At 33.7% G+C, this 59414-nt stretch overlaps 6 protein-coding genes and 1 pseudogene across 12 annotated transcripts in view; 5 read left to right on the top strand and 2 right to left on the bottom strand.

Moving 5' to 3' along the window:
- The window catches only part of LOC123200834, a 2314-nt gene extending 472 nt beyond the window's left edge, over nt 1-1842 (top strand). The window contains exons 1-2 of the mRNA XM_044616230.1: nt 1-1227; nt 1310-1842. The exon at nt 1-1227 is cut by the window's left edge and continues 472 nt beyond it. Of these exons, the coding sequence (XP_044472165.1) occupies nt 1-1227; nt 1310-1842 (1760 nt within the window). The remainder of the gene's footprint in view (nt 1228-1309) is intronic.
- Nucleotides 1843-8581: 6739 nt separating this feature from the next.
- LOC123201151 (probable CCR4-associated factor 1 homolog 7) lies at nt 8582-10032 on the top strand. The gene is made up of 2 exons (XM_044616614.1): nt 8582-8833; nt 8931-10032. Exon 2 carries the CDS (start codon nt 9023-9025, stop codon nt 9845-9847), a length of 825 nt encoding a protein of 274 aa, XP_044472549.1. The 5' UTR covers nt 8582-8833; nt 8931-9022; the 3' UTR covers nt 9848-10032.
- Nucleotides 10033-12330: 2298 nt separating this feature from the next.
- On the top strand, nt 12331-15689 carry LOC123199948 (annotated as a pseudogene).
- Nucleotides 15690-18703: 3014 nt separating this feature from the next.
- On the top strand, nt 18704-37911 carry LOC123200992 (CHD3-type chromatin-remodeling factor PICKLE-like). 5 transcript variants are annotated; one of them, XM_044616423.1, is made up of 32 exons: nt 18739-18783; nt 20656-20732; nt 23179-23328; nt 24158-24295; nt 24394-24548; nt 24894-25049; nt 25506-25741; nt 25853-25948; nt 26083-26219; nt 26299-26511; nt 26586-26693; nt 27141-27191; nt 27307-27406; nt 28069-28211; nt 28296-28399; nt 28536-28674; nt 28780-28949; nt 29351-29417; nt 29503-29625; nt 31173-31282; nt 31371-31452; nt 32740-32937; nt 33282-33432; nt 33525-33630; nt 33825-33899; nt 34484-34545; nt 34631-34707; nt 35149-35276; nt 35850-36225; nt 36572-36695; nt 36870-36943; nt 37353-37911. In XM_044616423.1, the coding sequence occupies exons 3-32, from the start codon at nt 23182-23184 to the stop codon at nt 37740-37742; spliced, it is 4236 nt and encodes a 1411-aa protein (XP_044472358.1). In that variant the 5' UTR covers nt 18739-18783; nt 20656-20732; nt 23179-23181; the 3' UTR covers nt 37743-37911. The 5 variants fall into 5 exon arrangements, with proteins under 5 accessions (XP_044472359.1, XP_044472358.1, XP_044472360.1 ...); XM_044616424.1 differs by lacking the exon at nt 20656-20732 and having other exon boundaries at nt 18704-18783; XM_044616425.1 differs by lacking the exon at nt 18739-18783 and having other exon boundaries at nt 20668-20756.
- A 514-nt stretch (nt 37912-38425) lies between these two features.
- LOC123200993 (two-component response regulator ARR12-like) lies at nt 38426-44862 on the bottom strand. 3 transcript variants are annotated; one of them, XM_044616430.1, is made up of 7 exons: nt 44404-44862; nt 43818-43970; nt 43099-43491; nt 42306-42382; nt 41016-42218; nt 40472-40539; nt 38426-38772 (listed from the first exon to the last, which is right to left on the bottom strand). In XM_044616430.1, the coding sequence occupies exons 1-6, from the start codon at nt 44522-44524 to the stop codon at nt 40492-40494; spliced, it is 1995 nt and encodes a 664-aa protein (XP_044472365.1). In that variant the 5' UTR covers nt 44525-44862; the 3' UTR covers nt 38426-38772; nt 40472-40491. The 3 variants fall into 3 exon arrangements, with proteins under 3 accessions (XP_044472365.1, XP_044472364.1, XP_044472366.1); XM_044616429.1 differs by lacking the exon at nt 40472-40539 and having other exon boundaries at nt 44404-44861; XM_044616431.1 differs by lacking the exon at nt 40472-40539 and having other exon boundaries at nt 38686-38807.
- Nucleotides 44863-49787: 4925 nt separating this feature from the next.
- Nucleotides 49788-51684, bottom strand: LOC123200833 (class V chitinase CHIT5a-like). Its single transcript, XM_044616229.1, has 2 exons — nt 50475-51684; nt 49788-49801 (listed from the first exon to the last, which is right to left on the bottom strand). The coding sequence occupies exons 1-2, from the start codon at nt 51682-51684 to the stop codon at nt 49788-49790; spliced, it is 1224 nt and encodes a 407-aa protein (XP_044472164.1).
- A 5928-nt stretch (nt 51685-57612) lies between these two features.
- Nucleotides 57613-58710, top strand: LOC123201057 (zinc finger protein 3-like). The gene has a single exon (XM_044616510.1). It carries the CDS (start codon nt 57732-57734, stop codon nt 58590-58592), a length of 861 nt encoding a protein of 286 aa, XP_044472445.1. The 5' UTR covers nt 57613-57731; the 3' UTR covers nt 58593-58710.
- The last annotated feature ends 704 nt before the right edge of the window (nt 58711-59414 follow it).

Here is a 59414-nt window from a genome sequence, read left to right as displayed (position 1 = left end):
GTCAAATTCATTCAGTTGCACCACGTGATGGCAGATTCAAAATCACAGATCAATTCGCTTCTAAACAAGTTTTAATTGACACCATATGTAGGGATGCATTGGAAAATGGTTATCAATTCAAAGTATCAAGTTCTAATAAAAAGAGATGGGATATAAAGTGTTTGCATGAAGGGTGCAAATGGAAAGCAGGAGCTGGGAAGTTAAGTAACAGTGATGTTTTTGTGTTAAAGAAGTTTGGAACACACACTTGTCCTCGTGATATAATTAGACCTCATCATAGACAAGCGGGTAAAAGGGCAATGGGAAAAATATTACAGTCATTGTTTACTGCAGGTGACCGTGTATATAGGCCAAAAGATATTATCACGGATATAGCAGATAGATATCGAATTGATATCTCTTATACGCAGGCTTGGCGTGCTAAGAATTGGGCTTTAAATGAGATAAGAGGTTCGCCAGAGGAGTCATTCAAACTATTACCGATATTCTGTCATAACTTTGAACAACGAAACCCTAGCACCATTACACAAATAGACACGGATGAAGATCATCGATTTCATTTTGTCTTTATGGCTTTAGGATGTTCAATTAGGGCATTTCGTGATTTTTGTCGTCCGGTCATCTGTATTGATGGAGCATTCTTGAAAGGTCGATATTGGGGTACACTTTTTATTGCAGTGGGTAAGGATGGAAATAATCAAATTTTTCCATTAGCGTTTGGCATAGGAGGAAAAGAGGAAACAATAACTTGGAGCCCGTTCCTTCGAGCTTTATATCGGTGTATTGGAGATATCCCTAATTTAGCAATTATTTCAGATAGACATAATGCTATAATTCGTTGTGTGAGAGAAGTATTTCCGAATGCACATCATGGGTGGTGCAACCATCATATCAAAGGAAATATGCGAAGTCGGTATAAACAAACAAAACATATCGAAGGATTATTTTGGCGAGCTGCGAAAGCATATCGAATAGAAGATTTTCAGGAGGCTTTGCGGATGATCAGAGCTGAAAATCCAACTGCAGCAGCTTATCTGGAAGGTATTGACTATCAACGATGGGCCCGTGCATACTTTCCTGGCATTCGATATAATATCATGACTACAAATATTGCTGAGTCGTTTAATGCCTTGGCACGACAAGCGCGAAAATTGCCAGTGATGATGCTTCTGGAATTTTTGCGCTCAACTTTACAAAAATGGTTTTATACTCGACGCAATATGGCAGGTTGGAATAATTTTTTTTCAATTATTTCATACTTTTCATAATTTATAAATGAGTAACATTCTGTATTCGTTTAATTATGCAGGTGCTTGTAGTCATTCTCTAACTCCATGGGCTGAAGAGAAGATGGCTAGTCATATCCAAAAGTCAGCTAATATGGTTGTCAAGCCGATAACAATTGATCGATATGAAGTACATGCTCCGAGTAAACCTGTTGCTATAGTTGATCTTGCTAAAAAAGAGTGTACATGCAGAAAATTTCAACTATCACAAATAGCATGTACACACGTTGCAGCAATCGCCAGATTTCAAAAACTTTCGCACTGTTATCCATGGGTGAATAAGTATTACTCAGCTGAATATTGGCAAGCAGTATATAGAGAAAGTGTTGAACCATTGGGTGATCCATCAGAATGGGTGCAATCAGAAGAAATACGTATAGTCCACCCACCTCAGATGGGATATCGACGTTTTGGTCGACCTTCCAAACACAATAGAAGGCCATCGCAAGGGGAGGAAACCCGTCAAGTTGAATGTAGTCGGTGTCATGAAAAAGGACATACGCGATTAGTTTGCACAAATCCTTTGTCAGGTGTCGGGTCTGCAAGAGGGGTGTAAATTCAAATCTCCTATTTCTTCTATATTTTGTTATTTATCGTTCTACTTTTGTAATATAATTAGCCCCTTGTTGACGGTAAAAAGGGATATGGTAAGCTGAACAAAAGGGATATGATAAACTGAACAAGCGAAGAATTGCATTGACTGATAACTCAATTGTCCAGTTTGTATTGTTTATTGTTACTTTCGATGTTATTCTTTATTGTTACTTGTGAGCAATCTGTTTGGAGGGTTGCGCATTGTTTATTTATGTGATAGGCTTATATTCCTTTCTTCAGAAGGGTTGTTTTGATTGTATTGGTTTGTTTGATTGAGTGAGCAGGCCGGCTAAGACATTGCTTAGCACCATCACGGGGCTGAAAAGGTGCGGTGCGCGCGGAGTGCGCGTGCGGTGCGCGGAGTGCGCGCGGTGCGCGGAGTGCGTGAGTGCGCGGAGTGCGCTGAGTGCACGTGCGGTGCGCGCAGTGCGCGTGCGGTGCGCGGAGTGCGCGCGCGGTGCGGGAGTGCGCTGAGTGCATTTGCGGTGCGCGGTGCCTTTTACATCATTTGGCCAAAAGTATTTGCTTAATCGATTTTTGCTTTAAATTATTTCTGTTTTTATAAAAAACCAAAAAATGATTATTTCATGTTTCAATTAGAAGGAATTGATTTTTCTTGTTAAATCGAATGAAAATGAAATGCAAACCAAAGTTATAATTTTCAGTTAATTACTCCAAAATTACGCAAAATTAGAATGAAGAATCCAAATTTTCCCAAGGCATTTTAATGCCTTTACATAACCATTTGGCCAAACTCATGAATAAATCAATCATGTCATTACCTTTTTACAATAAAATTTTGGCAGCATTTCCCCTGTTTATTTAATATTTCCCAACCTGTTATCAAATTAAAACACATCAATATATCGCAATCAAACACTTCAATATCAATATTTACGCCACCGATACTTCAATTGCTTTCATCTAACCATCAACTACTATCACTTCATCCAACCATTAACCAACCAAATATATAGTAATAAAATGACAAAAATCAATCACAATACAACAGAAACAACTAATAAAATGATAAACATAATATAAATAAAATAACACTGATAAACCATAACATATAATCATAATTCAATCAATCACTCGTATGCATCAGGATATGAGTTCCCTCTGTGTTTCCATATCTTGGAGGCAACTTTACATCGCATGGAAGATGCATTAGTGGCAGTAAAAAGCAAATCACGTCCGGTTGCAAGATATTCCAATATATAAATAGTAAATATCCCACAATCACCGGAGGCTGTACCCTGTTGCGGTACATCCGTTCGTCTTCTGATTGTCAAGGGCTCTGTCCGAGGCTCAACACCCTTAACTTGCCAATAACTCGTTGTATTAATAATGGTTGGAAGATAAGAATAACGTGTCATCGCCCGAGAGAAGCTATTCGTAGATTCAAAGAAAGTCGATGATGAGTCATAAACGGTTAGAATCCATTCATTTAGATCCAACTCACCACATGCCCAATGCTGACATTCAAAATTAATTGGAATATAAACCTGACAAAATAACAATAAGTAAATCAAACAACCCTAAACCAATCAAAAGTAAATCAAACAATCCTAAAATTTATTTATTAGTCAATAACATTAAAATATGACAAACCTTATCCACATAAGCCCATGGGATATAACCACGATCTAAAATTGGATCATTTATTCCTTCAATCGGGTCTAGAAATAACCGTGGCCACTGGTAATTATCAGGTCCAACTTCTTCCCGATTCTTGATCTCACGTGCCAACCACCCATCGAAAGATGTCTCAAGACAAGTCCATTTAGCCGATGGAAATGCATGTCGCAACACCACCAAATAAGAATCGATATGCTATATCATCAGATATATAAATATATAGTAAAATCATTACAATAACATAATAATAGATATATAAACAAATAATCAGTGAATATAATTACGAACCTGATCCGTCAACCACTGATTATCTTCACATAATGTTTTCCACCAGTTAATTTTTCTACATAGCCCAAACAAAAAAGTGTTCGCTGCAACTTCAGGACTTTCCTCGTACCATTTTAAATATTCTATCATATTATAGCTTTCTCCTTTCGGGTGTGAGGGTTTGAATACTTCTCGTGCACGACGCTGTCTCAATGGATCAGTGTATGGACTCCGAAGCGACCGACCCTTTTTTACAATCCTTCCTCGTAAAGTCTTACGAGTATTGGATCGTTGTTGAATTGGTGTTTCAACCAAACCGTCAGTTGATTGCGGAAGTTCCATTTCGTCCTATCCGAAAAACTGAATCTCCACTTCAGCATCATCCTAAAATTTCAAAGGAAATATTATCAACAATCAAAAAAATATAATCACAAATTTTGAATAATGAATAATATGGAGAAAAATTTACCTGAATGAAATGGACTGCGTTATACGTATGTTGCAACTCAGATAACTTGGCTTCTATTGACGCTTGACGTGCTTCAAGATTGGTTTGCCGTTCGTCAATATTTCCAAATCGCTCATCAACTTTTTGCATAAACCCTTCAATGAGATGCTGAAGTTGATTGAATTTATCTTCAATATTCGAAGTAAGACCAGGGGTAGTGACATGGGGGGTTGTTTCTGTAGTCGGCTGAAATGATGTCATGATGGGGCTATGCATAGATGGAGCTGATATGATAGGACTGCAGATAGGTGTGCTTCGATGCCTATGTTGCTCTGAAAGTGGAGATTGGATTCCAGGAGAAGAGCTTATAGGAACACGGGCATTATCATGCTCTTCGTTTTCACCGACATACTCTATAACATCATTGTAGCATGACAACTGTTGCTCGGTTGTGGATGGAATCAAAATAGAAGTCACAACATCCTACAAAATATAATAAATTGGTTAGTCACAAAATTTTAAAAAATAGATATTTAATAAATACATATATAGGATAATAACATACTTTCGAAGCTTCAAATATTCGATAAACATTCTCCCAACTTGGACCTTCCAAACTCTTCCATTTTAACATTCGAGGAATACTGTCTCTACTCTTACAAACTACGAAACGCCCTAAATTATGTAACGTTTCGTATATCCAAATCTACAATATTAACAATATCATATTAAATATATATCTTTAATATAAATATATATTTAACATAAAAATAAAATAAACAATAACATTGTATTACCTGAAAAGCCTCTACATATCCCATTATCGCATATGATACAGTTGGGATATCCTCTGAAAAAGGTGGATATGCATCACAAATTTCCTCGTATTTTTTCTGTAGATTTCGACTCATTGATTGTGTAGTCATCTTCCAAATAGGTATCGCCCATGGATATCTATTAAAAGCATCCCAATCATCAATGATACTTAATGTATGTTCTGAAATGGCCTTCCTATTATCTGCTCCCATTAACCCATAGTGAAGCAAATATAAAGCAGCTATTTTTACAGCATCCTCATCATTATTTCCCCATGCTTTTTCTTTAAAAACTTTGACCAAATGACTATAGGTTACATGCTTAACCCCTGAAAAATACTTATTCCTTAACTCTAAATCTCCTATTATTCTATCATTTATATCCATTTCTTCACCAAATTTTAATCCTGTTATCAGAGCAAATTCAACAGGACTAAATCTACAATCAACTTCATTCAACCGAAACCAAAACTCTTCACCTAATACTCCCTTATTAATCTGTCGGAATAATACAGAATGAATAAGAGGAGAACTATATTTAAGAATTTCTAAATTCAAAAATTGCCCCAAACAACATTCTTTAAACATTCGTTTTTGCCGAGGAGTAAGTGAAACTCTGATATGCTTTACTGTTTCAACATGGCTTCTAACTTTGATTATAGCAGTAAAATTATACGCATCATTGAAACGCCGTTCACCCGGCTCATTATTAACTGAAATTGCCTGAACAGAATCCTGAAAAAACAGAAAATTTGCAATATAGGTATAAGTGCGTATGGGGTGCGTATGGGTGCGCGCGGTGTGTATGGAGTGCGCGCGGTGCGTACGGGGTGCGCGCGGTGCGCACGATGCGTACGGGGTGCGCGCGGTGCGTACGGGGTGCGCGCGGTGCGTACGGGGTGCGCGCAGTGCGTACGGAGTGCGCGCAGTGCGCGCGGTGCGTGCGGTGTGTGCGCGGTGAGAAATCCAGTGCGTTTTCCTCTCCGTCGTCGGCAACAAAGAAAGAATAAAATCCAGCCAAAATAGTAAACTCAAACTAAAAGCATGCATCCAGAGATCCACTTACCTCAGACGAATCCGACGACATTCTCGATCCACGATCTCACAATGCCGATCTCAGTAAAGCCAGCCAAAATAAATAGCACAAGATGGGTGGGTTTTTTAGTGTGTTTTGGAGGTTGGGAACCAAATGGGCTGAATAACGCACCACGCACTTTACGCACCCTGTAACAAATATCCGATTTTGAAAGTTTTTTTTCTTTTAATTAAACAGGAGTAAGCTGAGGGGTATTTTGGGAATTAAAAATGCATTTGCTTATTAAAGTCAAAGAACTGTGCGTGTGCCTAAAAAGGTATAAACGGAAAAAAATATGCTTATTTTAATTAATATCCCGTTTTTAGTATCAGCCCATGCGTTGGATTAGTTTAACTGGTTAGTTGGACTTATAATGTTATCATGACATAATATGGAAAAATATAAAAATGGAGTTTTATCTATATGACTTCATCAAGACGTCATACTTACGTAAATATGATGGTTAGATTGATTTGTTTTGATAGTTGAATTGTGATGTAATTTTATTTTTGTCAAATTCAACCCTCAATTTGAACCATTAACTAAAAACATGTTTTAACAATTACTTTTAATAGGAGTTTTAAAACAAAACATATAATAGGTTACCTATAGATCCTCTCTTCTATTCTTATATTTATAAATTATAGACATTTGATTAGTGTTAAATTCAAATCAATTTAGATTGAATTCACTCTTAATTCAAACAATTTCAAAATACATTTGCTCTTACTATTTGTGTTTTCACTCTAGATTAGCATAAAAGGGATCTAAAAGTGATTTACCATAATCTGGTCCTTGCTGAAAAAGGCGGCTAGACTCATTGTATGTTATCCACCAATTGAACTTGATCTAATTTGTCTGAATTATTACATCTTGATAATCAAATTAACGGTTAATTATTACCATAGGAAGGCCCAAAGACTTATTTCAGCTCAAGGCATATGAATTAATTTTTAAAAACTTAAACACTTATTTATTATTTAAAATTTATTAAATTTTTTGGTAGAGTTAAGAGTAAAATTATTTTACTAATAATATTAAAAAATTATAATTTTATATTATTTCTCTTTTCAAATTTTGAAAACTAACAATTTTATTCCTACCTAAATATTTCAAGTTTTAAAAAATGACTATTTTCCCATCACCTAAGCTTTTCTCTTCTCTCCTCTTTGACCACCACACCATCACCTGTGTCATCCTCTTCCCACCCTTACTATCGAAATTTTTTGAATGGCCGTTATGGGAGGTTGTTTGATGAAGAGACGCGTCTCTTTATCAAACGAAGAGACGACGTCTCTTCGTCGAATAGCCTCCCACAACAATCATGCTAACGATTTCGATAGTGAGGGTGGGAAGAGGATGACATTGATGACGGTGTGGTGACCAGAGAATAAAGAAAAGATAAACCTAGGTGGGGGGAACTAGTCATTTTTTAAAACTTAAAATGTTTAGGTAAATATGAAGTTGTTAGTTTTCAAAACATGGGGAGGAAAATGAAATAAAATTGTTGGTAAAATAACAGTTTTATCTTTAGCTCTAGTAGAAAAATTTAATAGATTTTGGATAATAAGTGGATATTTAAGTTTTTAAAAGTTGAAAAGTATGAGTTTAAGATTTTACCATACCTTCGATGGGAATAAGTCGTTTGACCTTATAGGAAATTACATTTCCCATCCAAGCTTTGGTTGGAAAACACTTTTCTATTCTTTAATTACCTAAATCATATTTTCTTAAAAAGAAACTCTATTTAAAAAAAAAAGAGACGAGTGATATAGGTAGAAAATAATAATTTCATCTTCAAAAATTTTGAAAACAAAAATAATAACTTTTTATAAAATTTGCTTCAATGTTTAAAAAATGATATCATTGTTACCGATCATGCCATGTCATGGTGAGAAACCAAAGATAATAAGGGCTTGAAACTACTAGTAGACATTGAGATCAAGTGTGATACAAATGTTGTGATATTTGTAAAGGCTAAGATTGAATCACCAAACATGTTGGTGAAGGATAAATGTGTGATAGAGATCAAATATAGATGATGAGAAAAAAAATGAGAAGGCAAAAGGCTGAAAATGGTGCAATGAACACTAAGGGTGGGTGTGAATGTCGAATCAATATAGAAAATGAGTCATTAGAAGCGAGAATAACAACTATAGTTTTGATAGGTTATAAGGAAAATGAGAGTGAAAATAAAGGAAATGAGATAAAGGGGGTTGTAATGTAAATTTGATATTTATAAAATATATTTTTTAATTTTTGTAAATGAGGAGTGATATGTTAATTTTGAAAACTGAAAAAATATTAGGGTCCTTAGGAATAATATGACAATTGTAATTCTTGATATAGTGAAACAATTAGGGTGAAAAAGTGTTTTTCAGTCAAACCTTGGGTGCGCATGCGATCTAATCTGCTCTTATTATTAAATTACTAGGCACCAAACATATCTAATCCAACCCCAACCAAAACACAGTACATCTCTTACTCATAATTGCAAGAAACGACGCCGTTTTCTCTTTAATCACCGGCCTCTCAGTTGCTTTTGAAGACACAGGCAACTCAACGCGTTGAGGGCTCAAGCTCAATCTCAAACCCTCGTTTCCTCTCTTTAGCCTATGCGTTTTCTTTGACCTAACAAACTCTCTTCAAAAGAGTATAAATAACTGTTCACAGCTTCAAGATCTGTCTTAAATTGCACAAATCCAAGGTCAGATCTCGTTACTTAACTATTCGAACTCGATTTCGCTGGCTTGTTAGGGCTCTCAAAGTTCTGATTCTTCTCTTCCTTTTTGGTTTTTTCTTAGTTTGTTTCAGATCCGGTAAAAGAGGATTGAAACGGCGACGTTCCTGGTAACAGAGGTAACTCAGTTCTGGCCTTTGAGGTTTTGCATTAGAAATGTCGATTTTGCCTAAGGGCGATTCGATTCACATTCGTGAGGTGTGGAATGATAATCTCGAAGAAGAATTTGCTTTAATTCGTGAAATTGTTGATAAGTATAATTATGTAGCCATGGATTCTGAGTTTCCTGGTGTGGTTTTACGTCCTGTTGGGACGTTCAAGAATATAAATGATTATAACTACCAGACTTTGAAGGATAATGTGGATATGTTGAAATTAATTCAACTGGGGCTAACGTTTTCGGATGAAAATGGGAATTTACCGACTTGTGGGACAGATAAGTTCTGCATCTGGCAATTCAATTTTCGTGAGTTTAATGTAACAGAGGATATATTTGCAAGTGATTCGGTGGAAATGTTGCGCCAATGTGGGATTGATTTCAAGAAGAATAATGAGATGGGTATTGATGTAAATCGATTTGGTGAGCTTCTGATGTCATCAGGGATTGTGTTGAATGATGGTGTTCACTGGGTTACATTTCATAGTGGATATGATTTCGGTTACCTACTCAAGTTGTTGACTTGCCGGAATTTGCCTGACAATCAAGCAGGATTCTTTGATTTGATCAATATGTATTTTCCTATGGTTTATGATATCAAGCACTTGATGAAGTTTTGCAATAGTCTTCATGGTGGATTGAACAAGCTTGCTGAGTTGTTGGAGGTTGAAAGGGTCGGTGTATGTCATCAGGCAGGTTCTGATAGTTTGCTCACTTCTTGCACATTTAGGAAGTTGAGGGATAACTTCTTCAACGGTTCCACAGAAAAGTATGCAGGTGTATTGTATGGTCTTGGTGTTGAGAATGATAAGACTACTAATTAAAAGATAATACATGAGTGTGAGCTCTGTTTTCTCCTTGTATACTTTGGCAAAAAGATTGTTGTTTTAGTTGTAACCTTTCTTGTTGTTGTTTATGTAACTGAAATCTTAACTGGTGTTGTAGTTTCTGTTTCATGTAAATTATTGCAGTTAGTGTTTCAATAATAATCTTAATGATTCCCAACTTATTTCGATGAAGTTCTTTTAGAATTTTCTTCATTATGTTGAATGTTGGTCTGTTTAGCCCATGTTGTCACTTTGTATCTGCTTTGGAGACTGAACTACTACTTATATGGATGAGATTCATTAAAATTGTTTCTACCCATAAACTGATCCACACTTTGCACGGTCCAGATTGTGTGAATAGGAGACTTTGTTTCTAAATGTTGTTTGTTACTCTATTCTCGAGGGAAAACAAACCATGATTGCCATCACTTTTTTTTTGAGGTTTGTACTAGAAAATGAGCAACTTAAGTTGATACTCTTTTTTTTTCACTTTTGCATTCTTGATTAAGTTTTCTTCCAGTAGTTACCATTATATTTCAAGTACTGCATTACCTAAGAAAAAGTCTTTTGTGTTGCACTAGGTAAGGCTCATTCAGCGTTTTTGGATTAAATTTTCTTTCATTATTAATCAAATGGCATTGCTTATGTAAGTTCATTGCATGTTTGTAAGGCATGAGTACTTCCCTGCAACTTAGCTGTTACCCTTCATGTTTCTGTTTTATTTTTGTCTCATCTGGCACTCTGCTGGATGCTCCAGTATTGTGGCTCGTTATTCATAGCACTTCTTTTCTTCAATACCATATATTATCTTTTATGATATGTATATATTTTTATGTTAATTGTTAGTTTTTGGCTCTAACAAATGTTCATTGAGTTATGAGCAGTTTTTGACATGAGAATTCAATCAGTGTCCTACATGCCTTGGTTTTTTTATGGTGGGAGCTAATCGAATTCAGCTTGCTAAACCCTGTTACCATCATTTGTTTTTGAGTACATGGAACTTGTTCACAAGCTTCTCCAGATGTCAATCTTATGGTGACAGCTCAAGCCCAAGAGTTGCTTTGGGGAGTACCAGTGCAGATTTAGAATGTGAACTTGATGAAGATATGAGTGCAGAATAGGTGAAGTTTTTTGACAATTGCTCAAATTCACCGTCTAGTTGTAATTCTTCATTGTTTTTTTGACATTCAACTCTTCCAAGGCAGCAGGTATTTCTGGGCCATTCTGGTTTTTTTTTGTTTGACTATTTTTTTGCCTTTGGTGAGGGTGAAAAAGCATTGGCCATGGTGATGCTATGTGTTGGCATTGTTTGGGGTCATGTGACAGAAACAATGTAGTAGGATTTTGTAGATGCCTGTGAACAGAATATTGATTGCTATTGGATTTAGTGTTCTAGAATATACACACACACACACACACACACACACACACACACACACACACCTTACAGCCAGCTTCTAGATATGTCTTTTTGCTTATCTGTTCAAGTTTTAAAACAAGTGCTTATGCCGTTTTCAAAGTCTGGCAGCTGCTAGTATAATTTTGTTGACTGATGTTCTTTTTCTCCTGGTGCATATGAGTTAGATTCGGTTCAAGTTGTTTCAGCTCAAATTCAAGCTAGATCAAATGAGTTGATTCAAATGAATCCTATCTCAACTCATTTGATCTTGAGTTGAAATTTGAACCAACTTATTCAAGCCAAATCTTTTGGATTTGAGTCTTGTTCGGGTTTCCCTAATCAAATCCAACCCTACCTAAAAGCAAAGTGCTCAACTTTTAACCTTTATGTAATTAGACACTGCCATTTCTTCCGCTTGACAAGTTTCCCTTGCGGAAGAAACTCTGAACAGCTCAAATTGGGATATACAAAATCTAAAAAATATATAATATTCATAAAAAATGGGCTGATTGCTATTAGATAAATTACACAATGGCTGAATTGCGACTTAACGTGATTCAACTAACTCAAACCGTAGGTCGATCTAATACAAAAGCTAATATTAAATCATAACTTGATCTGATTTTGTTTGGCTATTGAAGTTTAGCAAGATCAATTAGGTCTGTCGATTTGGTCCATATTTCAAATCAGAGAATTAATTATGCAGTACACTTAATATGTGATGCAATACACAATCACAACTTTAATAGATACAATTGGAATCAATTCGAATCAAATCTGAATACGAGTTTACTTGAATTCATTATAACTGGTTTGAATTAAATTTAAGCTGATCAACTATGTCATCAAAAAATGTTGATAAGATGAATATTTTCATCAGCAAAATAAATAATATAACTGTCAAAATAAAATTTGAATCTGTTCAAATCAATCCAAATTACAGAATATGCTTTAATACTAAGTTACATACCTACATCATTTTTTGGCTTACAGCTTAATTAGGGTTAAATTCAAATCGAATCAAACTTAAACTCATCAAGTATGTCATCAAAAAATGTTGATAAGATGAGTATTTTCATCAGCAAAATAAATAATATAACTGCCAAAATAAAATTTGAATCTGTTCAAATCAATCCAAATTACAGAATATGCTTTAATGCTAAGTTACATACCTGCATCATTTCCTGGCTTGCAGCCTTAACTAAAAATTAATTACCAGAAGGTGATAACTACGTGGCTGGCTCCACAGTTTTCCACATTAATATTTGGACATATTTATCCGTAGAATCACGAAATTACCACTCGTCTTCTCTAGTCTCCCGTCTCCCCACCGCACCCACGCACAAACTCAGCTGAAAAAACCAGATTGAAATTTCAAAAATACAAACTCAGTATACGCTCAATTGTCGAGTTGACGACTCGCTCCTCCACCGAGTTAACTCATCATTCATCATCAGCTTGCTGCCTCAACAGGTCAGTCATTTTTTTTTTGTCACAACACGTCTCTCGTTCATCATTCTTGTCGGATCCAATCAGATCCGAATTTCGCCCGCAATGCTGTTCCATCTCAGTCCTCCCTTTCTAGGGTTAGTCTTATTTTTGTTAATCGCATATTGTCTTGCAGATCGGGACAAAAAATGTCCCAATTCGACCGCTTTAGTCGGATTGGAGTATGAGTTTACTATGGTCTAACACCAATTGGGAGGTGTTCTCTCAGTGATCAAAGATTGTTCGTTTAAGGTTAAGGAATTCGATATGTTAGCGGGGATGGATGTGTACTGGTGGAGCATGAAGGCTCCCAATTTCGGTAACTTAACGGAAGGATTCAAAGTCTCCGATCCAAAACTCAACCAAACTTACAAAAAGCCACTTTCACTGTCCGTTTGTTTGATAATATTACCTGGGATCGAATCCCCGTGCTTGCCATTTGGGGCGTGCACTCTGCGTCCAGTTTTGGACACGTAGTGTTAAACGGGTCGGATTTGAAACCCATTTGGGGCCCTGACAAGCCGCCGTTGCCGGAACAGCACCGAACTGAGAAGGTGCCCACAATGTTTAATAACTGCAAGGTGTTGGACAAAAATTATAGGATTAGGTGGACTTTGGATTTGGATAAAAATTTTGTTGATATTGGTTTAGAGGCTGCAATCGGGATCCAGAAATATATGGCTTTCTGGTGGGCTGACCAGAGTAAGGGTACGAGGCTTATGCTGGGTTCTGATGTGGTCGTTACAGGTTTTACAGAAGAAGGAAGACCTTTTGCGGAAATTTTTTTGTCTCCGACTATAGTGAATGTTCTTTTAAGAGAGATGGTTCTGTTTTGGGAGTTTGTCCTGATTCAATTTACCAACGAATTGACCCGGGTGGGCTCATAAGTAATAGTAACATACTTTATGGGCACAGAATAGAGGGGCTGTCTTTTATCAGATGTAGGAGGCCGTTAATATCTGATGATACGAAGTATGATATTTCGGTGAATTATACTGACAACATGACAGTTATTTGGGCGATGGGGTTGATGAGACCACCTGATGCTCATATACCTTTCTATCTTCCTCAAAATCACGGGGGGCCAAAAGGGTGGACTTATGGACATTTGGTGCTCAATATTTCAGAGCATGAGAATAATTGTTTAGGCCCCTTGGATGCAAAGGACAAGGAAGATCAAGATTTGATTATAGCAGATGCAAAAGCTCTTCTTGTTGTTGTGACCGGTGAGCCCAAATCCTCCAAAGTGTTTTATATTAATAAGGAGGCACCAATGTTGAGAGTGGAACGAGGGGTGCCTGTGAAGTTCTCAGTACAGTACATCACTTCAGATTTGCTTGGTGGGAATGCAACATCAAGCAATAGTATTGAGACTATCTATGCAGGAGGGCCAGAAGCTGAAGGAGTTCCCTCTAGTTTGAAGGAATTGGTTTGGGCTCCAGATAGGAATACACCTGATCAGGTGTACTATCAGTCTGGGTTTCAACAGAAAATGGGTTGGAGAATTGACGTGGTTGATGGAGGTTTACTGGACATGTACAATAACAGTGTTGTTTTGGATGATCAGCAAGTTACTTTCTTCTGGAGATTGTCAAAGGATAGAGAGTCAATATCTATTGCAGCTCGTGGTGAGAAAAAGAGTAATTATCTTGCTATAGGGTTTGGCACTAGCATGGTGAATACTACGCTTATGTGGGTTGGATTGACAGTGCTGGGAAAGATCATGTTAATTCATATTGGATTGATGGAATGAATGCTTTGAGCATGCATCCCACAAAAGAGAATTTGACTTATGTTAGGTGCAAGTCAGAAAATGGGATCATTACATTTGAGTTTACTTTTACCTTAAAACCACTGTGCCTTCTAGAACCTAAGCCAGAGTGCAAGAATATTGTTGATCCAACAACTCCCCTGAAAGTTAATTGGACAAGGGGTTTGAGCTGGACAGATGGACATACTACTACAGAAAATATGCATTTTGTGAAGAGTCAAAGACCTGTCCGTGTGCTGCTTATGCATGGTTCTGCAGAGGCAGAGCAGGATTTACAGCCAGTTTTAGCTGTGCACAGCTTCATGATGTTCCTTGCCTGGGGTATATTGCTTCCAGGTGGAATATTGGCTGCTAGATACTTAAAACATGTGAAGGATGATGGATGGTATCAGATTCATGTATACTTGCAGTTCTCAGGTTTGGCAATTGTCTTTCTCACCCTTATTTTTGCAGTGGCTGAACTTCAATGTCAGCTCATTACATGTTAAGTTTGGGATTACTGCTATAATATTTGCTTGTATTCAACCAGTCAATGCATGAGTAAGGCCTAAGAAACCTGATAATACGGATATAGTTTCCCCAAAAAGACTGATTTGGGAATACTTTCATGTCATTGTTGGAAGATCTGCCATTATTGTAGGAATTGCGGCACTTTTCAGTGGTATGAAGCATTTAGGAGACAGATATGGAAGCCAAAATGTTCGTGGACTTATTTGGGCTTTAGTTATATGGTTCCTTATTTTTGCTTCAGTAGCCGTGTATTTGGAACTCCATGAAAAGCAGCGTAGGAGAGAAAAACTTCATGAAAGAGGCAATTGGGTTTTGGGTAACGTTGAGGAAGATGATTCTACTGAACACTTGAGTCCAACTAAGGTCTACGTAGAAAAAGCTCTGCAACAGTCTGGAAACCTGGAACTTCAGTTAGAGCGTTTGGACAGGTAGATATATTTGATAATTGTTATAATTCTTTCATACGAAAACATTTTCTACTCATTATGGAGATCTCAGTCACTGTATTTTCTTTTACAAAGTTTTTCTTTTGGTGTAAGAGTGGGTTACTGATCATTCTTCTTGTCTCCAACCATAATAGGAGTAATTACAATACGTGAATTTTGTACGCTTCGCATTGTTTAAAATTTTAACATAGTGAAAAGTGATATCACTATCTTCAATTCTTCGAAGCTGATTCAAGAGAAGCTTCTCTTTGCATTATAAACTGGTTTAGTGTGTACTCCTGTTTGGATTGTTGAGTAGCTTAGTACTGGTGGTGGTGGTTTTAAGAACTTCATTCAACTTAAGTGACTTAAAGAGCCTTAAATGTAAGGCACTAACTATTTATTAACTCCTCGGTGCTTCATTCATTTGATTTGCATTGTTAATTGCCCATTCACTTGTTTGCATACAATTTGAATTTGAACTGGTATACTTATGCCATATGTGTTGTTCTTTTGTTATGCATCTCATAGGGTGTATCTAATACAAAGCTTTTCAAGTTTGGATCGATGTTCAACTCAGTTTGAATCCTTTTTCTTCTTCGACATTACCGCGTTGGAGTTTATTTACATTTTAAATAAAAACTAGTTGTTGTTATAGCTACACCTGAATCGAGATTGCTCAGTTTTGAAAGTCAGTTTAATTTAATTTTGTTTAGGTCAAAGTTGTTCAAGTTTTTTTGAAACCATGCTAAACTTAAGTTAGATGGAGTTTGGTTTGATTCGGCTCGCAAAAATGGATAGTTCAAATTTAAATCGATTCTAAATGGACTCGTAACTTGATTCAAATCACATCAAAAAATTATTAAAATGACATTTTTTATTGTAAAATGATATTATTTTGTCAATAAATTATAAACTCAAGTTATGACTCTGAGTTGAGTTTTGAATTTTGATCTAATATATCAAACTAAACTCGAAAATTATGTGGTCCTTGCCCGCTCTAGATGGAAGTCCGCAAAAGTCAGGCTTGGCCAGACAGGATCCATCTGGGTACTTCTGGGTCAGGCCTGTCCTTAAAATCCTAGGCCGGCCTTTAAAAAATAAAGAAGCCCAACCCAGGCCTGGTCTTACCTTATTAATAATATTAGTATTCGCCTTAACGACCACTTCTAACTTGGTTTAAAATTGTTGTTGACTTCCTCAAAACCATGTCGATTCCTCATAAATAATCAATTAAGGTTATGTTTGATTTGAACCGAATTAAAATAATATTTTATTTAATATTAATTTAAATTTAAAAAGATTAATTAAATATTATTTTAATATTAATAAATTGATATTTAAACTCGATTTAAATTAAATTTAAATGGGTTTATTTGAAATGTTTAAATTGATTCAAATGCAATTCATTCATTTTGCACTTAAATTTGAGTTAAAAGAATTTAGATAGGATCCATTATGGAATGTAAATCTTAATAAATAAGGTAACTTTATAATTATACTCGTTTATATATTTTTATTCGTAAAAATTAAAATATCATCATAACGAGTCTTAAATATTAAATTGTTTCTAACAATGTTAAATTAGATTTTCCTTAATCAAAATACACCTTTGATTATCATAACTTTCAATTTGGAGATTTAAACATTTTTCATATACTTAAATTATTTTATTCAAAAAAGCAAAATTTCACTATCATTCACTTCTATTAATACTATTGGTTTAATTTTTCCATAAACTATTTTTTCACCTTTTTTTATAAATTACAAAAATACACTTAACAGTTTATATAAATATCAATTACAAATATATTTACACTAATTTAAAATTTTATCAATTAAAATCATTGTTTAGACCTTTGAAAAGAAAAGTTTTCAATTGTCTATTGGGATAGAAACAGTCGAATGTGGAGGAGTGGCACATGATTGATAGAACATGACACAATAACCAAAGAGATAAGACATAGTCATGACCACATCTACTTTTAAAGAGATTAAGATATGATCACAATAAATGGATTGAAGGATGATTGGTGAAACCGATTGATGTGACGAGAATGGATGAAGAGACGGCTAATGATGAAAGAATAGAGGGAAAAAGGAACCATAAAAAGTGAAAGGAAAATTAAAAGCAAAATAAATATGAAAAAAAAAAAGAGAAACAGTAAAATTAAATATATTAATAATAAATATTAATTTAAATACCAATAATAAAATTATTTTTTTATTAAATATTTTTAAATTAAAAATAATATCAAGTCAAATTATAAAATATTATTGTTAGTACTTAAATTATTACTCAAAAAAGAAAATAAAATAATCTTTTCAAAATGATATTTTCTTTTTTAGGTAAAGGTTTTCACAAACAAAATCAATAAAATGTGAAAATTTGAACATTTTGTACTTAACGATAAGTTTAGGCAGGAGATTTCATTTCTATAAGGCCAAATGATTATGTCCCACTATGTCTCACTAAAGTTTGAATACAAAGACAAATATATATATATAAGATTTTAAAAATTCAAATACTCACCTATAAACCAACTATTGTTAATATTTTTTATTAGAATAAAGGTTAAAATTGTCTCATTTTTTTCTTTCGAATTTTAAAAACTCGCATTTCATCTTAACTTTGAAAAATAAATTTTTTCCCCCAAATTCTTAGGGTTTTCTCCCTTCTCTGACGATGACAGTTACCATCTACACCTTTAGCTAGACTATATGTCTTTGTCTTTGTCAACTTTGTTTCCATTCTAGGCGGATAACTAAGCTAAAAGTGGAGATGATGACGATTATCATCACTATCACCAGGGGGGAGGGGAAAGAAAATCCTATGGATTTAGAAAAAAAATGTTATTTTTTCAAAGTTGGGGTTGAAAGTGAAATGTAAATTTTTAAAGCATAAAATGATAAGATAAAATTATATATTTTTAATATTATTAATAAAATAACGATTTTAACCTCAGTCATGATATGAAATTTTAACTGTAATTGGTCTATAAATAGATATTTGAGTTTTTAAAACTTTATAGATGTATATTTATCTTTATATCAAAACTTGGGTGAAAAATACTCCATTGGCCTTTCCATAATTTTTCATGACATACCAAATTGTGAAAATACCAAAATACCCTATTAAAATCCATACCCTAACCTTCTATTTTAAATTTTCTAAAAGACCGTAATATCCTTTCCCAATGCACGTAATGACATCTGCTCCCGTCTACTATAAATAGCCTCGCTGTCAGAATATCAGTACTCTTCTTCTCGCCCAAATTTCGGTTTCAGGTTCTACAGCAACTTTTCCTTGTTTGGCTGCTCTGGATCCCGATATCTCACGGTAAATTCATCATATCTTCGAGAATTTCAAATTTATTCACTCATTTCAAGTTCAGGAACTAACTAGCCTTTGTTGAATGCAAATAGTGGCTGGATTTTGATGTCTTTGTACGTGTTTGGATTCTGAATATTATTGTTTTTGCATTTTGTTCTGTAACACATCGTTATTTGGCTTTAGCTCCTTGTATTTTAGGTTCAGTTCTTTGCGAGAATTCGTGTTTAGATTTTGTTTTCTTTCAGTTGTGTATTCGAAGAAATGACAGTAGGCATGTTTTCTTTCCTTTTTTTTTTTTTTTTTTAATTTCAAACACTTTTTCCAGAGCCTTGGTGCTGTGAAATGTTAAAACTATAGTTGCTTATTTGCGAGGTATTTGTTGATTTTATTTGTATTTAGTTGTTTTCGCTAGTGATGAATTTGTGTGTTTGATAGCTTGGATTTGTGCCAATCAGTTTGATGATTTATTAATCTATGATAACTGTTTCACTGTTTTGATTTATGGTTTTTTTGCGCTCTCCACCGTTGGTAAGTAGTTTATTTTCATATTAGTCCAACCTATGTAATCTGTTCACTGTTTTGCATTATAGTTTTTTCGTGCAGTCCACCGTTGTTAAGTAGTTTATTTATAAAGTAGTGATCAGTTTACCTGATTTGGATTATAGGTTTTTTTACGTGCTTTACCATTGGTGATTAGTTTATTTTTAAATTTGTCCAACCAATGTAATCTGTTCACTGTTTCAATCATAGTTTTTTTGCGCGCTTTACCGTTGGTAAGTAGTTTATTTTTAAATTAGTCCAACCTATGTAATCTGTTCACTGTTTTGAATTATAGTTTTTTCACGTGCTTGCATTGTAAGTAGTTTTTTTTTTTAAATCAGTCCAACTCAGGTAATCTGTTCACTGCTTTGAATTATATTTTTTTTCATGCGCTTTGCCATTGGCAAGTAGTTATTTTCAATCAGTCTCACATTAAGTTTTCTAGGTAGCCTCATCACTTGCCGAAACAAAATTATTATTTGTATTTTACTTGATTTGGAGTTATATATCTAATTTGTTGTTTTCTTCCTTTTTTGTGTATTTAATGAAATAAGTTCTACCAAACTAAATATAATTAAGTTCTCACTATATTTTTTCAGATAGCTACATCGGGATAAACACATTAAATTATTATTTATGTGGATACCCTGCCTTTTGAAAGGAGACTTAAATTTATTTCATGGATCTTGTATCCATTTTACTTTTTAATTTATTACCTGGGGGTTTTTAACCTAGAAGATGTAACTGAGGCAATTTCCACATCCAGTATAAAAGATCTTCTTTATACTTATGTTTCTTTCTTGTCTTATTTATGCTATTTGTTTCATACCTGATTGACCCTGCCTCCAAATTTGCTCCTTTTTCTGTTTTCCCTTTCCTCTGATATTTGTTTATTGAATTATGTAACATTGCTTTATCTCTTTGGAAATACATAATAGCATGTAAAGCCTCACCAGGTTTCTAGGTCCCTTTATTGCACTTTGCATATTGACCCATTGTACTTTACCCTCGTCAACGCAAATGAATGAAGTCTTAGCAATCCTTGTACATTTTGAAAAATCTATCATGTCAAGTATGGTGCATTACCTCTGGCCAAAATCCAACTGTTTCTTCATTACCTTTCAATTAGATGTGAGGATGTCTGAATAGGATTGCTGGCTTTGGTGACGGATGATTTAAGTGCATTTTGATATGATATGGAAGTCTGCAATTTTTATTTGTAGAAATTACTGCATGAGTGCTTTGCTTCATAAAACTGACAGAAATTCAGAATAAATTAAATATTTTGCCAAATTGCTTTACATAACATATTGTGTCATGAAGTTTGCATTGTCACAGCCAGCTTGACTGTAATGAGGTCTCCAGGATTCATAACGAATAACAGAGTGCATTTTTGTTAGGTGAAAAATTTCAAGGTATTAGAACAAGTATCTCAAAAGGTATTGCAGTAGAATATCAGTTATATTCTCTATAAGCTTCATTTATATTAATAATTGTTAACATGCTCATTTCTTTTTGATTTAGGAACTGAAGTTTATCAGGAAATTGATTGCCCATACCAAATCATAGAACAGTATAAAGTTTTAATCTGTTTTATTTGATTAAGTTGCTATTGAAGTAACCATTGTATAATTTCTGTTTTATTAGATTTTATAACGATTTTTATCATAAAAATGATTACCATAATTTGACCTGATTGTTTACTTGGATAACCAAAATGAAGTCTCGAATATGGTTTCTGGTGTGCGTAATTATCTGTATAGCTGCCATTCTTCATTTAGTTGTAAAATTTTGTGTTTGACTTTTTCATGAATTTCTTCCTCTGATCTTTATGTTTATGGTATATGTATTTTCTTAAATCCAAAATTTTATAGTTCTGATGCTTCAATGTATTCAATTTGTTCTTTTAAGTTGTTTGAAACAACTTTTAAATGGTATATAACTTTCATATAACCCAAAAAGAGAAGAGCTTGTTTTCATTTGTTCTGCATGCTGAATTTATTTCAATAACTACCTCTAATATTCTAAACTAAGTGCTTCTGATGCAAAATGATATAAATCTTGGGAGAACCATACTTTAAAAGCCAACTATTGAGATTAGAGAACCCAAATCCATATAAACCTCACATTAGAAGCTTATACTTTTCAATGTGGGATCCAAGTCTCAAAGCCATATGATGTGGATCAAAGCAGTGAGATTTGTCAAGGTAGAAGGCAAATTGGTGAGATATGATAATGAGAAGACAAGCTGTTACTAGAGGAAGAAGCATAGAAGTGTAAAGGAAAGGGAAAAGCGTAAGTGAAAGAAAGAAGAGAAAAGAGCACAAAGAAAAAAAATTACTTTCCAATTTACCCACCTTGAAGACAAGGTGATGGTAATGATAGGATTAGAAAATAATGCAATTGAAATCATGATTAAAGACTATGATAGGATTAGGAAATAATGGAATTGAAATCATAATTAAAGATTATGATAGGATTAGGAAATAATAGAATTGAAATTATAATTAAAGATTATGATAACATTATGAGTGAATTAGTTTGACTGAATCAAGGAATTTAAGAAGTTTGAATTAGATTAAGATTTTAGGATTTGAGAGAACAAAAGGGGGAACAATAAGAGGAATAAGGGGGAGAAGAAAAATATTGTCATTTAGGCAACTTAGAACAGGGGCAACCTCTTAGGGGTTAATTGGGAGGTCTCTGATGCCTTGAATGGTCAGAAGGCTCGGACTCCTCGAATTGCCAGTTTATCTATTGTAAAGCCCCATTATCATTAAAAGTGTTTCTGTTCTCTTTATTGTTTGCGTTTTTGCTGTTTTTTGGTGGAATAATTGGCACAATCATGATTCAAATAATGTTGTGCTGTGTTAACATTCATACTGTTCTTATTAATTTTTTTCTTTTGATGGAATATCATATCTTTGGAGATAAACACTGCTAATACATGCTAAATTTAGTAACAGGGAAAAAGATTTTGTCCTAAGCAATTTTGACATTTCCCATCTAAGTAAAACTTACAGCCAATGATGCGTTATTTAAGTGGCTTCGAGTATTAAGCTTCTTACTTAGTTTAGTTAAAAAGTTTCTGTGTTTTCATATAAGACATTTATATAATTGTTTAAAGCTTGAGTTATGTTTAGAGTATCTCTATCCTTAGAAATAGGGTGGAGATTGAGGGTTGTAGGTTCAATATTTTGCTTAGGTTTTTATTTTTAGTTGTCAAATAAGAAATTTATGATTCTAAACATAATAGAAACAGTAATGGTTTAAGAGACTCTAATCGTTTGTGGGCAGTGCTATTGAAAAAGTGAGAGTTCACATTAGTAGATGGAGGACAATATAGGGGAGCTATACGTTTGTTTATGAAGCTATTGATAGACAATATAGCTGTAACAAGTAATTATTAAGTTTTTAATTTATGCAGTTATATCTAACTTGCATTTTTATACCTTTTTATTGAAGAAATGCTGCAGTTGATGTAGTTTAATTGTGAATTTCATAAACAGTGTCAGAAACCATAGATATCATTTGTGTTTCTAAAATTATCCAATGGTTGGGATGCTAGCTCATAATGTAATTACAAGGGCTTGGGTCTCTACTTAATTACCTTGAATTATAATGAGCTGATATTTTAAGTTTGAAGAATATGCTGAGTTAGTGGCTTTATAACATTTGTTGTGTTAATATATATGCTATAATTAAAATTCATTAACAGTATTGATACAATATTAATGCAAGGGGAATGTGCTAAATCAAGTTTAATTAGAATGAATGTTTTTCCCAACTTGTAGTTTTAAACGCATGCTAGTTAGGTATTTCATGTTTCATAAATGATTCAATGTTCTGTTTAACTTGCAGAATATGACTAGCTTGGTTGAGAGGCTTCGTGTTAGATCAGATCGAAAGCCACTTTATCATTTAGATGAATCAGATGATGATGTTGATTTTGTGCAAGGGAAACCTGGGGCTACTCAGGAAAAATTTGAAAGAATAGTCAGGGATGATGCGGTATGTTGTTTATTGATTCTTTTGCTTGATATGTTTGTACTTCTTGGATCTATTTTTTTCTTCTTTGTTCCTATATGGAAGTTTTTTTAGGTGTTCAGTGATGCTGATTGTTTGATTTCTAAGGAAAAAATGTTTTCAAATTTATTATTTTGTCTTGTTTCTGTGGATTGTTTGCATGAGGTAGTGGAGCTACTTGTTCCTTACGTAAATTTAATTTGTTGTACTTTTGTGCATTTTACTTTGGTTTTGCCTTGGGTATTCTTTTAGAGGTCCTTAGGAGCCATGATTATTATCTGAGTGTCATGTTCTTCAAATTTTATAATTTATATATGTTCTTTTGTTCCAGTTGAACTTAGTTATGTTGGTTTTTATATTTTTGCTGAATCTTAATTATTTTTTAATTCTCAGTGTGAACCACTCGTATCTTTGGAACTAAGACATCGTTGCTTTTCTTCGTCCTAGTCTAGTCACTTAGAGCTTTTTCATCTAATGCTTCAACAAGGTTGGTCTCTGCATTTGGATTGCTATAGTTGATGTTTAACCTGATATGGGAACATGCAAAAGGCAGTTATTTATGGTTTGAATTTTCTTGAAATTTGTGGTTTTCACCATTGCTTGGAGCATTTGAAACTTATGATAGACAATGGCTGCAGGCATAATTTGGATGTTTGAAAATGTCTGATTGGAAACATTTCATATGTCTTCTCTGTTCCAATACCTTTGGAGAATTTTTTTATATTGTTCTGAAGTTGTGTATGTACTTGTACTGAGGCTATAAATCATAAGTCTTCTCTACACTTTTAAGACTTTTCTGATTTAATATTAACAGAAAGATGATTCATGTCAAGCCTGTGGAGAAAGTGAGAATCTTATGAGCTGTGATACATGTACTTATGCATACCATCCTAAATGTTTACTTCCACCGTTGAAAGCACCTTCTCCTGGCAGCTGGAGGTGCCCAGAATGTGTATGATTTCATCTTGTGCTGAGAGTTGTGTTTATTCTCATCCAACTAGTTGTTATTACTTTTGGCAAGAGCTGAGAATCAATATTTTGCGTCTACAGGTTAGCCCACTGAATGATATTGACAAAATATTGGAATGTGAGATCCGTCCTACTGTAGCTGATGATAGTGATGCCTCTATGCTGGGCTCAAAGCAAATTTTTGTGAAACAATATCTTGTGAAGTGGAAGGGACTATCTTATCTGCACTGCACTTGGTGATTATGGCTTATTGTGTTCATTGAATTGAAGAGATTCACAAAGGAGGGGACAATGTTGGCCACTGCTGATCACCCCCCCAATAAGAAAACATTCATTGCATAAATTAATAGCAATTTACAGAAATTTCTGTGGTTTGACTACTTTTTTTTGGCAAAGGAAGTTAGCCTTTGCTGAAGTTTACTTTGTGTTTCTTTTTAAAATTATGCTTTTGTTATTGACCTTTTAGCTCATCTGGGTCTTTAGTGTTTTGCTTCTTGTTTGTCAGCATTATGTGTGTTTGTGTGTCTTTTTATTTTCTCTGCAGTGTTCAGTGACCTGCTAGTTGTGTTTTCTTTCATCAGGGTACCTGAAAAAGAGTTCTTAAAAGCTTTCAAGTCACACCCTCGTTTGAAGACTAAAGTAAACAACTTCAAACGCCAGTCAAACAGTAATACCGAGGATGACTTCGTTGCCATTCGACCTGAGTGGACTACTGTTGATCGGATTCTTGCCTGCAGGTTTAATAGTTTGAAACTTCTATATACACATATCCATTGGTTCAAAGTTTGTGTTTCTGCTTTGTCTCTTTGATCTCTCTCAATATGGGTAAAAAATTTTAGGTTACCTCAGAATTTGATTAGGTTCGTTAAGGTTCAAAAATTTTAGGTTACCTCAGAATTTAATTCACCAGCATTGGTTTCAATGCTGGTGAATTATGACGTGGAATCTGTTCTTGCTAAGTTAAGTCAAAATCATGCATGGTTCTCTCATATGATTCAGAATTTAGATAAGTGAAGTTGAAATCTTGTGAGAAAAAAATTATAAATTATAAAATATGGTACTTCTTATTTCTTGTTAGGTTAATATTTTGTTATGGTGTTTATTTTTTACTACGGTTTTGTTGTATTTTCATCTATACTGTGAAATTTTGACCTGTCTTAACATGGTTTGGTTGAAACTTTGAGATGTTGCAGGGGAGACGATGATGGGAAGGAATACCTTGTGAAATATAAAGAACTTTCTTATGATGAGTGCTATTGGGAATTTGCATCAGATATATTGGCATTTCAACCTGAAATTGAAAAATTTAATAAAATTCAATCAAGGTCTTCCAATAAACAGAAGAACACCCCTCAAGATGGTGCCAAGTCCACAATGAAACTAAAAGAATTTCAACACTGTGAACGCAGCCCTGAATTTCTTTCTGGAGGTATAGGATTTTGTTTGATGTATTTTTCAAATTGATAGCATTATATGATATTTATGTTTTGTTTGGCTTGATCATCATGGAATTTTAAGGTTTATTCTGTTGTAACTGAAGGCTCACTACATCCATATCAGCTTGAAGGGCTGAACTTCTTGCGTTTCTCTTGGTCCAAACAAACACATGTGATACTTGCTGATGAAATGGGTCTTGGTAGGTCTTATTATGTTTGTTTGAGCTCCATTTCTTCATTTTTACTCTCCGTTTGTTGAAGAGGGAATTCATATATTCATCTTGGTGTCTGCAGTCTGGACTTCACCAATGCATTTGTTTCTGTTTCATTGCAGGAAAAACTATACAGAGTATTGCTTTTTTGGCTTCTCTTTTTGAGGAGGGAATCTTGCCACATCTAGTCATAGCTCCACTTTCAACACTTAGAAACTGGGAACGTGAATTTGCAACTTGGGCTCCACAAATGAATGTTGTATGTACCTTGGTGCTTTTTAACTTATTACAATTCTTTTGCTCGTTGAAGTATCCTGAATTAAAGTTAAATTTTGCAGGTCATGTATGTTGGTTCTGCCCAAGCTCGTGCTGTTATAAGGGAATATGAATTTTACTTTCCCAAAAACCATAAGAAGATCAAGAAAAAGAAATCTGGTCAAATTGTTAGTGAAAGTAAGCAGGATCGAATAAAGTTTGATGTCCTCCTAACATCATATGAGATGGTTAACTTGGACACTGCATCTTTGAAACCAATCAAGTGGGAATGCATGGTATTTTTTTTTGGCTTATTGAGTTTGGTGTTATCCAAGGTATGATCTCTGTTAATGCTAATATTCAAATGTAGATCGTTGATGAAGGTCATCGTCTGAAAAACAAGGATTCAAAACTGTTTTCTTCATTGAAGCAATATTTGAGTAAGCATCGTGTCCTGTTAACTGGAACTCCTCTTCAGGTGGGTTGTTAATTATTATGGTATGATATATCAAAGGTTATTGCTGATATATGTTGCTATTTTTCTTCAATGAAAGTCCAATAATCACACATATTAATGCGCTCTAATTTATCATAAGAACAAATTTCAAATGATATATAAAAATGCATAAATTTCTGGGATCCTTTATATGGATAATATGTTTCACAATTATGCATCATGTCATCTCTTCGTACTCAAGACCTAATGAAGCCTCTTTTAACCTGTATCCAATTCTGAACTTAAAAGGAAAAATATGTGTGTTGTTTTGGTTTAGATATCTTGGGCTGTAAATTTTTCGTAGTTCTGTGCAATTTTAGTTCGTTTCATCTTTTTGTTTTCTTCCATATACATATAACTGTGTTTGCTGTTTAAAGTGTCTAAGTTATTGCTTTTGAATTTAAGTGCTTATGTCCACATTTTTTTCAGAACAATTTGGATGAACTTTTTATGCTCATGCACTTCCTTGATGCTGGAAAGGTTAGTGTGATGGCTGATTTGTTGAGACATATTTAATTAAATCAAGATAGGTTGGGAGAATACTTACACAAGTTTGAGGAGAAGTTTGTTGTATTTGATGTTAAAATGTTTGCAGTTTGGAAGTCTGGAGGAGTTTCAGGAAGAGTTTAAGGATATCAATCAAGAGGAGCAGATTTCAAGACTTCATAAAATGCTAGCTCCTCATCTTCTTAGAAGTATAAATCTAAATCTTTCTCTTCTCATACAATTGTGCTTTACCTGTCCCCTTTAATTGCTAATGCTAATAACTTCATCCTATTACCATGTGATCCTGTTCATGGTTTATGATAGCTTGCCAATTGATCACCATGTTGCCTATGTTTGATCTTTAAATTACTATAATGTTTAAGATTTTGAATCTTGGTAAGATTGTTGGAAAAGAGAATCACTAAGATGAACTTTGAATTTCTTTTTGCCCCTTTTCTCTTGTAAGGAGAAGAAACTAGATCTTTTCAAATTAATGCAGATTGTGACTATTTGTGATGTATTGTCTTCTGTGATATTGTTTTGCTATTATCATTTTTGTGGGTATGGTTGTTGGCATATGTTGCTGATGGAAAACCATGTAATTGGCATTTCTCATTGGTACGTGTATGTAACAACTCTAGTTATGATTTTACCTTGAATGTTAGTGCTTTTTCAAGAGCAGAGCAGATTTATCTTCTTATTTATGCAAAGGGCTTAGTTTGATTTCATTTAAAAGTAAAATCTGCATCTTCCTGGATGGCTATAGATCTTCTAGACCAAGATCTTGAACTGCCTTGTACATTCTCACTGTCTTTTAGTCTTAATCATGTTGCTGAGTATATGATTGAAAGTGCTTTAAATGTCAATGCAGGAGTGAAGAAAGATGTCATGAAGGATTTGCCTCCTAAGAAGGAACTCATTTTACGTGTTGAATTAAGTAGCAAGCAAAAGGAGTATTACAAGGCCATTCTCACTCGTAACTATCAAATACTAACACGACGTGGTGGCGCGCAGGTAAGGTTGTATGTTTTAGTGAAATAAGCCTGTTTTACTGGGTTTGACTTAATGACTGGTATTTTTAAATGTTTTTTGTATCAGATTTCCTTGATCAATGTTGTTATGGAGTTGCGCAAGCTCTGTTGTCATCCTTATATGTTGGAAGGAGTTGAACCAAATATAGAAGATACAAATGAATCTTATAGGTATAATGCTAGAGTTAGAATTCTATTTAATAAATTTGGGGACACTTTTTTATTTTGGTTTTTGAGTAGGTTAAAGATATGTGCTGGATTTAAATTACTGAGTTTTTGTTTCTGCATTCTCTTTACTATTTGATAGACAGCTTTTGGAATCTTCTGGAAAATTGCAACTCTTGGACAAAATGATGGTAAGACTGAAAGAGCAGGGACATAGAGTTCTCATATACTCACAGTTTCAGCACATGCTGGACTTACTGGAAGATTACTTAACTTATAAGGTACAATTATAATATCCTTCATTGTTCATTAATAGTTTGAATACCGTAAACATTTGGTGCAAATGGATAAGTAGTTTCATTATTATTATTATTGTTCTTTTTCAGAAATGGCAGTATGAGAGGATAGATGGAAAAGTTGGTGGAGCTGAAAGACAAATACGCATAGATCGGTTTAATGCCAAACATTCCTCCAGATTTTGTTTTCTGCTATCTACTAGAGCTGGTGGCTTGGGAATTAACCTTGCTACTGCTGACACAGTTTTTATATATGACAGGTGATATGTTTTGACTTTAATATCTGCTTTTCTTCTCTTTGTATAAATAGTAAGCATGCTGGTAGATTATTAGGCAGTTATACATTGATGAGGCATGTGTTTAGATCTTGTGGAACCTTTGCGAATTCATCTTTTGGGAGGACTTAATTAATATTAGTAACCTGAGCATGTGGTTTCTTGCATTCAAATTTGTGCTGGTAATAGAATGCCTAGGAAGTCCATCTGTTGTGGTGAGATTTTGTCATTTTCACAGGGCATTTTCTGGTATTGTGTATGTGTTAATGTCTCTTGTTTTTTCATTATTAGTTTTATAATTCAGATAGCTCTGGGGGCTTTATTTTAAAATATTAATCTCACTCTTTTGTGCTGACTTGACTGTTAAATTTTTTTAACTTGGATAGTGATTGGAATCCTCATGCTGATCTACAAGCAATGGCTAGAGCTCATCGACTCGGGCAGACCAACAAGGTTGAAGCTTAAGTTCTCCTTAGAGATACCACAGATTGTTACTGTTGCTTATTATTTTATGAGAAATATTGTTTTTGTATCACAGGTGATGATTTTTAGGCTCATAACTCGAGGAACCATTGAAGAAAGGATGATGCAGATGACTAAAAAGAAAATGGTTTTAGAACATCTTGTTGTTGGGAGGCTTAAGGCCCAAAACATTAATCAGGTAACAATCTTCTTTTAATTGATGTTGAGGCTTTTTATTTGAATAATGCTATACTAATATGGTACACATTTTTTAATCTTTTTGTTGGACAGAAGTTGGAAAAATAATGATTTCAGTGTTTGTGATGGTTGATAAAGGGTTTGAGTCTTATGCTTTGGCTATAGTTAATTATTTGTGGATGGCTACAGAATGAGGTTTAGGATCAGTATCATAAAAAATCTTCACTATATTTTTAAAATTTCAGATGGTGCTAGGTGGTTATCCAATTTGTCAGAGATCTCTCCAGTTTCTAACAAGTTTCAGGGAACTTCTGATTGATTTTAGAGGGAGCCTTTTGACAGATTTAGAATTGCCAGGGGAGATGTTGTTCAAAGAAGACCTTTTGTTTGGACCATTGCCCTTGGTAAAATCAACACAGTTGATGTTATTCAAAGAAAGTTTCCAGCGGGTATCTATCCCCTTCTTGTGTCTTGTGCAAAGTTAATATGGAAACTACAAATTATCTCTTCTTGAATTGTAGTTTTTCTCTTTAAGATTATGATACAAACTTCTCCAAGTGGCAAAAATATGTGGGTTATTCTAGCCTCTAATAGTGAGTTCCTTTTAGAATACAATTTTGGTTGTTGGAGGAAACAAGGACAAAATTTAGTGGAGTTGTGCTATTCTAGCAACAGTTTGGGTGATTTGGCAGGAAAGAAACAAAAGAATTATTAAGATAGATGAGAGAAAGATATTTGTATTTTGTGTAATTGAGTTTGTTTGCTTGCTTGTCTTTGGGCTTTGGTCTCTAAATCTTTCAAGACACTGCTTTTTTCTTTATTCACTTAGATTGATGATGATTATTGGGTTGATTTTTTGCTGCTGGCATTGATTTTTGATCTGTCTGTGGCTTTTTTTTGAGTTGATCAGCTTGCACTATGGAGAACTTTTGTGATCCATTAAATGTATCTTAATTTTGTGAACAACTTGTTCACTCTTGTAAATGTTCCTAGATTTCTGAATTGTCCAGGTCCACATGTCTTCTAAAAGGTAATCATTGTAGTCAACCTTAGGTTTAAGGTTGAACTTGGGTGCACTTGTGTTATGTGATCTCTAGAACCCTTTCTTTTATAATATGGGTTGGTTCCAGAAAACTATGAATTACAGTAGTTTCTTTCCTTAGATTCAACCTAATTCGTTGAGCACTGCTCGCTCTTGCATTTGCTGTTGTTTTCTTCCCCATGTAAGCCACATGTGTGAGTGTGTATAAACGAGAGTGTTGTGATCGCACATTTTGGACAAGGACATAATCTGATAGCTTTATGAAAATTTGAAGAGTAAAAAAAAACTTTAGCATACTTCTTTTTTTTCTGTATTCATACAGATTGAGATTCTGTGTTGATTTAAATTTATATCTTTTGTTTAATCCTCTGGTTTTTTATGTTATTTTGAGGTGGACTGCTGGTTCACAATCTTTGAATATTTTCCTGTGATTAATCTATGTAGTTACATGTTTTTTCGCTTTTTGAACAAAAGCAAGAAAAATTCTAAGTTTTAGTTCATTTTAGGAAGAGTTAGATGACATCATCAGGTATGGCTCAAAGGAACTATTTGCTGATGAGAATGATGAAGCAGGAAAATCCCGCCAAATTCATTATGATGATTCTGCTATAGAAAGGTTACTTTGGAAATTGCTTGAAATCCATAGTTTATGAAGCTTGAATAAAAGCGTTAAAAACTTTCTTTATTTTTTGTTTCTTTCATAGGCTGCTTGACCGTGAACAACTTGGAGATGAAGAGGCTCCTGTGGATGAAGAAGAGGAAGACGGATTTTTGAAGGCTTTCAAGGTTTTGTTTTCATTACAAATTTACACACATTAGCATGCATGTGTCCTATATTTGATTAGTTATGGTTCTTAATTCTATTAAGAAAATTAAAAAATTTGGAGTTTCGTTGAATTTCTTAATTGCTTTTTCCAAATATATATTGTGTACACAGGATTCATTAACCTTGATAACAATGTTTTTACTAAAAAAATTTGTTTTTTCAAGGAAGTGGATCAGCCTAGTGCCAGGTTTCTGGCATGAAAGTATACCAGATTTCACTTTGGTGGAAAGGACCCATGTTTTTTCATTTTCACCCCGTCTTTGTTTTTTTATTTTAAGCGAAGGCTTGCCCAAGAGACTCAAATGTCTAGACACCCTTGTTTTGATCATGTGTAGTTCGTAGTTATTAATATCTGATGATACACGATATGTATTCTACAATATGATACGATGCAAGTGAAAAACGATACGTATTATAAAGTGTATCGAATTAATACGATATAATGAATATATTGTACGATACGATACATATTACTAATACGGTTCGATACACATTTTTAGAGAATATGATAATGTAGTAAGATTGCATATGAGAAAATTTAAATTTTTATAGGTGTTTATAATATTTTTCAAAATGATGACTTGCCAATTAGAATTTTTTATTATTTTATTTTTAAAAAATGTATCATACGATATAATACGCGATTCGACTACGATGGTGTAGTTTACAATCTTGACATTGTCATTCATGCATCAAGGGTATGGTTGACTGCTTTGAAAACAAAGAGATTATTATACTTACCACCTACCATTTTCCCTCAAAGGAAAAAATCCTACTGTTTTTGTTAAATAAATCCAAGAACAGCAGTGTGTAAGCATATAAGTATTTGAAATAAATCTCTGCAAATTCACTTACTAAATCTAAAGGATTTAGAGAATCCAAAGCATTAATATTCAAATCTAGGTTATATTCTTCATTTAATTTATGGTCTATTATATCCTTATTAAAGAGTATAATATGGAGAAAAATGAGCCACGTGTCGTTCTTGCTGTCTTCCGTTTTTTCCTTATAAGGATTTTACCTTTGTTTTGTATAGGTTGTAGTTTGAGGCTTTTATATAATAAATTGACTGTTGTAGGATTATCAAATTTTATTGCAGAGTAAACTGTTTGTATTGCTTTACGGTTGACTATAGTACATTGATGATGGTAGGCTTTTATGCTTAAACATTTTAAGCTATGCCTATTCTGTTTCTTTGCATACTTGGCTCTTGCTTTATGGTTTCTTAACAATGTCAATTTTTTTAGGTGGCAAATTTTGAATATATTGATGAAGCAGGGGCTGTAGCAGAGGAAGAGGCTCAAAAGGAAGCCGTGGAAAGTAAATCTGCCCCGAACAATTCTGAAAGATCAAATTACTGGGAAGATTTGTTAAGAGACCGATATGAAGTGCATAAAGTTGAAGAATTCAATGCTTTGGGAAAAGGAAAAAGAAGTCGTAAGCAGGTTTGTTGAGGTTTGGGAATTTTATTAGTTAATTAAAAGGGAAGATTGTGACTATTAGTATATGTTATGCGTTCTTGCTGAATAATGTATATTTTTTTACATTCAGTATTTTTTTCTCCTTTTTCTTTCTTTTGGCACATATATATATTTTTCTATTCTATTATAGGGCAAGGCTTATTATGCCCTCTCCTAAGTAGGTGTTATTTCGTATCTTCTTATCCCCTCGTCCCATTGATGTTTAACCACAAAAAGACTTTATACTGTATTTCTATGTGTTAATTGACATATTGGATCGATTAATCACTTGTGAAGTAGGCTTAACTTGTGTTCTTTGATTTTTTCAGATGGTATCTGTTGAAGACGATGACCTAGCTGGTCTAGAAGATGTAAGCTCAGATGGTGAAGATGATAACTTCGAGGCTGACTTAACTGATGGTGATACAGCATCATCTGGAGCTCAAACTGGGAGAAGACCCTACAGAAAGAAATCTCGAGGTCTTTCTTTTCTGTACCTGTTCAACATTAATGATGATTTTTTATGACTGTTTTTGTGCATATTGTGCTCATTGTGACAAAATCTTTTGCAGTCGATAGTATGGAACCGTTTCCTTTGATGGAAGGTGAAGGAAGGTCGCTTAGGGTGTTGGGTTTCAATCAAAACCAGAGGGCTGCATTTGTACAAATTATGATGAGGTTATCTCCACTGCCTTATCAAATCTTGGTTCTCTAATCCTATGTTACATTACTTGTTCATGCTGTTTGTCTAGTTGCCCCCCTTTTGGCTCTTTCTCTTTTCCTGTTTCTGTTTATGTAGGTATGCTTGTCTGCATCTTTGTCGTTTTCTTTTAGGATTTGGAGTTTGTCTTATATTAGGTTGTCGATTGCAGATTTGGAGTTGGGGATTTTGATTGGAAGGAATTTGCAGCTCGCCTAAAACAGAAGAGCTATGAAGAGATAAGAGAGTATTCAACATGACCTTTGCTTCTTATACTTTTCACTCATAGGCTAGAGTTATAGTGTCATTTATGCTCGGAATTTTGTCACTATTTGAAACATAATTTATTTATTTTTATCTTATGATAATAGACTTGCTTACATTTCACACTAGTGAAAGTGGAAGAGCATGGTTGTCTTCGTTGTAGATCCTTTGTATTTTTTTGAAACACAAAAATCCATAAACTTTTCTCACGTGTTTACTAAATTCTAAACAAGTTCTACTTCTAGACCCTTCACTCTTGATAGATCGGAAACTTGTGTAATATAATATTTGAAGTTAGTGGAGATTTGAACCTTTAACCTATTATTTGAAATTAAGGGCATTTAGTACTAAACCAACTGTATTATAACTGGAATCTTAGTTCAAAGTTTATTCTAACTCCATTCTTTTTTTAAACCTCTCTTTGTTTTTTTTTTTCTTTTTTTCTGTGATTGAGGGTGACAAATCTTGCTTTCATTATTATTGTCTTTTGCTTTCGATTATTTAACCTGTTCTTTCATTCTTTGGTAAAGTACTAACTGAAATTATCATTATTTTTGGTTGATTCAGCTATGGGGTTCTTTTCTTGACCCACATTCATGAAAAAATAACCGACTCTCCGACCTTTTCTGGTATTTTTTTTAATGGCTCTTTGTTTTTATTTCCTCAGTTTGCATGCAACTAACCATTTATTGATATTAATGTTCTTTTCTTTAGATGGTGTTCCAAAAGAAGGACTTAGAATTCAAGATGTACTTGTCAGGATAGGAGCCTTGGTTTTAATTAGGGATAAGGTAAGTTTTTGAATGGACATTTAACAATCATGTCAAATACATTTGCAGTAGGGAAATAACTGTATTTTTGAAGGGAAAAGGATGAAAATAGTGGCATTTTAATTGGGGAGCTTTTTGGGGGTAATTTTTGCAAATATGTTTTGTTTTGATAAAAGAGGTGATATTATATATTCTGAGTCCGAGGCAAAGTGTTTTTTTGGACTCTTTTGATAATAGGTGGAAACCCCTCAGGATTTCATCTTAACTGTGGTATACTGTCCATAATTGTATCTCCTTTGAATCATTATTTATATATTTTCCTTGTTTCGTTTTCATATTACCTCAATTTTGGGACTTTTTTTCTTAATTTTTTTATGTGCTATGCAGTCCATGGTTGATTCACTGAAGACATTATGTTGTCTTTTTCTCTTGCTAATTTTATTTTGCATATGTTAATGATAGGTTAAACATTCATTGGAAAAGCAAGGCCCTCTTTTTGAAGATGAGGCTGTGTTGCGTTACCCAGCACTGAAGGGTGGAAAATTTTGGAAAGAGGAACATGATTTATTATTACTGCATGCCGTACTGAAGTATGTCTCCTTCATTTTATAATATTTGGAATGTCCATCTGAATTATAATCGCAGTTACTCAATATGTTGGTAGAACTTAGGCATGCATTGGTTGGAAATAAATTCTTTTTATGGAATTGTAAACTGCATCAGTTAGCAACTTAATTTTCTTATTGTTCTTTCCATGCTGGATGCAATCTACATTTTCTTTTTTTGGCCTCTGTTCACCCTGCTATCAGAATGTCGAGCTATAGAGTAATGCTATGTGCACCTAGAATGAGTACCCATGATGATGTGTTTGATGCTGTCTCCATCCATACAATTCTCAAATTAGAATTTTGTTTCTGTAAAATGTGAATCCTTTTAATGTGATAGTTACTGAAGTGTATCATGTCACATTCAGGTAGATGGCTGGAAAAGTTAGGATACTTGACAAAAGTACTGTTCTAGGAATCTGATTGTGGCTTTTGTATCTATGACAATATGTAGACAAATTTTATCAAATCATTAAATTTGATTGTTTATTTGTCTTAAATATTTGGATTATGAATATCTTTGTTTTTGTACTTGTTACTAACTTAATGAATTTCAAGGCATGGGTATGGAAGATGGCAAGCTATTTTGGATGACAAGGATCTGAAGATTCAGGAGGTCATATGTCAAGAGTTAAATCTCCCAGCAATAAATCTACCCCTCTCTGGACAATCAAGTTCTCAATCACAAAATGGTGCTAATACAGCCAATACCGAAATACTTGGTATTGGAGCTCAGGGAAGTGGCAATGTTAGTGATTCTGCAGGTGATGGTGTTCAAGGGACAACTGATGTGGCAAATCAATCACAGCAACACCAAGATTCTTCCATACTTTATCATTTTAGAGATATGCAAAGAAGACAGGTTGAGTTTATTAAGAAAAGGGTGCAGCTTTTGGAGAAAGGCCTTACTGCAGAGTACCAGAAAGTATACCTTGTAAGTCCATTACGTTTGACATATATGTATATACTAAGATAAAAATAAATGTATGAAGTTGTGGCTTATAACTTAAGTTACTATTAAAACTTCACTTTTATAGAATGCATCATGATTGTCAATGCAGAAAAAATAAATTAGAGAAGTTTAAAATAGTGGATTCATGATAAGTTCAGTATGGATTACACAGAGAAGGTTTTTTGACTCTGCAAAGGTTAAACTTAAATATTTCTTGTAGCCTGAACTTATATTTAATGTTTCTAATTGTGTAATTGTTGGAATCCATTGCCATATGGTTGTGATATGGCTATAAATTAAATCTGGTTTCCCTTGTTTGTGTCCAAAGGAGAATTTAAAATCAGCTGAGACCCCAAGTGAAGATCTTGAGAGTGAGCAAAAGAATACAGCGAAAAGCTCTGTTGAGATTGATGCCCAGATCACTGATCAGTTACCTCAAGTAGAGGCAATTGGTAAGTTTTGTTACATATAAAACCTTTTTCACTATAAACAATGGTATCCAAATTTCAGTCTTTACATGTTTATAAGTATGTTCTTGTACTTCTAACTTTATTTTTGCCCTTGTAGAGTTCGTTATTGACTTGGTTTTAGTGAACTCTTTACTGACTTGTATTCATTGTGTGCAGCACCTGAAGAAATATCAGCAGCTGCCTGTGATGGAGACTCGGATCGATTGGAAATGGCTAGGCTATATAATAAGGTAAAACATTTTTTTTAACAACATTGGAATTATAGCTTAATTGATAAATTATTTCCTTGCCTAGCGGCAGGATTAGTCCATATTGGTGGGTCTTGGCAGAGGTGTAATCTAGTAGACCTTAGCCAAATAGTATTTGGTATGAGCTGGACTCGGTTATCTTAAGGCAGAGCTTAAGCTTACTAAGCTGGTGGGATCTCAACTCGAGCTTGAGACAAGATTGGCTGACTTGAGCTCGACTCCAAAAATTAATTAAAACCCCTTAATTTTTAAATTATTATGTATAAATCTCATAACTTATAGAATTTAATCAATTACTCTCTATATTTAAAGTCAAAAAGGAAGGATTTAGGGGTGTTGGTGTAAGATTTAATATTTTTAAGAACTTATTGATATTCTTTATGTTGGGCAGGTGCACAAGGTACTAGAGGAGAATGTTGATATTGTCCAGACATCCACTACAAACGAGCCAGCAAGTCTTAAATTGAAGACGGGCCTTCAACCGATTGAAGCCATTTCTGATGATTTTAACTGGCTTCTCTCCAAGCTTCCTCTGGACCAGCAAATGCCAAACTCAGAGGGACTGTCACTGGCTGAGACTCAGAGCACTTTTGCAGATCCGAGTTCACTACCCATGCCAAAAGATAAGGAGCCTGATGCTGTGGTGGAAATTGAGATGAAGAGTGGAACAGCAACTGGAACTGACATCGCAATGGAAGAAGTTAAGAATAACGCTGACACCAAAACTGATGATGGAAACCCAGAGAAGTCGGAGCCAGGGGTCCTTGTTTTGGATGATTAAGGTACACAAACATCTCAGGTTGAGTTATTTAGCCGGGAGGACTTTTTATGAGAAATGAGGGAATAAATTTTGCAGAACTGTAATCGAATAATTATATCATTGGCCACCAAGTCATGGTGGTCTTTTGAAGACCTTTTTTATTTATAAGAAACTGTTTCTTATCAGAAAATGCATGCATTATGGAGTTACTGTGTATCACTAGTTAGTCATTTCCATAATACTTGTGTGTTTTAACCAAGCAATTTTGAGCTAATCTTAAGTTGGTCTTGTTTAGACTCGGCCATGATTGAATCAAAAGCTGTAACCATCTAAACTTAAATCAACTTAAACATACCATTCATCTAGTTTGAACTAAAACTCTAATTTGATTTGACATTGAGGGTTTATTAGCATCTATCACATTAGAGTTCCCCTTGTTCTCCAACAATTAGTCTTTTTCTCTCCAATGATTCTTCCTTTCTTCTAACAACTCTTCTTCTCTTGCCACTCATCATTTTCTTCTCTAGTGTTAATATTTACCAACTGACCAAGTTAAACAATTCAACCTTGCTTGAGCCCGATTCAACTCTAGTCCACCCATATCTGGGATCAGTATAATATTAAGCTATTCTTACTCATGCAACAATCTATTAACAAAATGAAATCTAACCTTGCAAGAACATCATAAAATCTAGAACGCACAGTTGGGCCAAGACAAGGATGCACAATTTCTTATTACAATAGAAACAGGTGACTATCAAATTGCCATTGTTTCTGCTCGATTAACTGGAAATATATTAACCGTACTAAGAAGGGGGGCAGAAGATTTATCAACAAGTAGCAACAGAAATCTTGAAATGGCAACAGGGGCATACATATTAAAGTGCAGCATGGATTACACAAGGCAAAATTATACAAGAAAATGTTTTTGCAGGCAGATCCTTGATCCTTCTGTGTTAAGAGCTATAGTCTACTTTCATATGCACGTCCGAAGGGAATATGCATTATTGCAGCCAAAATTGCCTTCTGGTAATGTGACATTGTCTTGTTCCTGCATTACACAACTCTGTTGTCAGATGCCCAAGCCTAGAATTATGACAACCACATCAGAACCATAAACATAAATTCACACATCATAATTCAATTGAAAAGTGCTATGCTCTAAACGTAGTGAAATGGGTATTCAAGACCTTCGAAAGCAGACAGAGTGCACATCCAAAGCACATGAACTCGGAAATTTCAGACTGTATATGCAAAGTTTTTACACTTACATTGAAACACACAATAATTTAGGAGCATCTTAGAACCAAGGCACTATACCAGATGTACTGTTTTTGGATTTATTAGAGGTCCGTCTCTTCAGTTAAATGGATACAATGATGAACAGGCAGCTATAGAGTATAGACATGTTTTTCGGATAAAACAGGAGCCTTAACACGATTGAGGAAAGACTTAACCACTAATGACAGAAGTCTTTTGTCTAAACTATGAGGGGCGGTGAGTGAGAGATATTTCATAAAAAATATCCTAAACAAATGCTTACTCTAAAGCAAGGAGGAACACATGAAGTTCATGAAAGAAATTTCAATTCCTTCAGAAGTTTTAAGTAGAGGGATCTAACTTGATTAAACATCTACCTAAAAAGGTAATACCTGAAACTTGCTGGCCTACAATAGAATTGCTAAAATATGAATGAGTGGCTCTGGGGGGTTCATTTCTCCCTAGTTAAATAGAAGTGAAAGCTTATAAATTAGAAACTAAAGATAGAACTTTCATGCAACATCAAAAACTATCAATGAAAAAATCTATGAATTCAAATCTATAATTAAAAATTGCATTTTAAATTCAATCAAAAAACTATTAACACAATAAAAACAATGATCACTAAAAAAATTTCCTTCATTCTTGAATTTAAACATGAAACCACATATTATAATTTTCAGTATCATTTCCATCGCAAGCAGGATCCATAATCATGGTAAAGTCCTTCCCAAAGCTGCTCAAAGTTTTTTACAAAAAAACATTATAAGGCGGCATTTTATTTGACAGGTCAGAACATCCTTAATTGTGAATCTCCTGTATAAATCAAGATGAATTTACTTGTATTGATATAGTTTCCTGTTAGGATAGGATACTTGTCCTCATTCTATAAGATAGATTTTATCATAAAAGGTAAAGTTAGGTTTCAAATGGAAGGGGGCTAAGGAAAAAAGTATTAGGGTTTTCACCTGGTAGCACAAAGATCGATGCTCTATTCCCAAATACATATGAATATGTATGGCTCTTTATTATTCAATAGCACAAAGACAGACTCTTCCCATCCCCTGAATGCTTATGTAACATGTAGGCGAATCAGCTCAGAACTAAGTAATTTAACTGGTTTGCTGTTTCTTGGATGGTACCATCAAACAACACAAGCATTTTGTTCTGTGTATACCCAAATTTGCTTTTGATTATATCAAGTGGTTCACATATGAGTTAGCACATACCAGCAATGGTATGCTGTGGAAAGATGCCCACATGAACATAATTCAACTATTAAGATGCAACAGGATGATCAGTTTAATAACCAAACAGGAAACCAAACAAAAATAATATATAGGACAAAGTTTCGAGGTCTTGCAAGTTCTACTCGTATGCTAATACACAAAATATTGAACTATCCTACACACAATTCTCCAATGTTTGTGGTCAGGCAAATTCTGTTACACAATTGTGCAAGACCTCCCTCCAAACTTCAATTTATTCACCTCAAGTTTGATTGATTTGATCAGATTGCACTAGGATTCTTCTGACATAAATGATAGATACTCCAGCACTATAGACAAAAGAAAAAATCATAAAAAATCTCTGAGGGAACAAGATATCCAAGTATACCATGCATTTCTTTCATATGAAGTTTTTCTTCACTAAACCAGGGCGGGCCGCTATCTATAACTATGACAACGAGCTAAATGCAATAAAATAGCAATATCCATCAAATAATTCATTAATGGCTAATATTCCTCTCATGTCATATTATATCTCATAGCAATATAACAAAATATAGCATGCAAAATTCTAACTTGCAAATTGATTATCCCATACTATTGTTAGCCCCACTAATGAGTTTGTCAACTATAATAGTACCCCAATAATTAGAAGCAACCAGCATTGACAAGCCTGAGAAGCTTCTTCATTTTAATTGTTCAAGCTTAGAAATGTTACAAAAAGATCAATTTATAGACATGATATAAATAAGCTACGATCAATAAAGACATCTCAAATATTAAATCAAAGATTATATGTTCTTACCTGTTTCACCATTGAACTCACTAAATCTTCCAATGAGTCAACATTATTAGAAATGTAACCGCTCTGTGTCTTCTGTTGAACCATGAGATACTCTTCCTTCGGATTTAACGATGTCTGCATACAAGACCTTTGAACCTCATTAATCTTCACAGGGAAGTAATCAACAAAATTTGATTGTCCAATTGAATCAAATTCGGTGCTTCTGTGGAAAAGAGAGTTACTTGGCTCCAAGCTTTGGCCAAAAGTCCCTGCATCATCATTCATGGGGATTGCAGAGTTCAATGAGTTACATCCAATATTTAAGCGGAATGAAGTATCATGCTTATGGTTTTCCCATTCTTGGGGGACATTGCTGATCATTTGCCCTGCATTTTTGCCAATAGGTACTCCTTGGAATGGTAAATCTGCTTTTGAATCCTGTAATTGGTTGTGCAGTGGAGGCATAGAAGAAACATCACATGGATTATTTCCAATTTCCAAGGACATTGTAGAAAGATTGTCTCTTATGTTAGAGGTGTGCAGAGTAGACTGGTTAAAACAGTCACCTAATGAAAAAGAATTTGTCTGGATCCCAGATGACTGAACAGCAGTCGACCAATTGTCATTGCGTCTACCATGATCTGGCAAATGGGAAAAAGATCCAGAATTTAAGGGCATCAGTGTTACAGAAGAGTGATTTCCGAATGCTCTGTTACCTTGGACCTCTTGAGGCTGTCCTTCTAACATCAAGGGGCTGTTTGTAACAGCAAGATGAGGGCTATTTGATCGACCAAAGGTTAATCTTGCATCTGGAAACCCACCGTCAACAGGGAAAACTGCTGTATTATCATTAGCAGTGATACTTTTGTTTGGTTGTAACTGGTCAAGTTCAAGGGAAGTCGGCATCCCTTGAAGTATATTACCACTGTGGCTTCCAGGAAGAATGCTTGCATGGAATTTTGGCTGATCATTAATCATTCCCGAAGGGAGGCCACGCATACCCAGTCCAGCAGGAGTGTTCAATCTACCAAGCATCCCCCCAGGTGGAAAAGATCTAAAAGAACTGTTCTGAAACTGCCCAGGTCCAGCTAAGGAATGGAAATTGCCTAGTCCATTAACAGAACCCATTCGAAAATATGAAGGATCTGTACTGCCCAAGGCTGCCACCATGTTAGCTTGTTGGTTAGCCACACAGCTGATCCTTTTGAGGTAAAGCCTATATTTCTGCAACCACATGATAGCCTAGTTAGCTTTCATGAAACAATAGTTTTCAACACATAGAACAGAGGTAGTATGAGTGAGAATTTATGCCTGGAGATGGCTTGCAACATTTTCTCTGGTCAGCTTTCCAACATTCATCAAATCTAGTATCTTTTTTGGTACAGCCTCTGAAATCAAAAACAAGAAAAAGTTACAAAAAAAAAACCATGATGAAATTGAATGAAAAATACATGGATGAATTTGCATAGTAAATGACAAAACCAAGAATAAGAATTAATTTTTTGCCAAGTAAGAATACTTTGGTCTTATGAATTGAAAGGAGAAAATCAATCATGACTTTGAAAGACAATATCTCAATAATTCAAGAATTTCACAATTCAGAAATGGTATCAAACATTGTGATGAAAGTCCAAGGTAGCCACCCTAAGGATGAGTTTCATTAGGTGGTGCATTCTTGTTATAAATTGCAAAGGGCACCTGACTCTCCCCTCCCCCCACCAACGATTCAATGAGGGACTTCCAGAGTCTAGGAACTAAACCATACGCTTCCCAGACAAGACCCTTGGCAGAGCCCTAAGAGGGCAACCTCATTGTGTGGATGGATCTCTGTTTGGTTTTGATACTATACGTTAAGAAGATCAAGGTATCTAATCCAAAAGATTGATACATTAAGAGGAAGAACTTATCCACCTTATAAACCCCGAAATCCACCAAACAGTTCCAAGCAAGAACCTATGACCCAGTATAAGGTATATCATGCATAATTAACAAAACTGGGAAAGGACACACAATAAGAAAAGGCTAGCATGTGTCTTAAAAAAAACTGAATTGCTTTAGCAAGAATTTTGAAATACGGTAATTCAGATAAGGAGTTTCAACATACTGTCAATGCCCAATTGATGAACAGCTGCAACAAATTTGCGATGCAGATCAACTGACCAAACAACCCGAGGCTTCTTTTGGGTTGATTGGTCCTCATTTTCATTTTCATTCTCATCATGTTCCTCATCCTCTTCTTCATTTTGGTCTTTCCTTCTTTTATGGAGGTTCCCATTCTGATCAGAGCTCCCAGTTGCTGCAGCTTCACTACCACCGTGATGGGGCTTGTCTTGATTGTCAGAATTATTGCGGTCCTTTGAATCTATTTTCTTCCTCCTGACTACATGTTGCCATATGTTCTTCAGCTCCTCAATCCGAACAGGTTTCAGCAAATAATCACAAGCTCCATGAGTAATTCCCTTCATCACAAGCTTCGGGTCGTCATTTCCCGACAACACTGAATACATACAACATTTTACATTTAAAACTCCAGTTGAATCTCTTCAAAATCAATTCTAATAAAAATCAAACTAACAAAAATAATAGAAAATTTTCCAAAAGTTGATTCTGTTTCTATTGAAATTCATCAGAACAATGCAGGAAGATACCAAATCATCAAGAACCTTTAAATGGTACAAAAGTGAAAATGTCCCGACTTTTAAAGGGAATCTAAAACCCATTGCTGAATCTAACTTAAATTTCCTTTCGGGTTATTAGGATCTGAAATTGAATGTCAAACGCCAAATTGCAAAGGCAAAAGAAGGTGAGAAGTCTTTGACTTACTTATAACAGGAAGGTCCATCTCAAGCCCCACAAGTTCAAGTAACTTGAAACCATCCATGTCTGGCATATGCACATCACTGATAACCAAGTCAAACTTGTTCTTGTTGTCTCTTAACATCTTCAGAGCTGTGACGGCCTGACTTGTTGTGGTAACTGCAAAAACCAGTATTCAAGACTCAATAAAATCATCCCACTTAGATTCAAAGTTTAAAAACACTACCAAAATGGATAACTCAAATCTCATCAAATCCAATACTCATCTCAGAATCGAATAGACACAAAGATCCAAAACAGAACAACAATAATATCTGGACTCCACCAAAACTTGTTAATTAAATTGAAAGATATTATAAATTCATGAACAAATACAAACTCTTTTCAAAGAACCTAATGAAGAATAAAATCTTTGTATTTATAAAACAATACTTGCAGTCAAGTAATGATATTTGCAAAGATTCTGCATAAATTGAAATTTATAGTAACATAGCTTAAAAACTAACTAAATGCAGAAACAAACTCTGAATCCAAAACCCCATATCCAAAAACTAAAAAAGTAAGAAAATAATGAATAAAAGAAAAGGCAGACCTTGGTATTGGCAACGACGAAGCAAAGTGTCCAAAACCAACAAACAAGTTGGATCATCATCAACAGCCAAAACTCTCATGCCAGTTGGGAACTGGTCACCATTTGTTTTCTCTACAGTCATTATTTCTTTCTTCTGTGGCTTTGGCTATGGCTATGGCTAATTCTCAGAAGAAAGGTATTAACTTTAAGATTAGCGATTACGCTTTTATGATTCTGAGCAGAACCCAGATATTATATCAGTCTCAGACTATTTGCAAAGACATTTATAATTACAGATTAATCATGGAAAAAGGCATAATAATAATAAATTCAACAAAGAATTTAAAAGTCCAAAAAAAATTCTTCCTCTGTCATTGAAGCATTCGTTTCAACTGTGAAAGGAGAAAGAATATGGAATCTATGAACCATGTTTGGACTGTGAAAGCTGGAAGAGAAATGAATACACAGGACTTTTAATGGAAAATATATTTTGTACCATTTTAAGTATTCTCAAATATAGAGATTTTGTTTTGACTGAATTGACGGCGCGTGTTTTCACGTATATGATAGGATCCTTTTAAAAAAAATGACTGTAGTGGGTGGGTTTGATTTGATTCCGGTTGAGCGTAGTCTCAGAGCGGTTGCTCGGATTAAACCTAGTCAATTTGAGTTTGAATTTACCCTTATTAATATATAATATTATTAAAAAATTATCAATAAAATAAATAATAATATTAAAAAAATATAATAATATTATTAATAAGATAAACAATATAACTAAATGGATTAAAGAGTTAATTTCAAACTGATCAATTAAAATTAAAGTTTTAATTCAAGATCAACTTATTTAAGATAAATCATAGATTTCATCTAAAGACCCACCCTTAGGTGGGAGTACTTTATAATTATTAATTTTTAATACGTAAACTTGATATAATATGAGACAAAAATCAGATTATGATTAAATTTTTTATTATAAGATATTTATTTTGGGTCAATCTGATATGAGTTAAAATTAATTCAGAACATATTTGTATTAATACAAAATTAATCTAAACTAATTCAAATTGATTTGAATGTTTAAAGAAAAGTTATAACACTAAATTTTGTTAAAAAGACAAATATATAATTATTATTAAAATTCTCGTATATTATGCATAATTGCATCTCTATATAGTTATATTTATTTTAATTATTTTTTAATTTTATTTTACTTTTGTATAATAAAATTGTTATTCGGCTACTCTTGGCTTATTTTAATGGATAATGATATTAAAATGTATTCAGATGGATTGTAAATAAGAAAAATTATTATATTTTTTGTTTTCTAATAGTTAATTAGGATAATTTGAAAAGGAAATTGGAATGTTAAGAATATTTTTAAAAATAAAATATAGTGAATGATTTTAGATATATTTGAATTATATAAAATTAAATAATTTAATTAAAAAGAAATCAATATAATTATAATTTAAATCTAATGAATGAAGACTGGGGATCTTTTATTTAAAATTTGAATAAATATAATATAAATATTATCTGATAACAGGCACTTTCAAATCCAAGGTACTTAGCATCATTTCAGCCCGACAAAAACTTTAGGCCCAGAGTGGAAACGCGAGCAGCTCGGCTCGCAGTCATAAGGAACCGTTTCGGCTCAGTCGAAGAGCCAATAAAATTTGAGCACGTGGTGTTGACTGCCCAAAAAAGGCTCTGTACCGTACAAATGGCAGGGAGTGCTAGACACGCGTGAGAGTGCTTCGCGGCTGACGCGTGCAAGTGCAGTTTGGCCGTTCAGTAAAACCAAAAGAACTTTATTTTATTTATTTGTTTATGATTAGTAATTAATTCTTTTTCTAATTTAATTATGAACATAATTACTTTACAGTTTTGCCTTTACGAAGATTCCTCTTTTCTATAGGCTTAGCATATTTAATATTATTTTTTTGAGCTCCAAAGAACCAAGCATAGGGGTGATTTCGGTCCGAACAATTCAAATTTAGATAATTGTTTTGATTTGATATGAGCCCTCTTGTCGGTTGATAGATATTGTCACATTAAAATTTATCTTTTTAATAATTTTTTTTGATTTAATGGTTTTTTCTTTAGATAGAGTGATTCTTTTTTTCAATAATATTGTAATTAAATTTGATTTTAATTTAATTATTTTTTATTAAAATCAAGATTCGGTTTACCTTAAATTCATTCTTAACCAAAGACCAAGTCCAAGTCATATGTGGTAATGGATTGACATCAAAATTAAAATATAATCACCAATAGTTTTGGAATTAAATTGAAGGGGAAGTTAATTTAAAAATGGTGAATCACTATTGAATTTTTATATTACAAATTCTTACCTAAAATATAACTGTTATGATATTAGAAAGATAAATAATTATATTATCCTTTCCTATTTTATTTTTATGACATCATAATATTACCCTTTACTACATTATTGATCATCGAAATCACACTGAATATTAAGTCCATGAAAATTATCTATAAATCCCCTCAAGTCATCAAGTACTCAAGTTGTTTCCAATTTTATGTAGGCTTTTGCATGGAAAGTAAAGCAAAATTTTGATTGTGGTATAATTAGGTAATTATAGTCCAATTAGCATATAACCCATATAGATAAATTGTTGTATATGCATACAAGAAGAAATAAACAAGTATCATATTAAGGTTATTTGAATCGAACCACCTTAGATCAAATATATTATTGATTTGAATAAGTTAAAATTGAGTTAGAGATTTATTTTGACGGCTCAAATTAGGTTTAATTTGTTGTTTTTTTAATGATATTTTTTATCTTTTTAATAATACTAATATTAATGTCATTGTTTATCCCATCAACAATTTTCTAGCGATTTTTATATTAATTTAAATATAAAATATCACTGTTTAAATTGTGTCAACAACACCCAACTTCAAATTGACAATTATGTGCTCTTTCTTATGCATGCACAAGACAAGGGAGAATTGGAAGTGGCAGACCACAAGTGATACCAACAAACAACTATCCTTTGTTTTTTTTCTCCCTCTCTCTAAAGGGACCAAAGGTTGGTGGAGAAAGTGAAATTAGGCCTACATGAAAGAAAATTTGAGACTGAAAATAATCATCTATACAATTTGATTAAATGACTACTATTGATGTGTCTTGTTGATGATTATGGAAGAGACTGTTGTTATAAGATTAGAGTTCTTTTAAGTCAAATTTACAAAAATCATTTCAAAGCAACGACTAATTATTATTTAGAAATTAGATATACAAATTTTATATAATAATTAGTCACATCATTTCTACATAAATTAATCCAAAATATAAGCAAAAATCTTTTGAGGAATAACAAAAAAAAGTGGGTCTTAATATATTTTTACGGATCTATTAAAAGTATAATTTTGACATGTCATTAAATAGGCTTAAATTAAAACTCTTCACCTTAGAGTCATACCTTTTTATCACATAAACCACTATTTAAGGGCTAATTTGGTAAATTCTTGGTTAATATGATTTTACGCATTAACAACTACTACGATTGTTTATGAGATCCAGATAAGAGGAAAAAAAGATTAGTAGATGAGTAGATAGATGTGATATTTCTTTTCTATGTTAAACAATTCTTATCATCATAATTGGCCCTTCCATTTCCAGGTTGATTAAAGCCATGGTTATCTTCTTCAAATCCGATGTTAATTATTAAATTATCACCATACTTATCTATCTTAATTAACAACCAATCTTGGATTATACTAATCCATAAAGTTGTCCAATTAAGGACTCCTTTAATAATAAGATAAAGAAAGAGTCATGTGGTAATGAAGCAATATTGACCCACTTTAAAAGGATCGAGATTCAAGCAAATATTAGCCGTTAAAAATGCTCTGAAAGACAATTTGGAAGATCCTGAGCCACACATCAAGCTACAAACAAGATCACAATCAAATTATTTATGATTATCAAGGCCACCATCATTTGACTATCCATTTATATATTCAAGTTTGCATGATAAAAGAAGGGTCTTCTCTCTCTTTTTCTTTCCAACAGGCAATATACTATGCTTTTGCGTCACTTAATCTATAAATATATGTCAATTAGATTCATGCAGGCTGCCAAGATCTTCAGATTCCTTGCTTTTTGAACTCGGATAAGTATAGGGGGGAAGAACACAACTTAGCTTGCTTCTTAAATGTTCTTACGTTTAGCTAATATTGTCTCCCACAATGGATATATGCCCACAATATATTTATATATATATAAAAGGAATATCCCACATGGGTGGAGAAAAGAACTTATCCTTGAGCTAGTTTTTCAATTGAAGGGATTGAATAGTTCTTGTGAGTGATCAATTGATGTAAAAGTTTAATTAATAACTTGTTGTATTTTTTATATGACTGATTATGAGAATGGTCAAACTAGAAGAGAGAGATTATTGGATTATCCTATTTTGACTGAAAAGAGAGTTAAGTGTTTAGAATATAATAGAAGCGAGCGATTGATATAAAATTTCACCGATAATCCGTTGTTATCTTTAGATGATTGGTTATAAGAATGGTTAAATCGCTAGAGGAGATTGACAGGTTATCTCATGTGGATTTAGAAATAAACTAGGTGTTAATGTATGAATGGTAGCTAGTTTTTGGAGCATGCAATAAAGTTAGCAGTTATATGGGAAACTTAATTCATGAATATATAATTCATATCTGATAGAATATTGATGATGTTACAGAATTTGCACAAGTTTATGCAAGTTGTATGACCTTTTTCTCATAGAAGTAACGGAAGCAAGATTTATTTTTGTCATATTTTTCTTGAAATTTAGGAGCATTAGATTCGCTTTGTCTGCATACATATTCTACGTTGGACGAAAAGAATTATTTTTGTTATCGGAAAAAGGTTCCAATAATATGCGAAGTTTGGACAGATAGACAGCTAGCTAGTTGTACCGTATCAGCCAAGAATAAACCTGAAGAAAAAGCATTTCAAACAGGGGATAGTTGAGTTTACCCTGAACAATAATATCAAAAAAAAGTTGAATCATTAATGAACCTTTAAACTTGAGTCAAACTAAAGCTTCATCTTAAATTCGAATGATTTTTTCTAACTCAAATCCAAAGATGGATGAAGATTGAATGCAATAGAATGGTGAACAGAAGTTGGTAAACTAATTCCATCATGGCTTTTGTAGTGGTTGGAAATATACCAAACCCATGTGGCATCAAGCATCTTTCACACAATGTTTATAGACTCGAGTGGGGCTTTCACCTTGTCAAATGATCCTTTCGTGGGTCAACTGATTTAATATGCTGACCATTGACTTGGCTTAATTAAATTTTGTATATATAATATATAGACAATGTTCAACAACAAATTTTCTAGCCCAGCGCCCCAGCCTTCGAACTGTCTATGCCCACTCACCTGCAAGAAGAACCAGATTTGAGTTATTCAATCAATTTAACTGTACATCATTCTGATTCAAGAACTAAAACAAGTTGTTTGGCCCTTAGCCCAGACCCGGTTGACCATAGCTTCCAATCAGACTAGTTCAACCGAAAGATCTTATTTGGGTCATGCTTATGAAAATAATCAAAAAAAAAAAAAAAAGAAATTGCCTTGATCTATAAAGTTGGAAAGAATGACATACAATAGCTTTAAAGTTTATTTGAAGCTATCAACTGCTCCACGAATTTGAAGCTGCCATTCACAATCACAATACAAATAAAGCATAGGTCAGTGTCGATTAGCTATTTATGCAGTCAATGATGAACAAATTCAGTTAAGATTCGAAGAAACCAAATTTTGTATTTTAATATTAAAAAAATTGAATTATTAAAAATTTCTATTTAAAAAAACAAACTTTCATATTTTTTGGTTGAAGGAATTAAATTTTTATTAAATGTATTAAATTAATTATCTCATTTTTTAAGCAAAAGGAAAAAAATATATTTATATTTATTAGATACTTTTAATTAAAAAATAAAAATTTTGTAAGTTGTAGAAAAAAAAATTTTGATAATTGAATTCATTTAATAGAAAAAAAAAATTGACCTTTGTAATAGTCCATTTGTTATCCCTAATTATTATATTGTACCTTTTCTTGCTATTGTCCAGTTCTTATCTTGGCCAAGGGCCCAAAAGAAATATCCAGCCAAGCCCCGTGACTTCGCAAATCGGACCTTCCTTTTAACCGACTTGACATCATCGTACCCGATCCAAGAATCCCCAGTATACGAATAATACGCCACCGTTTCATCATCAAACTTCACAATCGAACAGTTGACTGTGTTAAAGTCAACAATTTGACTGTAAGTAAGGATGCCAGCTCCAGGCCCGACGCCTAACGCCGGAGCTCCAATTCCATGCACTGTCGGATCCTTGAGCCTCCATGTTCGTCCATACAGTGGCAGCCCCATGACCAACTTCTCGGGCGGTACCCCGGCTTGAATCCAGGAACCGATTCCATAGCTATCACTTAAATTACCACTAGGATCGTAAAGTGCTGCAGGCATCCCAGTGAAATTTTCCCATGAACCATGATAGTTAAGGCACATTGGACTCACCCAATCAACGTAATTTTTAATTGCATCTGCTGGATATGATCGATGCTCGCCAATTGTGGTGAATTTAGAGGCATAATAAACTGCAGAAGTTAACAACAAACGTGGATTTCCGCTGGCTCTAGCTTCATGATTCAAAGCTTTTCGCCATTGTCTAAATAATAACCCCAGGTTTGCCATGTCTTGATCATCAGCTGGGAATTCCCAGTCCAAATCAACACCATCAAAGCCATATTTTCTAGCTATTTCGACGGTTGAATTGATGAAAGTTGCACGTGTTTCTTTGGAACTGGCTATTTTTGAAAAAACTTCAGGATGATTACCGCCTCCTCCAATGGATAATAAGATTTTGATGGGTAAGTTTTGGGCACGTAATACGCTGATTAGCTCTGACATTTTTGCCAGGTCAAATTGGGTAACATTAAGCTTTAAAGTGGCTGGTTCAGGTAAGAGGAATGCATAATAAATGTGAGTGAAATAAGAGGTGTCAATGGAGGAGGCTGGAAAATTATTAAACGAGGGCCAATAAGCTCCTTTGATTCCTTTGGAACGATGTTTAGGAGGAGATGGATACGGTGCCAACATGGGCTCAGGTGGAGAAGTGGGTTCATTGGATACTGAGACAAGCTCATGAGGACCAGGAAGAAGATAATTTGGAGGCAATGCCAAGGAGAGTGAATCACAGTTCCTGGGAACAGTAAGCATGACTACAAAAACAAGTGACATGAATTTCAAGGAGGCCATTTTGAGCTGAGAAAGAAGCATACAATGCATATATATAAGGAGGACACACAAACTTGATAAAATCGAGAAGTTATATTTGGACTTACTTATGCAGGCCAATTTACAATTACAAAGAGAAGCCAAAGGGGAGGTCTGTGCTGTGCCTAGAACGAAGCTGGACATGAAATCAACCTTAAATTTCAACGTTGATGCACATAAAATAAATGAAAATGCCTTTCTGGTGTCCATATGCTAATGTCTTTACTGAAAATGGAAGGCATAAAGGTTGACTATATATGTAGTTGCTTGTAATGTCAATTCTTTTACTTGCAAAGATGGCTTCCATGATGTCAAAATACTTGAATGGGAAACACTTTACATTATGCAAGGCCACAAACTAAGAGGAGTAAGCCAGTGAATAAGTAGTTCAGTGTATGAAAATGTATAAAGAAATTTTGTTAATGGGAATGTGAGGACGCAACTAGGCTGATGGTATGGGTTACGATATTGACTACTCATAAAAAATAATTGGGTCGACTTCATTTTTGCTCTCTGCACATAAACTTTCCTTCCATCTGAATCTGGCCTGCTTCACATTTGATAAGACAAACTGTAGAACCAAAAAAGATGAATACAGCGAGAATAAACTCTCGTAAGCCATTGTTTTTATTATTATATTTTTCTCCAAAGGGAACCAGAGCTGGTGTATCTATCGGACCCAACAATGAATTTGAGTCAAGCGGCACATCCAGAAGAGGCGGAGACGCTAGGGCTGGTAAAGGGCAAATCTTTAGTTGATCTGATTAATGCTAATTAAACCTCGGCGAGGATTTAAACAGAGCTCGAGTGAACCTTGGACGGTTAGCTCAAGTTTGAGTCCACGGTGAGTTTGTGATAAAGCTGCCAATAACTAGAGTTAGTAAACAGTATTATTAAATGAATGAACAAGGGGGAATCGTATCATCGGAGGGCTTTCAATAAAATTATTAATATTATCAGATAGATAAATATATTATTAAATGAGTAAATAATATTATCAATGAAATAAACAATATCTTTCATAAGATAAATAAGTTTAATTAAATTATAAGTTTAACTCAAATTTAGCCCATTCAAATTAAATATGGCTTAAACTTGCTTGGTTGGAATGAAGTGGAGCTATAAACAAAAGGAATTGGAAGTAAAGGTGATGAGCAACAATAACAGATAGGAGATTTTAGCATTTGTAAACTCAATTATACGGCAGCTTGGGCTGTTGGGGATGTCATGTCAGAGATGTGAATAAATTGATCATCATGGGTTTGAGTAATAGGAGTGATGGGGAGCTTGGTGACACTTCTTTTCGAAGGTTTTTGAAATGTGCAGTTTTGTAAGAGTGGGGTTTTGAATCTCTGACCTCCCCTAAGCTTTTAGTTTTGTCCTGAGACCCCAAAGATCAATAAGTGGGAGGATTTTGGGTTGGCTATTTTCTTTGAAGGTCAGGGATTTTGTGCTGAATAAATAAATAAATAAAATGATGACCTATTGAAAAATCTAGTTTAAGCATATTATTGTAATATTATAACTTGTTGAAAAGTATAAATATATGTGATTAAATACTAAAAAAGGGCATTAACAAAAAAAATTAACAAAAAGATAAATATCTTAACATTATATACATACTATTTTTAATATTTTAAGGATTATTTATATATATATATATTTGTTAAAATTAAATAAATACATATTTTTAATGATGAATTTTTAAATTTCTCATTAAAAACTTATAAGTCTATTATTTTTGATATGGTTAAACCTAAATCTAGTTAGTTTGATCTCAAAAACTGACTTAATTTAATTTGATTCGATTCGAATTCAAATCAAATTCGAACTAAAAGAGTTGATTCTTTTTTTAAATTGAGTCAAACTCAAACTAGGGAGCGAGTTTGATTCAGTTTGACTTATAAGTCAGAGGATGACTCGAACCAATTTGAATGTGATTCACAACTTGATTCAGATTATGTCAAAACGACATTATTTTGCCATAATTAAATAGTCAATGAGTCACTAACTTAAATAACAAATTGGAGCCACAAATTATAGTAATTAACTTGAACCAAATTCGAACCAAACCATTTCAATTCGAATCGAACTTAAGCAAGTTTAATTGTCATATAAAGTTTCATGTAGATACAAATATCTAGAGATTAGCAGACCATTAAGTGTAGCTTGATTGAGCTGAGATATGATTTTCTTCTCTAAAACAAAACATGATTCGGACATGCTTAGAATATTAGCAACTCTATGTAAACTGAGTAAAAGATGTTTAAACATCTTTAAAGATATTTATAATATGTTGGTAACCCTTTTTATAGCTTTTTATAATTTTTTATTATTATTTTATCATCACATAAATTAAAATATAAATTTTCACTGTCAAAAAACGTTGTGATTGTTTTGGTTTTGTAATTTATTCGTTAGATATTTATAAATCTTTATTTCTTTAATTATCATTATATTTTATTAAATTATTTTTTTTAAAAAAAAAAGGTAATTTCTTATGCTAACCAATTTTTTTCACGATGGAAAATAAAAGAGAAGACTTAATGTTGAACTCTAGACGTGTAAAAACTAATCCAAATGCAGCAAAAGACACTTTTGAAATGTGAGCGGAGTTGCCTGATACTATTTTAAACTTGGGGGGTTGTCATGACAAAACTCAAACCTCTTGGAAGGTCAAGGATATGACACTTAAGAGAGACAGGGAGATCTCATAAAGAGATTTTGGTTGAATATGATTAGACAAGATAATTGTCTGTAGAATCATATGGAGTGTTTTGTATTGTATAAACCAATACAAGGTAAGTGCCAAAACCCCACTCATGCTTATTTCTATTTGATTTTTTTCAAACTTTTTCATGTGAGGATTTGAGTACAGTTAGATTTGATCCGAACAGTTTGGGGTATAAGGTTAATTGTTTTAATTTAAATTCAATTAACAAAGTTTAAACCAAATATTAAACTTCTTTTTATAAGACTATTCGAGTTTGAACACTTATGCTTATTATTATTGTTTTTAAAAACTTTTTCATGTGAGGTTTTGATTACTGTTAGATTCGATCTGATTTGTTCAAATTTGTATTCAAGTTAACCAATCAAGTTCAGGTCAAGGATTAAGTTTATTTTTATAAAACAAACTGAGTTTGAATCAATTTAAATATTCGAGTTTAAATCAACGTAAATATAATTCAAAATAAAAATATTTTTTAGTTGAGCTTAAATCTCAACTCATCAATCTTGAGTTAAGAGATGGATTCACTTTGAGTTGGCTAGACTTAGATGCATGACTTAGCTTGAATGGGTCGATCTCAATTAGAAGCTTCAATTCGACAAATCAGCTCATTTATTTATCTAAGGATATTGTTCATCATATGGGAGACACAATTCAATTTTCATATGGCATTATACACCTCAGATACAACCCTCTAACAATATATTAACATATTAACTCTAATAAACTTGAATTAGATATTATAGATTCATCTAAACTCAAACAAATCTTGAGCTCGATTTAGAGTGAATCCACTCTTACTCAAATTGACTCTTTTAAATTTGAGGCAATCTTAAATTTTGTTTGGATTCGATCCCAATTGAATCTTACCCTAGTCTTGATTGGATAAAAGGAGTTGGCTAAAAAAAGACTTGTGGTTAGTGATAATAATTATATAAGTAAAAGTTAAGATCATGCTTAAGATCTGAAAGAGCTAATTGTGGGGATTTGTTCATATCAAACTAATAATATCCATTTATAAATATAATTAGATAGCATGCACTATGAAGCAAGGGACTCCACATAGGCTTTAAACATTTCTTTGTCGGCCATTTCTCGTCGTCCCCACCATTCACGGGCAAATACGACAAACTACTTAAGATCATGACTGACATCTAAAGCTGAGGCTTCTCGCTTTAGTGGCCTTTTCCATTTCCATTTAATATGTGCATAAATTTAACTTTAAGAGAATAGTGCCTTCTGACTTCTAATCGACCTACAACTTAATTCATTCGCAATTTCCCATGAGTTACTTCATATTTATGTTGAAATGTTCCACTAAATTGTGTATCTATCAATTGGGATGGCAAGTGGGTATCTCACTGTCTCAAGTCTCAGCGGGATTTGAGTCTAGGAGTGGGTTTGATCCATATTTACTCTTAATAAGGACTAACTTGATATTTAAAACTCTGTTTGAAAAAAAAATTATTTTAACTTGAATTTGAATGTTTAGAATATCTCACATAGTTTAGAAATGATATAAGATTTGTTTAGGATTATATACTGTTTGAGGCCTTAAACAATTAAAACTTGTTTTAGCTTTCAAATTTTGAAAACAAAACAGTGACGGATTGGTATCTAAAATGGATAATATTTTGATAGTGGATCATGTTATTTGACTAGTATATTATAAATAATATCATAGTAATTCTATATATCCTCTTGACAAAAGGGTCAAATCTTAATAAGAACGTTTAGTTTAATATAACATACATAAACAAATCTTATCACATTGATGAAACCAGACTTGTTGGATGTGAACTCCTGTCCCTGCTTAAGTCTTAGCTAGACTTAAACATTTTTATCTTGTTCTGATAGTGCATGCCTATTAAGCTGCGAGAGACTCCCTGCAAAAAAGTTAGAAGAGTTCTGTCGTCTCATTCATAGAACTCTAGTCCCCTAGCTAGTTGGTTCAATATGTGGAGAATAACAAAAGAAACAAGTTCATTTTTGAATGTATTGATTAAAAATGAGTAATCTGAGAACTCCTAGGAAGCTGCCAAAGCCCCAAAAAAAGTTGAAGAGGAAGAAGCAAAAAAGGCATATAAACAAGAGACATGGTGACCCTGATTGATGGAGATCAAGTACACACGAGGAGTGTTGTGTGGTCTACTTTTGGCCCCGCATGATATTTTTATGCGCTTCCACATTATATCTTGACACTCTCCAACAGATGGATTTGATGATTTGTGCAAGAAGATAAAAAAAGAGAACAAAACAGTCTATAAGCATATATTTTAGAATCTCGAAGTTCCCAAGTACCATATTCAGTTGCAGGACACAGAAATTGCATAGCCGTGACTTAAATCCAAGAAATGCAATTTGAAAGATGAATTTCAAAGAAATTTGTGGTGTATATAGACTTTTATAAATATATATATTTTAATAAATATAACGGTTAGAATCTTGTCTACTAAATAATTTAGTTAAATATAATATAAGTACTTACTTATGAACGTTTTGATCAATGAATAAACATGTCAATTATCTAAGAATTATGACTTTATATAAAAGTTACATTAAAATGTATGTGTAGAGAAAGTATGTTGTTATAAATTTGAGTGAGTTAAGCTTAAAAGTTTAGATAGAGTGAATAAAAAATTTTCTTCTATAATTTGTAATCTTCTTTATTTATAGTGAAATTTTTTTCATCATTAACACGTAGTTTTTTCTTATACGGGTTTTTCAATTATGCATTTTTTTGGTAACAAAAAATCATTACTAAAATTAAATTACTTTTTTTGTATTGTTTAGATAACAATATACCTTTACTTGAATTGAATTATTATTTTTATGTTTAATTAAAATTTATATTTTTAATTTAAATTAACTATACTAAATATAAAAAATCTTAATTTTAATTATTATATCAAATAAATTAAAATTTAATTTTGTATTTACGAACAAATTTTAAACTCATACTCTCCCTTCCCTTAGGTAACCCCACCTTTGTACCTTTTGGGGCTTTATAACACATGAGCATGAACTTGATTATGCAGTCAAACTGAGGGTTCAGATGGAGTGAAGATGTCAGAAACTTATAACATGAGATGTGTCAGCCCTACAATGGATAGAAGTAGGTTCATGTGGGAGTTCCAAATTTCTGTTAAGTGTTTTGACAAAAAGTGACCCCAGCTAGACCTAGCTATATTTTTTTTTATTTTTATTTAAAAATGTACAGTACGGGGAATAGTTTATCCTTTCATATATAGCACAACTCATTTATACTTGATATCAAAAGATAAATCTTTTTTCTCATATGGAATCTCTGAGCAAAGATCCAAGTCCTTCAGAGGCTTCAAGCATCATCTCTACAACTGAAGCTCCCCCATGTCAGAACTTAAAGGATCAGAAGAAGCAAGTAATAGTTTTAGAGGAAGAAGAAGAAGAAGAAGAAGTGAAAGATCATGAAGAACAAGAGCCAAAACAAGAGCTGAATCTCATTGACTGCTTAAACAACATGGATTCTTCTCAAACTTGTTCAGAAAGTAGGCATCAATCTACTGATCATCATCAAGCTGCTGAGCAAAGAGTCTTCTCATGCAACTACTGCCAAAGAAAATTCTACAGTTCACAGGCGCTTGGAGGTCACCAAAATGCTCATAAAAGAGAGAGAACTCTAGCAAAAAGAGGGCAAAGAATAGGCACAACAACATACACACCAGCCTCAGCCATTGCTTTTGGTGGGCAACAGCCATATAATTTGCACCACAATCATTATTATTCTAGCCTGTCTTCTCTTTCTCTTCATGGTGGACACAATAGGTCTCTTGGAATTCAAGTGCACTCAATGATCCATAAGCCAACTCATGGAATCAGCAACATGTATGGACACAACAACTGGTCTAGGCCTCCTATTGAACAACAACCAGCAGTAGGAAGATTATCATTAATGGAGAATTTTCATGCAAGTTCAACAGGACCATCATCTCGAGCTGGGGTTGGAAGATTCAACTCTTTCAGAACGATGATGGGTTCTCCTCAGGTGGAAGATCATCTAGCCGCTGGTAATTGTAATTGGTGGAAAGGTGGTGGCGTTGGTGGTGGTGGTGGTGGTTTGAGGACTTCTAATCAGGAAGATATGAGGCAGCAGAAGCTTGATTTGTCTCTCAAGCTGTAATTGATTAAGTTAATTTCGAAAATTCCTGATTGAGATTATAGAAAGGACGGTTTTTTTTTTTTTTTCTTTCTGAATTGTTGTTAGAGGCAGCTAGCTATAGATTCTATATCAATTAACTTATTATTATTCAATTGAAAACTGTGAGAGTTCATATTGGTTTGTGTGTTTAGCATCCTAAGCATGACACAAAGACATGAAATCTTGTAAAAAAGTTGCAGAAAGCTGATAAAAGGTTCAGGCTATTTCATCAACTTTAGCTACCCAACAGCCACAGTTTTGAAATCTTAGCCATCACTTTTGAAATGCTTTATACATTATCTTTGCTCGTTTAAGCAGGGAAATCCGAGATAAGAATCACTATATTCGGCTTGAATAAGTCAAGTGATTTAAGGGAGTTAAGTTCGATATTAAATTGACGATTCAAATTCAAATTGATTTTTATGTAGGTTTAGGTTTGGTTTGATTTGAATTTATCTTAAAATTTGTAATTTCAATTTGAGAATTTTGTACTGATGGTTTAATATAGTTTAGGATTCACTTTTTTCAACTTCAGTATAGCAAACATAATTGCATAAAATTTCATGAATCTAATTGATTGGGCGAGCATATGAACATCTGTAGATTCACCATCAACAAAATCTTTCCACTAATAACATTTTAACAGTTAAAGAGATCTGAAAATTATTCAGAACCAGCTTACTTTCCACTTATATTAATGGATAAAGCATTAAAATGGCCAATGGGTTACGAGCAAGCATTATTAGACCCAGTAGATTGGATAACTTTATCAAGTAATAGTCATTATTCAATCTTAGAATGCAG

The sequence above is a fragment of the Mangifera indica genome, chromosome 17 (genome assembly GCF_011075055.1).
Source record: "Mangifera indica cultivar Alphonso chromosome 17, CATAS_Mindica_2.1, whole genome shotgun sequence".
Classification (NCBI taxonomy): Eukaryota; Viridiplantae; Streptophyta; class Magnoliopsida; order Sapindales; family Anacardiaceae; genus Mangifera; species Mangifera indica.
The sequence above is the reverse complement of the archived record's forward strand: the minus strand, read 5'-3'. Positions and strand labels throughout refer to the sequence as shown.

Bases quoted from the DNA above. Each gene is read 5' to 3' on its own strand.
- LOC123201151 (XM_044616614.1), top strand. From the start codon at position 9,023: ATGTCGATTTTGCCTAAGGGCGATTCGATTCACATTCGTGAGGTGTGG.
- LOC123200992 (XM_044616424.1), top strand. From the start codon at position 23,182: ATGACTAGCTTGGTTGAGAGGCTTCGTGTTAGATCAGATCGAAAGCCA. The intron at 34,546-34,630 runs GTATTTTTTTTA...TCTTTTCTTTAG, and splicing joins CGACTCTCCGACCTTTTCTG to ATGGTGTTCCAAAAGAAGGA. The intron at 35,277-35,849 runs GTATGTCTCCTT...ATGAATTTCAAG, and splicing joins TTACTGCATGCCGTACTGAA to GCATGGGTATGGAAGATGGC.
- LOC123200993 (XM_044616429.1), bottom strand. From the start codon at position 44,524: ATGACTGTAGAGAAAACAAATGGTGACCAGTTCCCAACTGGCATGAGA. The intron at 43,971-44,403 runs GTCTGCCTTTTC...TGGTTTTTGCAG, and splicing joins TCGTCGTTGCCAATACCAAG to TTACCACAACAAGTCAGGCC. The intron at 42,219-42,305 runs GCATAAATTCTC...ATGTGGTTGCAG, and splicing joins ATGTTGCAAGCCATCTCCAG to AAATATAGGCTTTACCTCAA.
- LOC123200833 (XM_044616229.1), bottom strand. From the start codon at position 51,684: ATGGCCTCCTTGAAATTCATGTCACTTGTTTTTGTAGTCATGCTTACT.
- LOC123201057 (XM_044616510.1), top strand. From the start codon at position 57,732: ATGGAATCTCTGAGCAAAGATCCAAGTCCTTCAGAGGCTTCAAGCATC.